Here is a 72,089-nt window from a genome sequence, read left to right as displayed (position 1 = left end):
GAGAGACTGCAATATCACACAGCGCCCTCTGTTGGTTATATGAAAGAATAACAGTGCGCCCTAGTTGGTTATGTGAAAGAATAACAGTGACTGCAATATCACACAGCGCCATCTGTTGGTTAAATGAAAGAATAACAGTGACTGCAATATCACACAGCGCCCTCTGTTGGTTATATGAAAGAATAACAATTAGCATCACAATGTAATAATCAGCCCTGTTGGTTCAGCTTATATGACAGGCAAGCCTCATTTTCTGCTTGCTTATTTGTGACAACCCCTAAACTTAGCTTCTCAAGTGGACTCTTACCGTATATACTAGAGTATAAGCCGAGTTTTTCAGCATCCAAACTGTGCTGAAAAAGTTTACCTCGGCTTATACTCGAGGGCAGTAGCTGAGATTGCAGTCACTTTTAATCATTCCTATACCAACAGTTCGCTTGGGGAGAGACTGCAATATCACTCATTGTATGAGGTTGTAGGGAGTACAGATGAACTACATGATTTTATATTTAGTTTTGATGACTGGCCTCATATTACAATTTCTGGGTGCAGTACTAGTTATACAGTGCTATACAATACATAGGTTTATACATTGAACATGCAGATTGCATTCAAATATACAGAGGTAAACATGTTCCTGTACAAAAGAGCTTACAATCTAAAAGGAGAAAAGGGTATAAGTCATAGGGATGGGCAAGCACAGTAGTCAAGGTGAGAGGTGTGGCATTGAGCATTGCATTTAGCAGCATATAGTGGATTCTGGCATTATGTTAGGTTAAATGGGAGTAGTGTTTAAGGGTAGGACTACATGGATGTTTTTGGCGCGATCCGACGTGGTGCAACAAAACGTTGGCATCAAACAGCATGCGACAGAAATAAGATAAGTAAATGCATTGTCGGATGGTGTCGCAGCGTTGATCTGACGCGACACGACTTCATCCGTCATTTTCATTACTTACCTTATTTCCGTTGCATGCAATTTGACGCCAGCTTTTTGTTGCAGCGCATCGGATCGCGCCAAAAACATCGATGTAGTCCTACCCGTACATGAAAACTATACCTGAGCACTGCCGATTCTCTATTTATATAAAATATATAATATATTTTATATAAATAGAGAATCGGCATATTGCATTAAACAGCCCATATATGAACCATTGCTTCATCTAAATAAACCATTTTCATAATAATATACTTTTCTTTTCATATGTGCCATTGGATAATCCTAAATAGAAAATTGTCATTTTAAGTAGTAAGGAATCCCTGGGATCCTACCATTTACTGAAACTCAAACAGAACTCTCTTGTATTCCCTCACTTCTAACTGATTTTTTAATAGTCGTATAGGGGGAATTCCAGAGAAGGGGGGGGCAGTAAAGTCTTGTATGTTATAAATCATTCACATTATTATTATTAACATGTATTTATATAGCGCCAACATATTGCGCACATCAGTGGAGCTTACAATCTAAGGTCCCTATCACATTCACAGATATAATGATCACTTTTTATCAGGATCCAAATAAACTGTATTTTTGTGGGTGTGGAAGAAAACAGGAGTACTTGAGGTGACATACACACTCCGGGTGATAATGCATTATTCTTTTTTTATTTTTCTTTCACATTATTGTGTATAGGCACCCTGCTGTAAAGTCTGCCACATAAATAGACTGAAACAGACGGAAGATTTTCAAGCAAGACCAAATATTGCAATTTGAATAGATGGGAATCTGATTTTCATTGCATATTGGTCAGTATTTTGCCATTTGGATCAATCTGCCCTTTGAACGTTTCTGTGTTTTAGGGTGGGCAGAAGTCAGCAAGTTTGTAAATATCTCATTATTTTGCTAAAAGTGCTACGCAAATGACATATCTGCTATACATACTGGCAAAGTAACCCTTAGTGAGCCTTGTATGCTTTGCTCCCATGAACAAGATCAACTAATCTGCTGTTCAGAGCTGTGGTTCTCAGTTCCCGTTAGTCTGAGGCTGCCCATACACCAGAAGATCCACTCCCTGATGATCCAATTCAGCTGATGTGATTGTTTGGTCCTTTGGGTGTATACAGGCCCATCAGGAGAAAACGACTTCAATGGGTCAGCTTACAGGAGTCCAGCTAATACCCACATAGTTGGCCTAGGTTTCTCTTTGACCGTCCTTCCTTACATTAAACTTTGCTTCCTAAAGCTTCCCTACTAAAACTTGTGTACTGGTACTATTCCACATATGATTTCTTTTGACCCATTCACTAATTCACTAGACACTTTCCTTGTTCATTTACTAAGGGGGTTAATTACTAAACCCCGAATGCAAAAATCACAAATAATTCGTGATTTCTTTTTATAAAATCAGACTTTTAATAAAATCCCGAATATTACGGAATGTATTAAACCCAGAGGATGGAAAAGTTAGAATCTGAAAATTCGGCATCTCAGACCTGTCGAGGTTGCATATAAGTCAATGGGAGAAGTACCAATGATGTTTTGATGTGCACTGGGTTTTTGGCAATACCCCAAAGTTTTCTGAGTTTTCGGGTGAAAAATCGGAAATCTGAAAAAAATCTTGATTTTTCACGATTTTTTCCGCAAACAAAATTTTCAGGAAAGCGTATTAATAAATAAGCCCAAAAAACCTGTGCAGATTTGGTCAGAGTTTTTTTCAGAAAATATAGAGATAAATTCGGACTTTGATAAACAACCCCATTAATCTTTCTCTCAGGACACCATTTCTCCTCCCCTGGGTCTGTTGAAGAATTCAATTTCTGAAATCGGTGGTGGGAATTTTTGGAGGAAAGAAATTTCAGGCCCCTTGCCTAAATCTCTCATTTCACAGACCTGGTTATGAGCCAGAATTTGCCAACTCCTTTTCCTCTTTGCCCCAAGCCCCAGGTCCACACAGACATAGGGAATTGCCTCCTGTAGCTCCATTTAACTTCAGTTGGAAGATCTGAATGTGTCAGGGAAGGTGCATTGAAGCATTTCTCACTCAGGTTATTGGAGCCTCAAGTGGAATTTGGATAGTAAAGAATAATATACTCAGTTTGCTCCTTCGAAAAAATCTGTTGGGCAGGTTTGCACCAACATACCATCACCAGGGGTGGATAACCGAGGCCCTTCCCTACTTGTTGGTGACTGAATTTACCCATTTAACTTAAGCTAGGAATAGAGTCTTGCTGTATTATTTGATGATGAAGAGTATTATATATATATATATATATATATATATATATATATATATATATATATATATATATATATATATATATATATATAATATAGATAGATAGTACCAGCACTCTGTCCCATATTTTCACTTCCCAGGTGCTCAGCCAAATTAATGTATATGAATATTCAAAAGGGACCCGCACTCTGGCTTCTTCAGAAACATAAAATTGTTTATTTAAACATCACAGTACTTACAACATTTTGACCCCCCTCGGGGTCTTTATCACGTGTATACAAAGCATCTTATTAAAGTACTTTGTATTAGTGGAGTTTCTGATTCCCTATATGTATCAGCATGTGTGTGAGTTCCAACAAACAAGACCGAGGGCCTTCAAGAAAAATGGAAAAAGCGGACATATGTCAGAAAAAATAAGAAATGGAAAATAAAAAAAAAATAATAAAAAATAAATAAAAGACAAAACAATGAAAAATAAAAACTCCACTACTACAAAGTACTTCAATTAGATGCATTAGATACACGTGATATTTTATTATGATATGCCTTGAGGAGGGGATCATATGGGTTTATTTGTACATGTAGACAGTGACACTTTGTTACACAGAAGGAGGGTAATACACTGATACTTTATTTCTGTTAATTATAACATTATGTTACACAGAGGAAAGTCAATTCACAGCACAGGATATTTTATCTCCATCAATTCTGGCAATTATATTATGTTGCACAGTTAATAGGTAACATTACACACAGGACACTTTATTTCAGCCAGCGGTGGTAAATGCACGATGTTACCCAGTTGATTGGTAACCACAATAATATTAACACCAATAACAGGAGGTTCTGTATTGTTTGATTATATGTTCATTTAGTGGTGGGGGTTTCGAGTAATTTATGAATGAAGGGGGAGGTACATGTTTATACACTTTCACTCACATTGGTGATGTCACTGGAGGTTCGCGCCAATACTAGGTATTTATCATGGTGGATGTACTTGCTTTTTGTACTTTGAGAAAGGCTGCCGAAGACGTCAGTATGTGCCAATGAAAATATATTACGTTTTTATAAGACCTGAGCAGTGCGGTTTTTCTTAATACATGAATTGAACTCTTTTGAAACCTGCACCCAGGCAGCTAAACAATTTTTTCGTGAGTGCCGATGTTGTTCGGAAAGTTCTAATATGGAACTGAAACATTGGAAACAATAAAACTGTTTTTACTACATATTCGCTGTTTGTGTTGAAAAATCCTAGGAGTGCTGCCTATTTTGCATATATATATATATATATATATATATATATATATAGTCAAATACAAGAGTCCTCTGCACTCAACCCATTATCAATATATTTAAGACAGAGACATTTTTTGCATACTGCTACTAAAAATGCCTTACCCTTTAAACAAAACAGGGATTGTTTGTCCATATATTGCAATATATTTAAGCTGGCCAACTACGTCAAAGTCATCCCATATCTGGCCAGTCCTACGCTTCATTTTCATCTGATTCATTAAGAATTCTATTGCTTCATTATACATTTTACAAAGGGACTTGGTTTTACCTGCAACTTAACTTGCTGCTTTCAAAGTAAACCTCCATACTTGGCTGCCCTTTTATTAGACACCAGTGGGATCACCTGACTATAGCTGGGAAGGGTGGGAGCTACTACATGGAGCTGGTCACTGCTCCTGTATAAACTATAACAAATAAGGGTATTCTTGTATTTGACTATATGTATTTTGTGGTCACAGCCTCATTGCACCCCCGCATAATGGTTTTAAAAAATAGTGATAGTGGTGAGCACAACTTTCCTTTGTTTGTTTATATATATATATATATATATATATATATATATATATCTGGAAACAGGCGAGCACACACAGGTCTTAATTGAAAAACAAAAGGTGTTTATTAAACAAAAAACTGACGTTTCGGCTAGCACTCTAGCCTTTCTCTTCCACTTTGAGAAAGGCTAGAGTGCTAGCCGAAACGTCAGTTTTTTGTTTAATAAACACCTTTTGTTTTTCAATTAAGACCTGTGTGTGCTCGCCTGTTTCCAGATATACATTACTATTTTGCTGTTAGCACCCAGGCAACAAGACTTTTTAAACGAGCTGTGCTGGCTTTTTTTGCTCTTTATATATATATATATATATATATATATATATATATATATATATATATATATATATAGATATAATTAAATATATATATATACACACACACACACACACACATATATATATATATTATGTTGGTGCAGTGAACGCACTCCTCCCGGATATAATTCAGTCGATGGTGGTGCGTTGGTCAAAGTTTGATAATACAATCCAGTAAATGGACCCACACTCGTTCATATTAGTGAAATAAATGTGTCTTTATTCACAGGTTCAGGTTGAAAATGAACCTGTGAATAAAGACACATTTATTTCACTAATATGAACGAGTGCGGGTCCATTTACTGGATTATATATATATATATATATATATATATATATATATATATATATATATATATATATATATACACATATCTGTTTGGGTAGGGCAGCACTCCGCTCCTTGATGATTCACTGGTCTTTTTTGATTATGATATTTTATGATTTATAAAGTGTATTTTAGTAGCTTTCCATAACTCAGTGAACTTGTCTTTTAGGCGTCTCCATTTTCATTTTCTTTATGTTTACTCTCTTAAGACTTTAAACCACAAGGTGGCAGTGCTGATAAATATTCCTGAAAACACTATGCAGAGAAGGAACATGTGAATCACCCAGTCCGACTCCTCCTGTCATCACTGGTTCCCTTCAGATCTGATTAGTGCCGGGGAAGATGCACATTGTATTTCCTTCCCCCATGCGGTGGGTTCTTGAGGCACAAGACATGATGCTGTGGGTTAAGTCAACAAGAGAAGGGGGAGAAGAAACTGAAGCCAGGAACAGACAAGTACAGTTTAGAGAATCAGAATCAAATGGATAGACAGGCATATGCATAAATACATTTAAAGGAATGACAATATAATGTACTTTTCAGAAACACGACTATAGTTTATATAAACAAGCTGCTGTGTGGCCATAGGGGCAGCCATTCAAGCACAGGATACACAGTAGATAACAGATACATTCTAAAAAAATCAATTGTACATTACAGAGCTTGTCTTTTATGTGCTGTGTATCCTGTGCCTTATCTCCTATTACAGCTTTAAATGGCTGCCCCCATGGCTACACAGCAGCTTGTTTATATAAACTATAGTAGAGTATCTGAAGCAAACACACCAATTTTACCAGTGCTGAATAACAGTACATTATATTTCCATTACATAAACACACTATCATTTTTTGTGTAAATGATCCTTTAAATATCCCAGCTTGGAGTAGAAAAATGACTTGGTGAATCTTATACAATATAGATAAACTGGGCTGCTGCTGGAGACATTCTGGTTCTAGTTCAGGCTGAACAAGGTCTTGACTCAGCTCCTTTCCTTTGGGATTGCAAATTTGTACAAGTAATTGAGACCCTTACTATTAATGAGATACCAATAATCAGTATAAACCCAGTGTCTCACATTCAGGGATGGGCAAATTTGACTCGTTTCGTTTCACCAAAAATTTGCCACCGGCGAAATGTCGCCAACGCCCATTAAAGTCTATGGGCATCAAAAAATTTTTGAAGTGTGGGAAATTTTTTTTGACGCACGTCTTTTTTTTTTTTTTGACGTCTATGGGCGTCATTTCCGCGGCGAAACAAGGCGGAAAAATTTGCCCATTCCTACTCACATTATATCATCAGACCATGGGACATATATACAGTACATGGTTACTGTGTACCCAGCAGTGTGAATCCAACACAAGTATATAAAACCACAGGAATCAGCATCTAAAGCACTCACCACGTAGATAAGGTGGTCCAGGTGCACCAGCCCCAGACCCTCAGCTTGGGGAGAGGATCAACCAGTACCAGAAACCAGAGGTCATCCAGGCTCAAACAACTCCACAAGGGCCACCAAAAATAGTATCCAAATATATTATTTATTGTACATTAATAGCCCTACATGTTCCGTGCCTCCCAGGGCACTTAACCAGGCATTTTAAGTGCTAAATCCATTCTCCACCAATAAGCAACAAAATAAAGTTCTGCAAACTCCAGGAATGGATCCTATGACAGCAATTGTTGTTACATTTGTTTCATCCGACACTCTCATCATTCTGTAATGCAGAACTTTCCAACCTGTGGCCCATTATTCCGCAGGAGGTTGAAGTAACTGAAGAGCTGCAGGTTGGTAAAGAATCATGCAACTGTCATATCTTTGTTCCAATTGAACCTGCCCTTCTATTCTCTTCAAACCTACAACTGCTGCTCTGCAAGGCCCCCACTAAAGCAGCTCTGCTGTCCAGTGTAGTAAGAGACCCATCCAGACTTGACATAGAGGAGTTAAATGAAGGAAATCCATTTGTTTTTGCTTCTGTGCATATCTAGGTTGGAATGCCAGGGAATTGGAGGATGCATGCTGCTCATCAGGCCCTACTTACAGTACATTTTCCATTTCATTTAATTATCTGTTCATTTGACTTGTCATCCTTTTCATTTAAGAGATTTGCAGCGACATCTCTTTCTGCAAAATTTCCAGTTGAATCTAATCCAGTTATAATCTTGGAACATTTCATTGTGTCTCCTTATCATATTAATGTGATGACTCGCAATTGCTTTTATTGACCGGCTCACTGCTTGTACATTGCACTTATTTTCTGCCTGCCCTAACAGGGTGATTTATCAAGGTTTGAATTTAAAAAAAAATCCAGGATTTAATTATTTTTGCAGAAAAAAACAACAATCTCAAATCATTTTTTCCAAAACACGAATATGTGGTATTTATTAAGCACTAAAAGCTTGAAAAAATCCAATGTGAAACTTTGGCATCTAAAAGCTTGAGAGTTCATGTAAAAGTCAATAGGCGTTGTTCTAGGCAAAATTCAAGCCATTTTTTAATTTCGAGATTTTTTTCCATGATTATATTTATATGAGTTTTTAGATTTTTAATAAATAAGAAAACACCCATTTTTTTTTTTAAATTGTGAGTTAATTCAAAGTAGAAAAAAACTCTAAAACCTCACAAATTCTATTTTTGATAAATAGGCCCATACATCTCATATTTTCCCTTATTCTGGGATAGATGAAAGTAGAGGGGTGAAAACTGGGGGCAGATTTAATAAGGTTTGAATTGTAAATAAGAATTCGAATTTTCGAGTTGGATTTTTGTCAAAATTCACAAATTGAAGTTGGGAATAATCTTGACCTTTGGAACAACTGGAATTCGATAGTATGCCACCTAAAACTGAGTCCATGAAGAAGACGATGGCAGAAGTCCAGTGACCCATTTGAAGATCTTAATAGCCTTCATGACAATAAAGTTTTTTTTTTGGAGATTTTGGGTCGGTAATATTTGTTTTTAAGATAATATTTGAGCTCATTCCAGTTAAAAAAAACTCTATAACTCAACCTTTAATAAACATGCCCCTTATTTGTAACCATGTAGAAATAGTGGGGTAACTCGTCCCTGCATTTCTGCCCGTAGTTTCTGTTGCCGTCACAAAAGTCGATAGTGAACCAAATAAATAATGTCTTTTCTCCTCAAAACACATCTATTCTTGGTAAATTCCAATGCAGTTTGCAAATTTGCACGATGGTGGTTGTTTGAGGATTATAAATTGGTGCAAAATTTGGTGTCTACCTCTCCAACAGGGTTGCCAATTCACCCCATGAAATCCAGCGTCACATAAAATCCATGTACTATGTGGTTAATTCAGATGCAAACCATCTTGCTGGTTAAAGTGGTGGTTCACCTTCAAGTTACATTTTAGTATGCAATAGAATGGCCAATTGTAAGAAACTATTTAATTATCTATTATTTTCATTATTTATTTTATTTTTTACAGTTTTTTTACTAAGAAATGACTCTTCTGACTCTTTTCAGCTTTCAAATGGGGGTCACTGACCCTATCTAAAAAGCAAATGCTCTGTAAGGCTACACATTTATTGTTATTGATACTTTTTATTACTCCTCATTGATTCAGGCTCTTTCGTATTCAGATTCCAGTCTCTTATTTAAATCAATGCCTGGTTGGTAATTTGGACCCTAGGAACCAGTTTGCTGAAACTGCAAACTAGAGAGCTGCTGAATAAAAAGATAAATAACTCAAAAAGTACAAAAAAAAAAAAAAACAATTGCAAAGTGTCTAAAAATATCACTCTCTACAGTTTACTAAAAGCTAACTCAAAGGTGAACAACCCCTTTAATAAATATGCCCCTATCTGGAAATCATCAGCCTTATTTGATACGATACATTGCAATAAATAGCTGTGCTATTGGGTCACAACTTCTATGTGCTGCACTAGATAGAGTCTGTATTTTACTCTCTATATAGCAATAGCCCTTTAATCTACTTAATCCAATAATCCTTTGTTAATTAGTTCAAGTATCTCTACTTCTAAATCTACTCTGATCTCCAGGCACCCACTCTTTGCATTCTGCAAGTCTTCAGCAAGATGATTTACAATGACATGATCACACATTGATGTGATGTAAAATAAAGGTGATTTTATTGAAGCTCTGTGAGTGTTGCCTGACATCATTATTGTCCACTTATGGGAGTGAGAGAGATGGGAGAATACATTAATATACAAACTATTCTAGGATACTGACTTCCAATATGGCTTCATACGATTGGCCCCTTTTATCCTGAATTTTTTGATCCAATGGGCCCCCAACAATTGAAAGACAGCAGTTTCGCCATGTATTTGAGTTAGATGGCGTAGTAACCAGTTCGACCAGTTTAACTGCATATTGTACCTCCCAGCATTCTGGATCTGAACCTTTTGTGACCATCTTTACATGCTATGTTGATTCATCTATCCCAATGGCTTAATAATATGAACAGCAGGCCCAATGACTATTGGGTGGGCAGGATTATAGAGGACACAGTCAGGACCAAATTTATATAGAAATTCTTATTTATTCTATGTGTGCAATACAGATTATAACACATATGTGGGGGAATGTAATAAAAGTCGCAAAGAGAAAAACTATTCTCAACAATAAGAATACAAAGTCACACCTGGTAATGTAATACCGTATATACTCGAGTATAAGCCGTCCCGAGCATAAGCCGAGGTACCTAATTTTACCTCCAAAAACTGGGAAAGCTTATTGACTTGAGTATAATCCTAGAGTGAGAAATGCAGCAGCTTCTGGTACGTTTCAATCAAAAAATTGAGAGTTTCTGCTCCCATTGGAGGTGCCGGCGTCTAGTTTTTGGATGCCGGCGACCATTCTTGGACGCTGGCGAATATTCTTGGAGACTATTTTCGGATGCCGGCGACTATTCTAAGACGCCGGCGAACGTTTTTGCGCTTGACCCGAGTATAAGCCGAGGTAGAGTTTTTCAGCATATTTTGGGGGCTGAAAAACTCGGTTTATACTCAAGTATATACAACTGTTATTGCATTGCGAATTTTAATTGCGCACTTAATTGCGCACTTTTAAGAAGTGCTTGAAGGTGTCGCAATCTTTTGGAGCAAATATAACTTTTTCAGTAAGACATTTTATTACTTTCACTGTGCATTGGAGCAAGCTATAAAATTTGTTTAGTGGTCACTAAACAGTTTCTGAGTCCGCAAAAGCTATATTAAGTTTGCGCAAGGGAAAATTGTGCGCAAAGGCATAACTTTTCACATTGAGAATCGTTTTTCCTGTAACAACGTTTATTACATTCCCACAATAGGAGGGTAAAAGGTTTTGCCAAACTATATTTCAGGTATAGGAAACTAGGACACTTTTTGACCAGCTAATAGTTGGGCCTGATTACAATTGGGAGGGGGGAGTATTTCCCATTCCAATTTAAAGTATTTCCCTGGCAGTTCAGTATATGGCCAGGAGTGTCAGGGTTCTCCAGGTAGCCACCACTTGGTCTGTCTCTTTGGTCCCCACTAGTTGGAGGAGGTGGTGTGCTGAAGGGCCTGGGTGTACATAAACCTTAGTAGGTGAAGTAAGTGCCAGGAAAGATTAGTAATGGACCACTTTAGAGTGAGAAGTATGATTAGGGTATTTAGTAGAGCAGTAGAGGCTCCAATGAGGAAGCCAGTAACGTTTAGTACTCTTGTGTGTTCCCCCACTACAGGGACTCAAGAGGTCAGGCTCAGAAATAGGAGCTTCCTGGAGTAATGGCTGTCAAGGTTCTTATTCATCCAGCTACAACATTCTTAAGGAAGGACCAAGCCCAAGCAGTAATTTACTGCAAAGTGCTTGTATTCACATGACATGTTTCAGATGTAGAACCCTTTTTTTCAAGTGTAGCATCCAGGTCATGGTATATCTATAGTAATAAGTTAATTCAATCTATCTTCAAGGAGGTGATAAAAACACAATGGGGCAGTTTTGCTAAAGGGTGAATTGTCGCCAGCGACCGCTTCGCACACATCGCACCACTTCGCTAGGCACAAATTTGCTACCACTACCCTAATTCACTAATATGCGAAGTTGCGCCCTGGGCGCCGAACGCTGGCGTCTTTTTGCTAGCGTTACTTTATCAGTGCGAGCATTTCATGGCGAAGATGCAATATCGTTTGTTTGTACTTGTGATCTTGTGCTTCGGTCAATTTGCATATGGTGGGTAATTTAAATTGTATTGAGCACTTTATTATAAATATTGGTGCAAATGCTTGAAGTTACCAGTTTTTCTTATACATGTCCAGGGAACCTCAATAAAGACAAGAGAGTTAATATAATGCCCTACACATGAGCCCACTGTAAAATGAATGTTCCATATGTTATAAAATGTCTGCAGACAGGGCCGGGACTAGGGGTAGACAGAGAAGGCACGTGCCTAGGGCGCAAAGCTTGGGGGGCGCCAGGCACGTACCTTTCACTACTGCCTACCCCAGTCCAGGCTTCAGAATCCGGCTTGTTGCTGTGCTTGTTGCTGTGTGTGAGTGATGCGAGGGTCAGTGGGAGGGGACGGGGTGAAGCAGTGGTTCAGTTCGTACGTGTGCTCGCATAGGTGGGAATGCGTGCGATCACGTAGGCGCCTGCGCACGCTCACGTAGTTGTGCTCGGCGGAGGGATGAAGTGTCCTGCTGGGTTGCCTGGGGCCCTGTGTGGAGAAAACCTGTTACCCAAAAAATGTTTAAGTCAGGACTTTTGCATTCAATTCCGCTTCCAAAAAGGAACAGTCAACTGAGTTTTTGGAATTTTGATGTATTTTCGGCTCACAGGATATGGTGTAAGTGACAGAAGATTGAGGAAGATCTAGCTGCTTTTTAGCACTTCGCCTGGTCTAAGGTGGCGAAGTCAACTCTGGTGAAAGAAGTAAGGTTCAGTAAAATCTGCAATTTCCAGAGTAACGATCATTCACCAGAGCGAAAAGTCACCTGCCGATAGAGTGCGAATGAACGCTAGCGACGGTCCGGTTCGCTAGTGAATTGACACCTGCGCCTGTTAGTAAATTGGCAACGTCCCTGCGGGTGGCAACGCTGTCGAAAGGTCGCTATCATTAGCCACTTTACCCTTTAATAAATCTGCCCCATAGAGTGAGAGCACTAAAAAGATGTTGCTGTGGGGCCCAGTAACTTCTACTTACACCACAGACTCCCATACTGCCCAGAAATTGCCATTTCTTTCTGACTGGCTGTGTTCCATGTACAACAGGGTAGCAGTGAGTCCTTACCTATAAAACCTACCTGGAGGAGCTTTTGTGATTGTGTTCTGTGCAATAAAATAGGATTAATGGACTTTTATCAAACATAGCTAGCAGCACTGCACTCTCTGCACTAGAAGAGTCGAATTTCCGGTTTGAAAACTGGAAATTCGGCTCTTAAAGTACCAGGAGTGGCATTTTTGTTTATTTTAATTTTGCTTTATTTTGCCACTGGCTCCTGTGAAGACATTACCGGCTCAGTTCGTAATTGTGCAGTCAAGACTCATTTAGTGCAACAGTTGGCAATAATGCAGCAGTGCAATAACCCATAGCAACCAATCAGGGCTTTATTTTCCTTATCCTAGCTGCACACGACTGATGGAAGCTTATTGTTGGACTCCTGCTGCAAATGTGCCCAGTGTTTGTAAATTAGATCAGTGTGTCTTTTGTTCCTACAAACTTCCTTTAAAACTACCATTACCGTCCTATTGTGTTATAATCCAGAAAGAATTTTGCCTAAAAGAGCAATGGTGAGATCTGGTGCCTGGAAGTGGCTTTCTGAAGTGGAAGGGGGTTAAATAGATCTTTCCATAGTAGGAACAACACATGGGACATTGTGGCAGGGACTAATGTGAATGGTGTATTATCTGTGGAATATATCAGCGCTATTATATACAGTAAAAAAGGCATTGATATTCTTTATATACAGTAAATAAGGCATAGATAATCTAATTCTTAGTAGCGTATATTGTTCCTTAGGGTGGTGGCACACAGGGTGATTAGTCGCCTATGATAAATAATTACTACTGCAGGCAACTAGACTCCTGGAAGTGCCTTCCCATTGTCAAGAATGTTAATCGCCAGCGGGATGGCATACATGTTGCTTCCTTGTGAGGCAACTTAGGGCGACTTCGGAAAACCGAAGCAACGCTTATGCCTTCCCGCCAGGGATTCACATTCTTGCCGATGGGAAGGCACTTCAGGGAGATTACCGCCTGCAGTAGCGAATATTTAACACAAGCGACTAAATCTCCCCACCGTCCTTAAACTGTGCCAGGATTGGCGTTGCCCTGTACTGAGCACACTTTTGTAGGATGCTGTTCATTTTATGCTGATTTCATTTTTCTTTCTTTCCCGATAAGAAACAGCAATAATCTACTGGGAGCAATTATCCCGGGAGTGGAACGTCAGCATGAATTATTTTATAAACATTCCCTTTGATTTGATAAAAAAAAAAGCCAAGAAATCCATCCTGCAGCCCTCAGGCCTTTGTTGAATGAGAACTCCCAGCATGCCCCTCTGCCCGATAGGACATTTAAACGGGTGATGCCAGCCGTATGGCTTTTTGTTTTCATTTGATCAATAAAAAAGATATAATCCTGCTGCTGCTGTATGTCCCAGACAAAAAGCAATTTATTTATGCTCCTCTCCCAGAGCTCGCTGAATGCAGCCTGTTGTTTCTGTATCAGTGGAATTCATTGTGTCTCCCCCCTGGCTATAACTGGCTTTGCTGCATAATCCTACGCTCCACCCCTCTCTGTGCCCCCTCCCTGCCTGCTGTCTCTTTGCCTTTCTCTATGCACTGCTACAGCAGCTGGAGAAGGAGCCTGCTTGCACAGTGAGTACCCTCCTATGTCCCTATGTTGTGTGTGCGACGCGGCACTGCTGTGTGTCACTATGCATGTGTGTATCATTGCATTGCACTGCTTTGTATCAGGAAGGCTGTCTATAACTGTAGAAACTGCAGATCTAGGCAGTCTGGGGGTGGGTTGGCAGTCTAGGGGGGCCCAGTCTTACTGCATAAATATTATTATTATACTCTGCTTATAACAATACGTTTGTTTCCACCCTCATTAAATTTAAATCCCTTTAAAGGGGGTGGAAGACAACCATCATTTTTCCAAAATTAAACATTTTTCATATATGTTGAGATTATGCAGGAGTTGGGGCCCTTGTAACTCTGCTTTTCCCCCAATGCAGCTTCAGGGTCTGCAGTCTCAGTTTTTACATCCGTGTTGTACCCCCAAAGTGAGTGCATTAGGCAATACTATCATATAGAGGATTTCTGCTTCTTATTTCCCATTATCTCTTGCCACATATTGTCTTAAATCCCTGGCCTGCAGGACCTTGTCACCCGTTGGACTTTTTTTTGTTTTATAAGCACCATAAGTACCGCATCACCTGCAGGCAGAGTCACAAGGTACCAGTGGCTATTGTTGCTTTGACCTCCAGTGTTCGACCTCCGTCAGTTTCATCATCTCGCTCACATGCTTCCTTGTGTGACCAGTAATGGCCAACTTTTCCCATATACTGGTGAAATGTATACAGGTATGGGATCCGTTATCCAGAAACCCATTATCCAGAAAGCTCCAAATTATGAAATGTCTGTTTCCTATAGACTTGATTTTATCCAAATAATTGAAATGTTAAAAAATGATTTCCTTTTCTCTATAATAAGAAAAGAGTAACTTGTAGTTGATCGGAACTCATTTAATTAATCCTTAACGAAGCAAATCAGCCTATTGGGTTTATTTAATGTTTCTAGTAGACTATGAAAATCCAAATTACGGAAAGACCCCTTATTCGAAAAACGACAGAACCCGAGCATTCTGGATAACAGATCCCATACCTGTACTATGTACAATGTGTCTGCAGACTGGTAATGGCTTATAAAGACAACTGGACAATCTAGGGGTTTTTTAAATTGCAGGGAAAGCTCTACAACAACTAATTCTGCCCAGATATGATGCAGTTAGAGTAACGTCCTTTTATTAGTTGGGTGTCTGTCACTTTAGATGCCAGAGAGTTGCCGCAGGGTTGATTCACATTGACATTAATGGAAGGCAATTCAGGTCACCCAGCTCCCAGTGCATGCTTTATTGCAATTCATTATGGATTTCGGGAGTGATCTGTGGAACATCCCTTAAGAAGAAACCCACACAATCTGATGGTCACTTCTTAAAGGGACAATTGAAATGCACTAGTGTTGGTTTGGAACCATGTCCCCCCTGTCTGCTCCTCAGATAACATGCGCCAGTGTATTTGTGCGTCCGTTACTTTGTTCCACAATTATGTCTGACAGACGGAGATCCTTCGGGATCTGTAAAGCCTGATGTGTAATGTTGTTAAGCAATCAAGGCTGAGACTGGAGACAGTTCTGTGCATTGGTTTAAAGCTCATTGTGATGTTGCAGTTGTTGAGATTAAAGGCAATATAAGACTGATCTTGCCCTTAATTCAGCCTTCTGCAAATGTCTTCCTTTTCTGAACTGCGGCATCCGCTATCTGGTTATTTAAGTGCAGACGGCGAGGGGAAGAAGTGTCTATCCATAAGGCTCCTGTACATGGCAGCGCTGTGTCACGTGGCTGATATGAAAGAACCATGTTTGTTCAGTTTTATATTCCCTTTATCCTCAGAAGACCACATTCTATTGTATTGCTTCAATGTCTTACACTGTCTGAAAACAAAACATGCAGCTATTAACTGCAACAAAGGGTTTCTGTCTGTCTTGGCAAAAATATTATATATATATATGTACAGTATTTATATATTGAACATGCTGTTTTTTTTAGATTTTAATTCAAAACACAGTCTTAGACTTTGACAATGGAACAGGGACTAAATGGCACGGATAACAATGGGGCAGAAGGATGATGCAGCTCCAGATTGAGTAAAAAAGAAATAATATCAGACTGAGGAAAGTCTGATATGATACAGATGGTTTGTCTCTGCACATTGTGTCCGTGTGAGTGCACTGTATGTCCGTGCCCGGGGGTTGGGCAAATGTATTTGCATTTTGCTTGATTAACGAATGCTGGGCTGAAGATCTGTTAGAAAAGTATCACACCCCAGCACACATGCAATGTAAACGGATGTAGCCCAAAAGGGAAACGTTGCCTAAAGAACAAACAAAAATATATAATTGAAAGCATCTTTCCAACTTACATAAATCAAAGTGTCAGTGGTTATAATTATTTCTAAATGTTAATGCTGTTGAAGCAATATTTGTCTGCCCTGTACTGCATTCTGCATTGCTTGTTCTGACTCATGAGAAATATATAGCAGTAGTCAGCTCTCCTTCAGCCAAGACTCAGTATCCCACTATGATTAGTTGGCTGCTGGTGCATAGTCAGAAGCACCAGGGCAGAGAATAGAAGGAGACTTTCAATAGCAATGTGCAGATGTGCAGGAGCCTCACTTTATATACAGTACAGACACCAGACTGACTGCACATGGACAGACTGCAGTTGAGAGGACAAGCAGCTTACAGTATAGTATAAAATGCAGTTCTACTTCTCTTTCGCTTTTTATTTGACTCTTGAAGAGTCAAATTTCTCCCCTCATTTATCTTCCCACGACCTACTGCTGCCACTGCGTCTTTTCCCTAATGATAATGCCACGTGATACGGTAAATCTCCTATGTGTCAGCTGTTTAGAATAAGCCTGCTCTTGCGCTTGTGGGGCAGATTTATCAAATAATCCTTAGCCAACCTCTTTCACTTTTTCTCACTGTTGCAACTGGTGTTCATATTTCATTATTTGTGGGTTTTACCCTAGCAACCATGCATTCAATTGAATAAGACACTGGAATAAGAATAGCAGAGGGCCTGGATAGAAAGATGAGTAAAAAAAAGTACTAATAACAACAAAAATACAATCCTTGGGAGGTTACTTTATTGCAAAGGCACCAGATATCAGGGAAACCAGCCCCTTATCATTATTATCTCTTCTCCTTTTATAAACCTTGGAGTCGATTGCCACCATAGAGTTAACTTTTAGTATGACGTAGAGAGTGATATTCTGCAATTGGTTTTAATTTTTCTATTATTTGTGGTTTTTAAGTTATTTAGCTTTTTATTCAGCAGCTCTCCAGTTTGCAATTTCAGCAATCGAGTTGCTAGGGTTCAAGATACCCTAGCAACCATGCATTGACTGGAATATGAATAGGAGAGGGCCTGAATAGAGTACAAAAAAATAGCAATAACAATAAATATGTTGCCTTACAGCATTTTTTTTATTCCGTCAGTGACCCCCATTTGAAAGCTGAAAAGAGTCAGAAGAAGAAAGCGAATAATTAAAAAACTATATAAAAAAATAGCCATTCTATAACATGTTAACTGAAAGGTGAGTGAATGATGTCAATTTGAGCAACAACTGCAGAGATTTGAGCGCAGCTGCAACTGTGGTTGTGGTTGTAATTGACCCCCTTTAGTGATCAGAACTATCAACCTGTCCTTGATTTTTGGACCCAAGTGGCTTTAATGAATGGTGTCAGTTGACAAAACATCTGTGTCCCCTGAGTTTTGTTAAATCTGTCCCTATAGTCAAATATCAGTGTCCTTTGTAATTGATATAGGCGTGAGAAATAGGCCTATATAGAATATAAAGGGATCATGTGTCCCCTATTATAAACCATAGCAGAATCGAATTCAACGAGGAGTCCCGTGACCATTAAAATAGGTCATTGGACTCAGAAGTGAATATCTCTTATGTGATAAATTTCGGCATTTATGGAAGATGCAGTGCAAGCTTTTAGTGTTGTTTAGAAATAACACCTAGTAGTGGCTTAAGATTCTTTCTAATAAACCACAATACCTGCATTTCACTTCAGATGTAACCATAACAACATATTGTGGGTGGTGGTGCACCTCTTGCAAATGACATCAGCTTCTGCTTTCACATCAGTCTCCCAAACTTGTCTATTTCCATCTCAAGCTCTTATAGACTAGGGGAATGGTGTAATGTTTTGTATAGGTCCCTCTTTGCTTATAATAAGGTTACAGCCTCAGCCATGGTTCCAAGATTCTCTAGATCAGCACCCCAAACCTCACCCTACTAACCTTCAGTGTGATCTTCCTTGAGTACCTAGGGGTGCAAATAGGCATGTTCCACATATTTTACTTTAACAGTCTTTGGGCTCCAGGCAGGCCCAAACTTGCCATCTGTGAGTTCTGGCAAATGCCAGAGGGGCTGCTGTAAGGTCCCATTGATAGTCACTATTTAGTGGGCTGGCAGAGGACTATTTGGGCCTATGTGTACTTGGAATGCCAGGGCCTTCCAGTCCAGACCTGGCTCCAGGAGAGGCAGGCCCACAGTTTAGAAATGGATCCCCAACCTTTTTTTACTGTGAGCCACATTCAAATGTGAAAAGTGTTGGGGAACAACACAAGCATAAAAAATGAATAGGGGTATTAAATAGAGTTGCCACCTTTCAGGCCTGTGTAATGGCGGGGCATACTGTAATGGGGGTGGGGCCATGATGTAATGGGGTGCGGCCAGGGCTATGACGTGGCCACCCGCAATTGGCCGATCACTGCATCAATCATAGGGGATCCTGCCCGGTTTTCCTAATTTGAAAGTAAGTGCTGTGATTGGCTATTTGATAGCTCCTATGTGGATAGGCAGCATATAGGGTGCTCTGTTTGGCAGTACATATGTTTTTTTTGTGGAAGCAAAGTATTTGTGGAAGCAAAGTGGTTACTCTTGAGCAGGAGTCCCAAACCTTTTTTAGAGCTACATTGAAATGTAAAAAGACTTGGGGAGCAACACAAGCATGAAAAAAGTCCCTGAGGTGCAAAATAAGGGCTGTGATTGGCTAGTGGTAGCCACTATGTGGACTGGCAGCCTATATGATGCTCTGTTTGGCAGTACACCTGGTTTTTTTTTTTCAAGCAAAATTGCCTCAAAGCCTATAATTCAAGAATAAACTCCTGCTTTGAGGCCTCTGGGAGCAACATCCAAGGGTTTGGAGAGTAACAACACCTAGGTGATATAGATGGTTGGGGCTCACTGGTTTAGAAGCTAGTGAACTAAGGGAATATCCCTGTACCTGTAGGAATTTTCTCCTCCCCCCCCCCACATAGCAATCCATCCCTACAGAATGACCCACAATAGGACCAGGGTTAAACAATAAATCCCCCATCATTACATTTTCTAGCAAGATTTTAGCATCACTAAGCTGCTTAAGCAGCCTGAGCGTTGCTGTAAAGGAATTATAATATATGCGTTCTATAGGCGCATGTACGCCTCTTAAAAATTTTTTTCCTAGTTTAATTATGGCCTGTAATTTTGGCTTCTGCTTCTCCTTGAATCATCATCTTTAAAAACATCTGAGCGCTGTGTTTTTCCAGTATTTAGATCCAAGTTAGAAAGATCATACAGTACTTTCAGTGACGGGTGGGTCTGTAGAACTGCCAAGAGACAATTTATTGTTGAGTAGAAATATTTGTTCCAATCCATGGCCTGGGTAGCTTTTATGCCTAGCAAAGGAATGACCCAGTTGTCCTTTATTGCTGAAATGCATCCTGCAGCTTCTTTATATACGGGGGATGTTAGAGGTGTAACTATGTGGCAGCAGGTTTCAGTGCATTTCTGTAGCCCGGAATAAAGAAACGCTGAATGGCGTGTAAGTTAAAACGAAAGTCGCTTATAATATAAGGTTCTATGGTAACTATCTGAATTTGCTTCTCGTAGTGTTCTGACTTTTGCTTTGCTGTTTCCCCTGGATTCTCAGCTCCCAAGATACTAAACCCGTAGACAACAAATAAATCTGTAGACAATGGCCTAGGCTAAAAAAACACTGCAAAATCTTACTAATTGGTGTTTGCTTAGCACTTAATAAACACATGATGGTAAAAATAAAAATAAACACCATGGTAACTGGTCTGTGCACAAGGCTCTCTAATTACCTGGAAGTAATCATAGGCCATGAGTAATGAGAAGGTTTGGTGAGGACACGGCTGCTGGTGGAGATATGGCCTTATACAGGGTAGATGTGTGTCTTTCTCACTTACACTCACTTAAAACTTAGTTACACCATCCAGTTCCCTTCTAATCCACTTGTGATCCTTTGCAAAGCTGTTTAGATAAAAAGGAGACCATGCTAAGCACTTCCCTTTATAATTCCCATTATAATATCTGTTATAAGTCCTTAAAGGTATACTGTCATGGGAAAACATGTATTTTTCAAAACATCAGTTAACAGTGCTGCTCCAGCAGAATTCTGCACTGAAATCCATTTTTCAAAAGAGCAAACAGATTTTTTTATATTCAATTTTGAAATCTAACATGGGGCTAGACATATTGTCAGTTTCTTTACTGCTGTACTGCAAGTTGGAGTGATATCACCCCCTCCCTCCCCCCAGCAGCCTAACAAAAGAACAATAGGAAGTTAACCAGATAGCAGCTCCTTAACAGAAGATAACAGTTCCCTGGTAGATCTAAAAACAACACTCAATTGTAAAAGCCAAGTCCCACTGAGACTGATTCAGTTTCATTAAGCAGGAGAAATAACAGCCTGCCAGAAAGTAGTTCAATCCTAAAGTGCAGGTACAAGTCACATGACTGGGGCAGCTGGGAAACTAGCCCCATGTCAGATTTCAAAATGAAATATAAAAAAATCTGTTTGCTCTTTTGATAACTGGATTTCAGTGCAGAATTCTGCTGGAGTAGCACTATTAACTGATGCTTTTTTTTAAAAAAAACATGTTTTCCTATGACAGTATTCCTTTAATGTCTTGCACAAATCAATTTCTCCCATATGTAATAAAAGGCACAGGAGCAGTAACCCACAGCAACCAATACGATGTTTGCTTTTATACAGGTGACCAGTAAATGCTTCCTGCCTATTGGTTGCTATGGGATACTGCTCCTGGCAAATTTAGGGCCTTTTATTACATAACCCCCAACTGTTTTCCCATAATATTTGCACAGCACTACCGAATGCTATTAAAGTATTTCAAGGTCTCAGGTCCTTTTCAGATGTTCCTTTGTCAGCAGAGATGTTGCCCATTTAAGTGAAGGAATTGTTCTCATTATACATTGATTCACAGCACAGCGTGAAGTTGCTTTATTTGGATATATTTGCACCAATCGATAGACTTGTATTCCGATAGGAATCTCATCTCTTGTTATTCTGACTGAGCAGGGGTGTCCACACATCAAATGTCTCACTGCTGATAGAATAAATGGCAAAATTATTTCAGTGGTACATTTATTCAAAACCAGCAGTGCATTGGAATGATCTTGTGTAGGAGAAAAAAGCTTTCATCTCCATTTAAAAGGATGGAAATGGTGGCAACCATACGCATTTCTAGCACTCTTCTAGTATTATGGTTATAATGTCTATTATCACAAAAATTAACATATAGGGGGCAGATATGTAAGTTGAACTGAAAATTCGAATATTTTTCAGTTAGGGAATTATTTAAACTCAATTAGAGTATTTTAAAAAATAAAATTTTGGAGATTTATCATACTCTGGCAGATTTGTTGGTCGAATTGAAAATTTGAAATCGAATTTATTTATCCAAATGATAAGAGTTTTTTAAATCAAATTAAATTTTCGAGATTTATCATACTCTGGCCCTTTAAGAATTCGGATTTGAATATTTGCCACCTAAAACCTACCTGCCAAATTACTGTATAAGTCAAAGGGAGAGGTCCAGTGACCGGAGAAAAAACTTGAATCGAGTTTGGTCGAATTCGAATCTAATTCGATTCGAGTTTTCGGGTCCAAATGAAACCCCATTGCACATGCTGTATATACACATATTATACTTACATAGACATACAGTATCTATACACTCACTAATTCGAATCAAATTCGATTTGAGTTTTCAGGTCGGTAAAATGTGACCCTATGATGATAAATGTGCCTCCCCATATAAGCCTCATCATACAATGCTAAAAAGCAAATTCATTGTGTATGAAATGAGCCCCGAAGTAGAACGGGAAACCTGTTATCCAGAATGTAACGTATTACAAGAAGGCCATCTCCCATATTCTCCATTTTTATCAAATAACTAAAATGTTTATAAATTATTCCCTTTTTCTCTGTAATAATTAAGCAGTACCTTGTTCTTTATCCTAACTAAGATATAGTTAATACTTATTGGAAGCAAAACAATCATATTGGGTTTAATTGATTTTTAAATCATTTTTTAGTAGACCTAAGGTATGGAGATCCAAACTATGGAAAGACCCTCTATCGAGCAAACCCCAGGTCCTGAGCATGGATAACAGGGCCCATACCTGTACATTACGGTTGTATATAGGCAAGGGCAATAAGCTTATTGGTAAACACTCACTTAAATAACATTTCCTGCCTTTCTGTAGAGATAAGGAAATTGAGGAAGTAACCAAAGTTATCTTCATTTATTTGCTCGTTGTCCTTATCTCTGCATCCCCCGTCCTTATCTCTACCTCTTGTAGAAATTTCGAGTCAGCTCAAATGCCCCAATTTCACAGATAAAGAGGTGCACGTACCATCAGTGGTCCATCCTCCACTCCAATATAGTAGAATTATTTCAGCACAGCACCTTGTGGTTAAAAAATGCCTTTATTCAAATTCTCATGGCAGACCCGTCCAGCAACGTTTCAGGCCTATATGAGGCCTTTTATCAAGCTTGATAAAAGGCCGCAAATAGGCCTGAAACGTTGCTGAATGGGTCTGCCATGAGAATTTGAAAAAAGGCATTTTTTAACCACAAGGTGCTGTGCTGAAATAATTCTACTTATCTCTACCTCCACAATTCTGCAGAAAAGAAGATGAAAGACATTAATTATTATTAAAACAAAGGCAGAGGACAGGGGGACGGACTGACAGGAGGCAGTGGGTGGATGCCCTGAGGGTGTGATAGAACTACATTCAAGTTTCAAAGGGATAGAGTTGCTTGGTCGCAACTTGTGCAGGATTTGAATTACATACGCCTCGTCATCCACATAGAGTGACTTCCTGCAGTGGTATGGCCAAAGCTGTATCTCAAACTGTGATATCCTGCCTTGTAAGTAGGTGAAATGCCTACATATCGATCTATGTGGTGTCTCAGGCACCAAATTGCAGCATAGTGCTGTGAATATAGCTTAAATCTGCCTATCTTGCGGTCCTAATTGTGCCTCAGGCACCGACCGACAACCAGATGCTACAACTAGTAGGAATGGGCGAATTGTTTTGCCGCGGAAATGACGCCCATAGACTTGTATGGTGTCGTGCGTAAAAAAACAAATTTTTTTTGATGCCCATAGACTTTAATGGTCATCGGCGACATTTCGGCGGCGGTGAATTTTTGGTGAAATTAAATGGGTCAGATTCGCCCATCCCTAACAACTAGCACTGCTTATCTGCCAATCACAATTGTAGGCAATGTTCGGCAGCGGATTATTACAGTACCGGAAAACCATTCTCACATTAGGGTCTGCGAACGTAACCACCCCTTCACCCTCCGAGAGTCCCCTCCCGATTTTTGGGGTTGTTGCTGCCCTTTATTTAAGCTCAGGCATCAACTAGCGGCAAATTGCTGAAAGCTAGCACTGACTATCTGCCGAACACAAATGTGCCACAGGCATCGGACGGCAGCGAGTTCATTGTGGCACCGGAAACCTTCTGTTGTGCGATATTCTAATTTACAGATCCGCGGACCAAACCAACCCCTTCACCCACAAGGTATCCCGACCCGTGAAGTTAACACTGCCCCAAGTTATGTCAACTGTGCGGCACCCTGCCTCAACGAAATTAAAAATACCGCCTGCCACGCGTTTCGCCTGCCACTTGCAGGCTTTGTCAAAGATGAAAGACAATAAAGAAGCTTCATAAGGGCAGGGGCACACTGGCAGATTCGGGGAGATTTAGTCGCCTGGCAACCAATCGCCTCTTCTTCAGGGCGACAGCCTCCCCAAACTGCCTTCCTCCTGCTAAAATGAAAAATCACCTGCGGCAATGAACTTGTGGCGCTTCGCTTTCCAAAGTCGCTTGAAGTTTCCTCCTGAGGCACCTTCGGGCGACTTCGGAAAACTAAGCGCCGCAAACGATTTCACATTCAACCAGACGGAAGCTATTCGCGGATATTAGTCGCCCGAAAGAAGAGGCGATTAGTCGCCGGCCGACTGAATCTCCCCGAATCTCCAGGTGTGCCCTTTCCCTAAGAAGTCCCGGATTTGTGGGCAGGCCACAAAGGGCCAGGCCTAGAGTGGCAAACATTGAGGGGGGGTGGTATGACGCCCACTGGCTGCATCTCCACAGGGACAGGGTGGGAGATTTTGACAGCTGTTAAAATCTCCTGACTGCCCAGTTCCCAAAGGAAGCCAGAGGCACCAGAGCCGGCAGAGGAGGTGAGATCAAGGGTTGGTGCGAGCAGGGGGTCTAGGGATGCAGCAATTTTAAATCCGCCGCTATTTATAGGACTTGAGTTTAGAAAGGTAAAATCTATTTTGAATGCCCGTTATTTAAATCGATACTGACACACTCCTATAAAAATTAAAGGAACGTGTCCATATCAAGGAGGTGCTGCATGCCGAATATTTTCCCTCTAAAAGCCCCCCAGCCCTGCAAACCTTTGTCAAGCCGACCCTCCGACCAGGGCCGGATTTACATAGCGGACGCCCCTAGGCCCACTGCCATTTGTCGCCCCTGTCCCCTCCGACTGCAATTAAAGGATCTTCTGCTTGTTTCAGTGATCCTGGGCTGGGGGCGGCGTGATTCTTCCACAGGCTAATTACGAATGAAAACAGAACTTCAGCCTACAGAAAGATCGCTCCACCCCCAGCCCAGCGTCACTGAAACAACATAGAAGATCCGTTAGCAGAGTCAGAGGGTTGGCTTCACAAAGGTTTGCGGGGCGGCTTTCAGTGGCGTAACTAGATGTTACTGGGCCCCACAGCAAATTCATTTTATGGCCCCCAACATAACCACATGTTGCCCTTTTTTAACCAATATATATTGAAATTGCTCATTAATTAGGGCCTCATGGGGCCAATATACCTCCTGGGCCCCCCTGCAGCCGCAGGGTCTGCTTCCTCTGTAGTTACGCCCCTGGCGGCTTTGAAGGTGGCTTTTAGAGAAAAATATTCGGTGTTCAGCGCCTCCTTGATATGGACACGTACCTATGATTTTTATAGGAACGTGTCGGTATCGTTTGAAGCAAAACATTTCTATATCTACTTGTGTTGAAAAACAGACCAAAATCCACCAAATTCAACCCCTTCCAAATGAAACCCCATTGCACATGCTGTATATACACATATTACACTTACATAGACCTATATATGCACTCACTAATATCTATACTAACTGTAGATCTTAAGATCACTGTAGTCCTGGATATTATGTTTGTCCAAGGAATCATAAAGGCCCATTAACAGAATCAGCCATTATATTTCGCAACCTCATTGTCCTCACCCTGAAGGACCCTCTACGCTGCTTCAAATGAAAGTTCTGTTCCTCTAGTTTAAAGGGACGACCTCTGGCTCATTGATCTTTTCTATGGGAAAAAAAGATTCCCTGCTATTTGTCTATAATGCCCTCTAATGTACTTGTAAAGTGTAATCATGTCCCCTGGCAAGTCTTTATTCTCCAGAAAAAACAAAACCCTGACCTTGACAGTTTATACAACCAGTATGTGACAATTGCACAAATAAAGCAAATCAGGCAGCTGCCATCAAACACACAGTATATACACACACACCCAATGAAGCATTACACAACCTCAAGCAAAATATGTCATTTACATTTCATGACTTTCTTCTACAAATTTTCGAATTCAATGAGCACTTGCGTAAGTAAGGGATCTTGCTGGGTGCCGGCTGTGAGAAATAAACATCTAGTATTAAAAGCACTCGAGACTTATGAGTGATTCACTTGACATTCACAAAAGGCTCCTTGCAGTATTACTATACTAGAAATATTCTGGCTATATGTAACTATACTGGAACTAATCTCTCAATGGATAACAATTTGCAAAATTCCATTCTCTCGGGAGCTAAGCCACATATAATAACTCAAATCTCTCAATGTTTTTAATGGGAAGAAGCTCTTTTGTATAATATATATGTTTATTACAAGTATGGGGCCTGTTATCCAGAATGCTCAGGACCTGGGGTTTCCCGGGTTAAGAGATCTTTAAGGGGCAGATTTATCAAGGGTCACAGTGAATTCGAGGGAATTTTCGAAGTAAAAAAAATCGAAATTCAAAGTAATTTTTTGGATACTTCGACCATCGAATAGGATGCTACGACTTCGAATTTACTTCGACTTCGATTCGAAGTAAAAATCGTTCGACTATTCGATAATCGAAGTACTGTCTCTTTAAAAAAACTTCAACTCCAATATTTCACCAAATTAAACCTGCCGAAGTGCTATGTTAGCCTATGGGGACCTTCTACAGCATTTTTCTGAGTTTTTGAAGTCGAAGTAAAAATCCTTCGATTGTACGATAAAATCATTTGAATCGTTCAATTCGAAGGATTTAATCGTTCGACCATTCAATTTTACTTCGACCTCAGAATAGCCAAATTTGATGAAAAAAAGTTTGAATTCGATATTCAAAATATTTTAATTCGATGGTCAAATTTAGAAGTATTTTTAACTTCGAAATTCGACCTTTGATAAATCTGCCCCCCCAGTAATCTGGATCTTCATACCTTAAATCGACTAAAAAAAACATTTGAAATGCAAATTAAACCCAATAGGATTATTTTGCCTTCAGTAAGGATTAATTATATATCAGTTTGGATCAAGTACAAGGTCCTGTTTTATTATTACAGAGAGAAAGGAAATAACTTTTTAAAATGTGGATTATTTGGATAGAATGGAGTCTATGGGAGATGGCCTTTTTCAGTAATTCAGAGCTTTCTGACTAACGTGTTTCCGGATAACAGATCCCATACCCGTAGTACATGGTACTTGATTCCAACTAAGATATAATTAATACTTTTTGGAAGCAAAACCAGCCTTATTTTACTTATTAGATATGTTTTCCATGTTTAAAACTCCATTCATATGGCCCTCATCAATATTGGTGGGAATTGTGTAAAAATTTCATCTTGGGTTATTTTTATTCAGTTCTCATCTGCTTGTTTGTGTTGTTTAATTATTCTCCTGTCTGATGGGGCTACAGGGAGCCAAATTCTACCTGGGAGTAGTCATGCAGGCTTTCACTATGTAGAGATGAGTTAGCAAAGACTCTAGGGATATGTCACTGCAATCCCTGCTTCTTGCAGCTAAATACAAATACATTTAATTGTGATTGGTTAATAGTGGAGAAAAAGGAACCAGAGGAGGATATAATCATTAGTAAAGTAAATCTTTCCAGAAGACAAAAGGACTTCCTTTAAAGCAGAGGTTCAACTTTACGTTAACTTTTAGTATGTTATAGAATGCCCAAGTCTAAGCAACTTTTCAATTGGTCTTCTTGGTATATAGTCTATAGTTTTTGAATATTTGCCTACTTCTTCTGACTCTTTCCAGCTTTCAAATGGGGGTCACTGACCCCATCTAGAAAACAAATGCTCTGTAAGGCTACAGATGTATCTGTTATTGCTACTTTTTATTAGTCGCCTTTCTATTCAGGCCCTCTCATATTCATATTCCGGTCCAGTTTAAATCAATTCATGGTTGCTAGGGTAATTTGAATCCTAGCAACCATATTGCTGAAATTGCAAACTGGAGAGCAGCCAGCTGAATAAAAAGCTGAATAACAAAAAAAAAAAAAATACAAATAATATAAAATGAAAAACAATTGCAGATTGTCTCAGAATATCACTTGCTACAGCATGAAAAATTTAAAGGTGAACAACCCCTTTAATAGTAGAAAAAAAATAGGTTTCATCTGAATGTACAGATTTTCATTTTATTTTTACAGTAATAACTGTGAAGTTGTAATATTTTTTTCCAGTTTAGTTTTATTGGCAATGAGTGCAATGGGTAGCTCCTTAAATTGGATATAAGGAAACTGTTATGATAACTGTTAGTAGAAGGCTAAAGGTGGCCACACAAGAGAGATCCGCTCGTTTGGAGATGTCGCCAAACAAGCGGATCTCTCCCCGATATGCCCACCCTAGGGCCCAACGATCGGATCCTAACAAATGGTAACGGGCGGTCGGATCGCATCAACGAACAGATGGGGCCGCGATCCGATGGGATTTTTAGTCCCGTCCGATCGAGATCTGGCCGATTTTCGGCCAGATCTCTATCAGGGAAGCTCGTTGGGGGGCCCCATACACGGGCCAATAAGCTGCCTACTCGGTCTGTCTGCAGCTTTTATCGGCCCGTGTATGGCCACCTTAAACTGGGGATTGGTCCAATCAGGATTGGACTGGACTGGCAGGAAATTGGGAAAAAAACTAGTGGGCCCTGTAGATCCAGATAAGTTCCCGTCACCCACCCAATTGCCAGTCTGGTCCTCTCCTTTACCCCTCCTGGATCACGGGTGCAAGGGAACAGGAATGCACAGGGGGAAGTGAGTGAGTAGTTCTCCAGGTCTGAGGTGGGGGACCCCGGGGGTATGTGAGGGCCCCTGAGGTGGTAGCCCCAGGCTGATGCTAGGTCCATTTGCTGCATTGGAGTTAAGAAGGAGCCATTTAGAGCTTCCAAGCCTTTAGAATATTTTTTTCACCTTCCTGTGGATCAATTAGAAGCTGAACTTGATAAATGTCTTTTTCAACCTCATCTAATATGCAAGTGTGGGAGCAGTAAAACTGTTGTTCAACAGGCACTAAGAAACAGTGATACATTGTTCAGTGTGACAGTAAGCAGTCTTGCACTTCACCAAGGAGAAATTGCTCATCAGGCAAAATGCAGTGGGACTGCCATTAAGCTGTGAGTTTATGTAGGTAGCTATAGAGTTCCTTTCTTGCCTACTGAGAAATGTCTTTTTTCACCTAATTGTAGTGAAGGGCAGCCCACACAAGCACAGGTCTATGGCAGTTTATAGTAACCCGTCTCACATTTTCCATAGTATCCAAATTGCTAGTTTGGGCCTGCTTTAAGGCAGAAGGAAAGCTGCCGAAGCAATTTATTGCCAATAGATAAGCTATAAGACTATATTTATTCTGTAGAATGCTTTACCATACTGAGTAAACAGCTCTAGAATCCCTCTCTGTTTGTTTAGTATAGCAGCTGCCATATTAGCTTGGTGTGACATCCCTTCCTGACTGAATCTCTCCCTGCTCACTCATAGCTCTAGGCTCAGATTACAGCAGGGAGGGGAGGAGGGAAAAGGGAAGGGTAGAAGGAGAGAGGAGCAAACTGAGCATGTGCAAGCCCTAGCCCTGGAGGTTTATGTTGAAAACAGGAAGTCTGATACAGAAACCCATGTGTACACAATAGAAGGAAAGAAATGCTGTGTTTCTTTTGACAGAGAACTCAGAGCAGCATTACTTTGAGGTTTACTGGTGTATTTGAATAGACCTTTCTGATAAAGCTTACTTAATTTTAGCCTTTCCTTCTCCTTTAACCATTCTCATGTCTTACTAGCTTGTAGTGTCTGGGTAACATTCCCTTATATTCAGAGGCAACCACTTATTGTGGTAGCAGACTGGATATACAACTTCTTTTTTTAAACAGTATTTGTTTAAATACAATTGTGCATCATTCAAGGCATTCATTTACACTTGGACGGCAGCCAGTTCATCCATCTTGATTATACACAGCCAGCCTTATCCATATAGAGCCATTTTACTCTTCTTATTGTTCTTAGCCACCGCTAGTCCAAAGTCAAAGGCTCATGAAGAAGATTCAAAGGCATCAGAATACCAAGTTTACATGTTGATTTACTTGGCTTGTTTGTTTATGTCTAGGTCATCTCATAGTCATTTATTAAAATACAGGAATTCAACAAATAGGCTTTTATTTCAATCAGGACTGCTATTGGCCTGTCTGAGCTTTCTGATAAATGATTAATGCTCTGCCTATGGCAGACACTGGTGCTGACAATTGGACACTGAGCAGAAACAATAATCTCTAGTATTCGTAAGCAGGTCTTCTTGTCACTGTCACATGTGCCATAGACTTGTAGCTGGTGGCACAGAAGATGTATCGGTGTTGTCTAACATACTGAAAGGGTTGAATGGAAAGAGGCAGATTTGTCAAATATCGGACTATGGAATCAAGAGGGGACTCCAACAGCCTAAGATACTTCCCCATTCATTAACATTTTGTGATTTGAATAGTCAAATAGCTTTTTGATATCCCTTTAAATCATCAACCCGTGATTGCAAGCAGGGCTGGGTGCCTAGAGTATAAGGCCCCAGTATCAAGCTTTGGACCCTACAGAGATCAACATCTTTAGGGACCCCATGAATGATGTAACAGCAGTGGTAGCAGTTTCTGAAATAGCACTCTCACAGGAGTTGGATGTTAGCCAGGCCACCTTAGAAAGACCTGTGTTGAGCTCCATGAAGGAGAGTAGAGTGGGGTTGTTCCTCCAAGGTGAGACCCACTTAAGTGTAGGGACCACAGTTTGGAAAAGGCTTATGCTAGTCTTGCAGTGATATCAAGTACCCTGCACTTCTGACATTATAGGCCATTCCCCTGTTTTTTTCAATTTCCCATTTGAGTTTGAGGAACTTGTGACTTCATATTTCGCTGCACATGCCAAAGATCCCCCAAAATTTCTATTATCCAGGTTAACATCTCTAGTGTTATCCCCAATAGGCATCTGATGGAGGATATTTATTACATGGAGGGGTGAGACTGATATTCACATGTTCTAGCTCCCAACTGTGTTGGTGTTAGACCGACTCCATTCTTTGTAACCTTTTCCTACATCACTTAAACTAATTTTTGCACCCATTTTTGTACTCAGGGAATTATCTTTGCGCTGTACAATAAATATTCTACTTGGTTAAGGATCACTGTAGCCTACTCATTTTATACAGTACTAGTGTACTAGTATAGTTCATAAGCATCTAACTCTTCCTCTATTCATTGTGGGGGCTCAGGTGAGAGAGGGTGTTTTGAAATGGTTACATCTGCAAAGTGAGGGGGAAAGCAAGGGGGCAGAGAAAATGGCAAAGTATTGACAGGTATAATTTGCTTTCATTTTCCCCACAGAGTAAATAACTGGAAGCAGTAGCAGTAATGTAATCTAAGTCAATAATTGCCTTCTCTCTACCTTGTGCAATTGTCAGCATTAATTCTGCTGAATAGAAGAGAGGCGTCATTTTGCATTCCTGCCACCGCAACTGCCATTGTGTGGGTATAACTTATAACAACAGCCAATAAACTATTGAAGGAAAACCTAATAAAACTTACCTTTACTTCAGTGAAGGTCTCAGTAGAAGTCAAATAGAGTGTAGGCACCTCTGCTCTTAAATAGTCAAGTAACCTGTAGCTGAAAACCTGAATCTGAATCCTAATTTGCATGTGCAAATTAGGGGCGTTGAGGGAAATCAAGTGACCTTTTGTCACAAAACAAGGAAGTAAAAAAAAAATTCCCCGTCCCACTCCTAATTTGCATATGCAAATTAGGATTTTGTTCGGTATTCAGCGGAATCTTTCACAATGGAAAAATAGCGGAGTCGGTGCATCCCTAGTTCCCTTGCTGTGTGTGTTGGCTGTTCTGTTTGTGTGCGACACCAACACTGCAAGATCACAGACGTTACAAACTGGTATTTTGTGGACATTCTACTGTAGTAAGTTTACAATACATAGTTTATTAGCAAATAAGAGTTGAGACTAGACAAAAGTCCATTAAGTTCAACCCTGCTGACTAACCTCCAGTGTGTTAATACTGACCTATCTATATAATACACTCACATGTATATAACGTATATATACACCAATACCTATACTAAACTAAATGTAGGTCTTAAAGGAACAGTAACACCAAGAAAATGTAAGTATTTTAAAGTAAGTAAAGTAAGCTGTGCTGCACTTGTAAAACAGATTGTTTGCTTCAAAAACATTATTATAGTTTATATAAACAAGCTGCTGTGTAGCCATGGGGGCAGCCATTCAAAGCTGAAAAAGGAGAAAAGGCACAGGATGCACAGGAGATAAAAGATAAGTCCTGTCGTATACAATGGGATTCTTCAAAACTTATCTGTTATCTACTGTTTATCCTGTGCTTGAATGGCTGCCCCATGGCTACACAGCAGCTTGTTTATGTAAACTATAGTGATACTTATCTGTTATCTACTGTGTATCCTGTGCTTGAATGGCTGCCCCATGGCTACACAGCAGCTTGTTTATATAAACTATAGGTGTGATTGTGAAGCAAACACAGCAGTTTTACCAGTGCAGGGCAACAGTACATTACATTGTCATTCCTTTGAGACACTTCAATTATTTGTTGTTACTGTTCCTTTAAGATCACAGTAGCTGTGGATATTATGCTTTTTTTAAAGGCATTAATAAAATCTGCCATTACAACATCTCCTATGTATGTATGTATTTATATTTTTATTTGTATAGCGCTCCTTGAGGGCACAGCACTGTATAGCAAACCAATAAATCAGCTGTGACAAACAAGGGGTCATTGAATTAAAAGTTACAATGCGTTCATTTTTAGAAATACAAATTACATAAATATAAAATATAATTACAATACAGATTAAGTGCTCAGTGTCAAGGAAACAAAAGGCTGGAGGACCCTACCCCATAGGGCTTACAGTCTAAATGGGAGGGTAACATACCCCATATGGGCATTCCCCAACCTCACTCCCCTCACTGTGAAGAACCACTTATGCTGCATCATATAAAATTCTTTCCTGGTGTGTTAGTCCCTTTTATGGGAAAAAAAGATCCCCTGCTATCTGTCCATAATTCCTCCAATGTACCTGTAAAGAAGAATCATGTGCCTTTCTCCTGAGAAAACAAACCAACCTTGTCCTTTTAACCAGTTTAGGTGCACGTCTCTGTACTCCCTCAGGTTAATTTATATCCTTTTTAAGGACTGGAGTCCAAAACTGCATACTCAAGATGAGGCCTTACCAGGGACCTATAAAGAGGCAAAATTATGTTTTCATCCCTTGAGTTATGTATGTTATTTGCTTCATTAGCCACTAATTAGCACTGCCTAGAGTTACACATCTTGTTATCCACAAAAATTCCTAATCCTTCCAATTACAAGTTTTCTTATGAACATTTGTTTACTACCAAATTAACATAGTGTCCACCATTCATAGACACAAGTCAACCTCTAATAATTAAAGTAGGTTTATTCATGGATTATAAAACCACCATCTTTTCCATTAATTGCTTCCGGTACAGTATGTAGAACTACAGCATGACAGTGTTTCTAACGCTGGGCAGGAAGTATGATTAATGTATAGGGATGTAGCGAACGTCGGAAAAAAAGTTCGCGAACATATTCGCGAACTTGCGCAAAAATGCGAGCGGTTCGCGAACGGTTCGCGAACCCCATAGACTTCAATGGGAAGGCGAACTTTAACATCTAGAAAAGACATTTCTGGCCAGAAAAATGATTTTAAAGTTGTTTAAAGGGTGCAACGACCTGGACAGTGGCATGCCAGAGGGGGATCAAGGGCAAAAATGTATCTGAAAAATCTGCCTGTGTGTGCTTGGAAGAGATAGTGTAGGGGGAGAGCTGTTAGTGATTTCAGGGACAGATGATAGTAAGTTTGCTGGCTAGTAATCTGCTTGATACTGCTCTGTATTGTAGGGACAGAAGTCTGCAGGGATTTGAGGGATAATTTAGCTTAGGTAGCTTTGCTGGCTAGTAATCTACTGTTCTCTTTAAACAACTGCCATACGTTGACCTTGTAGGCATTGTTTGCCCAGTTTTTTTGGACGCAGCCACTGAAGCACAGTTGCCAGAAAAAATATGCCATATAAATGCTGAAAATAGTAATTTTTCGCCATACGTTGACCTTGTAGACATTGTTTGCCCAGTTTTTTTGGACGCAGCCACTGAAGCACAGTTGCCAGAAAAAATATGCCATATAAATGCTGAAAATAGTCATTTTTTGCCATACGTTGACCTTGTAGGCATTGTTTGCCCAGTTTTTTTGGTCGCAGCCACTGAAGCACAGTTGCCAGAAAAAATATGCCATATAAATGCTGAAAATAGTCATTTTTTGCCATATACGTTGAGTCAACGTATGGCAAAAAATGACTATTTTCAGCATTTATATGGCATATTTTTTCTGGCCTCTGTGCTTCAGTGGCTGCGGCCAAAAAAACTGGGCAAACAATGCCTACAAGGTCAACTTATACACTACTACAGCGATGGATACGGATTACGTAAAATATATTATGGCTGCTTGAAAAAAGTCACTCCGGTGTTTTTTCTGGAGACGGTAATATTATGGATATTTAGACAGAATGTGAACAAGGTCACACAGCTAGATGGCAGTTGGTTGAATAACACACTGGGCAAAAAATGCCTACAGGGCAAATAATGCCTAAAAGGTCAACTTATACACTACTACAGCGGTAGTAAAATAAAAAAAAGTAAAATAAAAAAAGATGAATATTAAAAAAAAAAAAATTAAAGTTGGTGCTGCTGAACTACTAGGAGCAGCAGATTAGCACACCAGTCCCACTCCCCAACACTGCTAGACTAATAGCACTGGGCTCTTATAGTAGTAGTAGTAGTAGTAGTAGTAGTAGTAGTAAAACAACAAAAAAATAAATAAAAGCAGTCCTTACAAGGACTACTGTTATTGCAGCAGTCAGCAGATGAGATCAGAAGCAGGACAGCTGCCCACTGCAGCTACATACAGAGCACTGCAGTAGAAGGTAGATTACTAGCCAGCAAAGCTACCTAAGCTTAAATGTCCCTCAAACCCCTGCAGACTTCTGTCCCTCCAATAACAGAGCAGTATCAAAACGATTACTAGCCAGCAAACTTTCAACTGTCCCTGAAATCACTAACAGGCAGCAGCTCTCTCCCTACACTATCTCTTCAGCACACACAGGCAGAGTGAAAAAACGCTGCAGGGCTTCGGTTTTTATAGGGAAGGGGAGTGGTCCAGGGGAGAGCTTCCTGATTGGCTGCCATGTACCTGCTGGTCTGGGGTGAGAGGGCAAAAAAAAGCGCCAACAATGGCGAACCCAAAATGGCGAACGTCGCGCGACGTTCGCGAACTTCCGGCGAGCGCGAACACCCGATGTTCGCGCGAACAAGTTCGCCGGCGAACAGTTCGCGCCATCTCTATTAATGTATATACACATGTACTTTTAGTCATTGCTGTGACTTCCTGGCAGTACCTGCTCAACTGGGTAAGACAGGTTTGACAACGGCATTAAGTATTGCTATCATAATCCAAATACCATGCACAGTATTGCACAATTTAAACAAGAAATAATACACAGTACTGAAACAAGTTTCTTGTTCTTATGTTTTTGTGTCGGGCTATAGAAAGAATTATTTTTCACCTTGTTAAAATGGTGACTTTACTAGAAATAAACAACATATTGCAAGCTGGAGATGATATCATATGCCTGTCATTCAAAACATAAGAACGCATTTCATTTCTATGGGCTTCGGGGTAATTTACAGGCCTTCTGTTTATACTGAAATATATTAAATGATATAGAGGTATCCCATTGTAATAGAAGTTTTGGAAATCTAACAATATGTTGCATTAGTGTGATTTGCGTATAATCGCCATGCGGTATATTGATGTAGAAATGAACCTCAATGGTAGAGCCAAGGAGATGGGATAAAATTGGAAAGGTAAGGAAAAAATAGAAATAGGCTCAAGGCAATTGACCTCAATATGCGAGTGAGGGTTCAGCTATACGATAACATGATAAACCGAATGATATATAGCGGTGATACTAATACAGGTATGGACCTGTTATCCAGAATGCTTGGGACATGAGGTTTTCTGGATAACGGATCGTTCTATAATTTGGATCTTCATGCCTTAAATCTACTAGAAAATCATGAAAACATTAAATAAACCCAATAGGCTGGTTTTGCTTCCAATAAGGATTAATTATGACATAGATTGGATCAAGTACAAGCTACTGTTTTATTAATACAGAGAAAAGGGGAATCATTTTCAAAATTTTGGATTATTTGTATAAAATGAAGTCTATTGGAGATGGCCTTTTTATAATTCTGAGCTTTCTTGATAATGGGTTTTTAAATGATTACATTCTTAATTAAGTCACAAATGCAAATGAATATTAACCAACTAAATGTGGTTCCATGCAAGGAAGTGAAAGGGGAGGAAGAGCGTGGTGTATATATGTACAGTATAAATGCATAAAATTAGTAATTGATTGCACCACTGAGCCAAGTCAAACTCTCAAAGGCTCTTAAATGCTATTAGTTTATTGCTTTCCTTGTTAAAATCGACTTCAATGGGACTCCTTCTTTGTGTTAGAATCCACTGCAGTTAGAGTTGCCTTTCATATGCCTAGGTTGGGGAAGGTTTATTGAATCCATAAAGAGAGTAAAAAGCAAAGAATCATAATAAGTAACAAGAGACAAGTTTGCCCCAGTTCAGTAACTGATGCCAACCAATCAGATGTCCAATCATTGATAATAATTCCTCTGGACCAGTACAACCTGACTGCCAATTGGCTGTTCTTAATCACTGGACAAGAGAAACTTACTCACTATTGCATAACCCACATATCTCTTTCTCGGCACTTACTTACTAGTCTTACACAAACACAATAGACACCGCAGTTTCTTGACTGGGTCTGAAGGATGATGAGTCTATGGAAAGATACAACTCCAGGCTCGTTGTGTTTCTAAACCAACCCTGGCACTACACTGCATATTTTATTTATGGACGTGCCTCTGTGGAATAGCTCACTTGAATGATACTGTCTTTATCATTTTACTGTGTTAGGTGTTTTCCTTTTATAGATGTCACTTCTTAGGAAAAGTCTCTGATAAATGGCAGGTGATATGCTTTATGCAGTCCTTTATGCAAAAATACCCACCAGTATATCACGCACCCACCCACATTTACACCCACTAATGTAATTATCAGTTTTGTCCCACATTACCAGGTAATAATCATGTTCCTTTGTAGAACTCACAGGCAGTCAACATTTCCCAGAGATAATATTTACCATCTTTTATTCAGAGCCTTGAGCAGCACACAGCAGCGCTCTTGACCTTTAGTAAACATAAATTGCACAGAACCAAATTAGCTTATCCCATTAAAGCAAAGACAAATCCTAGTCTGAATTTGTTGCATTTACTGTAATCTATGCTGGTAATAAAATGTGATTTAACAGAGCCTGCTTCTCTCTTACTGTCATCTGAATGCCCTATAAAAGTAAGCAGAGAGATCTACTACTTGCACCTGCCTATGTATTTATATTAAGTGCATATTGATGTATCTATGAACAAACCAATATATATACTGTACATTGTTATTCTTGCAGATACTATATATTTTTCTGATCTGTTCATCTTTTAGCTATATTTATTGGAACCAGCTGTGTGTGTATTGAATATGAATTTATACAATGAGTGGTATACGGTTGTCTCAGCTGTGGAAAACTATAGTTGCTGATAGCAAGGATGTCAATAGTGGTAATGGGTATCACCAGCTTAGTGGATCCCCATTAGGAATAAGCAGAAGATTGTTGGGACTTGGAGGAGCTTTTCAATAGCTTGTGAAGCCTTTGGATATTGTGGACTGCGCACTGTAGACTTTTTTCATCCAAATAGTTTCCACCATACCTTCTAGTGCCACAGATTCCTCTGTCCATACCTGGAATATAAAATAATTTTAAAAAAATGACTATAATTCATGCTGTCCAAGGCAGGTAAACTCATGTCCCCATTTAATAGTCAATATATATATATAGTGGGCCATCACCAAAGTCGACCAATGTAGGCAGTGTCGGACTGGCCCACAGGGATACCAGGAAAACTCCCGGTGGGCCCAGGTGTCAGTGGGCCCTCCTGCTTCTAAACATATAGACATTCCCTATTTCTATGAGAACAAAGATGTGAAATAGATTAAATAATAGATTATAATGTGTAAAGAAAGGTCACTAGGAGAATAGAGGTTGAGTGAGGAGAGGAAGAATAATAGTATTGAGAGCGGCCCCTGCTCTAAGGTTTTTGGATGGGCCCCTGGTCTATGGTTTTTGGGTGGGCCCCTGTTGTCCCAGTCTGACACTGAATGTAGGATGCAAGTACAGTCTGCCAGGAGCAAACACAAATGTCTTCCAAATAAATCAATTTGATTGCAGCCCTTAAGGTGGCCATAGATACACTGATAAAATCGTACTCAACTGATTTTCCGTACAATATTCAGTGCGTGTATGGTGGGAGCCAAGATGATTGATATCAGCAGAAGATGCAATGGTCGTCTCGTTGATCGAGCTGGCTGGAAAATTTTGATAGGGCGACTTTGAAGGCACCCAAACATCGACCATTGTTAGTGCTGAATCATCAGCTACAGGACAAATTCAATTGTTTCAACCTGTATATCTGTCAATTCAGCTCTAAACGTATTGTAACGAACAATCTTTCCTGGAAAGATCGTAATTGTAACGTTTATGGCCACTTTTATTTGAGCTCTGTGTTTATTCCCAGCAGCTGTCCATAATTCACAGCTCCGGAAAAGAAGAGTCACCTCGCACACCCTGGCCTTCAGCAGCTCTGGCAGGTGCTCAATTACCTGGAGGGATCGGCACCCTCCTCAACCAGTAGTAAGGAAAAAAGGCAATGGCACACTGGACACGATCAAGCAGGGAAAACCCTTGCAAAGATTTATTTGCACACGATGCAACGTTTCGGGGTAGTCAAAGGGGACTACCCCGAAACGTTGCATCGTGTGCAAATAAATCTTTGCAAGGGTTTTCCCTGCTTGATCGTGTCCAGTGTGCCATTGCCTTTTTTCCTTACCATAATTCACAGCTCCCCATTTATTCACATAAACCTTTTCTAAACAGAAATGTGCTTTGGACTTTTGATTCTAATAAAGAATGAGGAGGCTCAACATAAGAGTGCGTGAATGTGTTCTGAGCTTGGATGTCGCCCCCTTTGATCAGCTCCCTCTTCATAATAAGTTTGTTTAATTGTTTGGACTCTTAACATTCCTTTCCAGTAAGTGTCTCATCATTGCAATTGCACCATAAGGAACAGAGTCATGAGCACCAGTGATATCAGGGGTGGGTGTTACCGGTGCAGGTTCTGCAGATATTAAGCAAGGACAATCCATTGTCATTCTTGAGGTTGTACAGCGTTCATTGCTTTTTCCTTTCCATCTGTTAACTCCGGACTGGTACCAGTACAGTAACTACTAAGGGCAAAGCCAAGGAATAATAGGATCTATTTCTACTGTGTTTTCTCACTAGAGGAACAGTAAGTACCAGCATTTATCACTACTTACATTGACAATGTGACAGAGCAGGCAGGAGGAGAGGTCACAAGGTGCTGCTTCTGCAGGAGAACATGTTCCAAATAAATCAATTTTGGGCACTGCTCTAGGCTGCTCAGTCAGCAGTTTATGTGTTTAGAGGGGTTATTGAAATAGAACAATGTTCTGCAGATCCCTGAGGGCTTCCTGACGTGCAGTCTTTATATAGTATCACTACGTAAATGATTCCTTAAAATGGCAAGGTGAATTATTCTGCAAAAAGAGGGACTTAGCTGTAATTTAGATTGTAAGCTCTACCGAGCAGGGACCTCTTTATCTATAGTATCTGACAATATTTGTTTGCTATCTGTATGTTCGATTTCTATATGCACCTATGTAATGTACACCACTGCTCAATATATTTGTGCTTTATAAATATAGGTATAGGATCTGTATTAAAGATTTTAAGGAATGTTTCCTTTTTTTCTGTAATAATGAAACAGTACCTTGTACTTGATAGTAACTAAGCTGCATGCATTCATATTGGTGGCATAACTATCCTACTAGGTTTATTTAATGTTTAAATAAATTTTTAGTATAGGTATGGGACCTGTTATCAAGAAAGCTTGGGACCTGGGGTTTTCCGGATAATGGATCTTTCTGTAATTTGGATCTTCATACCTTAAGGGGCCGATTCACTAAATTCGAGTGAAGGATTCGAAGTAAAAAAACTTTGAATTTCAAAGTATTTTTTGGGCTACTTCGACCATCGAATGGGCTACTTCGACCTTCGACTACGACTTCGAATCGAAGGTTTCGAAGTACAAATCGTTCGACTATTCGACCATTCGATATTGGAAGTACTGTCTCTTTAAAAAAAAACTTCGACCCCCTAGTTCGGCAGCTAAAAGCTACCGAAGTCAATGTTAGCCTATGGGGAAGGTCCCCATAGGCTTGCCTAAGTTTTTTTGATCGAAGGATATTCCTTCGATCGTTGGATTAAAATCCTTCGAATCGTTCGATTGGAAGGATTTAATCGTTCGATCGAAGGAATAATCCTTCGATCGTACGATCGCAGTATTTGCGCTAAATCCTTCGACTTCGATATTCGAAGTCGAAGTATTTCAATTCCTAGTCGAATATCGAGGGTTAATTAACCCTCGATATTCGACCCTTAGTGAATCAGCCCCTAAGTCTACTAGAAATTGATGTGAACATTAAATAAACCCAATAGGCTGGTTTTGCTTCCAATAAGGATTAATTATATCTGTTTGGATCAAGTTCAAGTTACTGTTTTATTATTACAGAGAAAAGAAAAAAAATTTGAAATATTTGGCTAAAATGGAGTCTATGGGAGATGGCTTTTCCGTAATTCTGAGCTTTCTGGATAACGGATACATACCTGTACACTCAAAAAATGGTGATCGAATTACAGAAAAACCCCTTATCTGAAAAAACCCCAGGCCTCAAGCATTCAGGTTATATACCTGTACATAATAATGAGGTTCCAAATTCAAAACTAAGAATTTGGATTTGTAGCTCCATGTGGTCATTTATTGTAAAAGAAACATAAACCTGCTTGTGTATCTGTATATACTGCATTATTTATGACCTTATAGTTGTTCGACCCATCCTGCCTCCTGTTACAAACTCAGTGTAATACTAGTACTGACGCAGTCGAACCCAGTGTTTACTGCCACCTGCAAAGGCCGTTGCTCCACGGTGGTCTGTGTCAAAAGGTGCAGTGCGCTTGTGTCTAAAGAATGTCCTGCAGACATCATTGTTATGGTGAGTGCTGGACATGAAAACAGCTGGACACAGAAAATGTTCAGCGCCAGACGCAACTCCCCCCGGTGACCACAATAACATTGTACATTATTATTATTAACATGTATTTATACAGCACCAACATATTGCGTAGCACTGTAAACATGTCCCCTTATATATACAGTATGTAATACACACAAGCCATCAAGTAATAGATAATTGTGCCCAGTGATGTCATCCATTATAAGTGCTTAGTGATGTCATCAGTTATAATTGGTGCTTATTAATGATGTCATTAGTTATAATATGTGTTTACTGATGTAATTTCTCATATGACTTGCTGGAAACCTTTGTATTACAGGGAGTCCTTGAGTTACATACACCCGACTTACATACAACGCACACTTACAGGCTATTACAGCATTGAATAAGTAAATGTATATGTTTCAACTAAAATACAAATTCAAATTAAGAGCAAACCTACAGACTCTATCTCGTACGTAACCCGTGGACTGCCTGAAGTCACCTTGAAATTCCATGACCTTGATAAAGCTCTTTGGTGTCTTATAATACCATCATTTGTAACAGAGGTGCATTATTCCCTATGTATTTACCATGCACAACTATTTATACATTAACCTGAAAGGAGAGGTATGTTTATAATAATCATTTTATAAAGGGGATGTTCACCATTGGGTTAACTTTTAGGGGCCCATTTACCCTCGACCCTTAATAAATCTGCCCCTTAGTGTTGGAATGCTTGATTTGACACTTTGGGGCCGATTCATTAACTTCGAGTGAAGGATTCGAAGGTAAAAAGCTTCGAATTTCGAAATTTTTTTGGGCTACTTCGACCATCGAATGGGCTACTTCGACCTTCGACTACGACTATCGAAGGATTCGAAGTAAAAATCGTTCGACTATTCGACCATTCGATAGTCGAAGTACTGTCTCTTTAAAAAAAAATTCGACCCCCTAGTTCGGCAGCTAAAAGCTACCGAAGTCAATGTTAGCCTATGGGGAAGGTCCCCATAGGTTTGGCTAACTTTTTTTGATCGAAGGATATTCCTTCGATCGTTGGATTAAAATCCTTCGAATCGTTCGATTAGAAGGATTTAATCGTTCGATCGAAGGAATAATCCTTCGATCGTACGATCGTACTATCTGCGCTAAATCGTTCGACTTCGATATTCGAAGTTGAAGGATTTTAGTTCCTAGTCTAATATCGAGGGTTAATTAACCCTCGATATTCGACTCTTGATGAATCGGCCCCTAGGACTAGGAACTAAAATCCTTCAACTTCGAATATCGAAGTCGAACGATTTAGCGCAGATAGTACGATCGTACGATCGAAGGATTATTCCTTCGATCGAACGATTAAATCCTTCTAATCGAACGATTCGAAGGATTTTAATCCAACGATCGAAGGAATATCCTTCGATCAAAAAAAGTTAGCCAAGCCTATGGGGACCTTCCCCATAGGCTAACATTGACTTCGGTAGCTTTTAGCTGCCGAACTAGGGGGTCGAATTTTTTTTTAAAGAGACAGTACTTCGACTATCGAATGGTCGAATAGTCGAACGATTTTTACTTCGAATCCTTCGATAGTCGTAGTCGAAGGTCGAAGTAGCCCATTCGATGGTCGAAGTAGCCCAAAAAAACTTCGAAATTCGAAGCTTTTTACCTTCGAATCCTTCACTCGAAGTTAATGAATCGGCCCCTTAACAACTCGAGTGAAGGAATAGAATAAAAAAAACTTCGAATTTTTTTTGGCTACTTTGACCATCGAATGGGCTACTTCGACCTTCGACTACGACTTCGACTTCGAATCGAACGATTCAAACTAAAAATCGTTCGACTTTTCGACCATTCGACTAGTTTGCCACCTAAAACCTACCAAAGTCAATGTTTGCTATCTTTTTTTGGTCGAAGAAAAATCGTTCGATCGATGGATTAAAATTGTTCGATCAAACAATTGCGGTAAATCCTATGACTTCGATATTCGAAGTTGAAGGATTTCAATTCCGCAGTCGAATATCCAGGGTTAATTAACCCTCGATATTCGACCATAAGTAAATTTGCCCCTTAGTATGAGAGAGTGATAATTAGAGACTATTTGCAATTGTTTTTTTGTTTTTTTTTGTTTTTTTATTATTTGTGGTTTTTGAGTTATTTAGCTTTTTATTCAGCAGCTCTCCAGTTTGCAATTTCAGCCATCTGGTCGCTAGGGTCCGAATTACCCTAAATATGTAGCCTTACAGAGCATTTGTTTTTAGATGGGGCCAGTGACCTCCATTTGAAAGCTGGTCAGAAGAAAAAGGCAAATAATTTAAAAACTATACAAATTAAAAGTAATGCATTTGCTAGTTTTAACTTGAAAATGAAAAGGGCACTAAAAAATCTGACTCCAGGCTATGCACATTAGCAAAACAACCAGGGTTTGAGTTCAAGTTCTATAGCATTTTTACTTTCATGTTGTAGAACTTCTGTGCCACTTCCCACAATGGTGTTGCAATCGGGTGTCTCTAAAGTCCTTTGATAACAATGCACATGTTATTAATTATAGGTTGGGAAAAGTACCCTCCCAAAGTCACTTCTCCAGTCAAGTGAGAAATCTATTGTATATCTATTTGCATATAATATATGGAATTTCTTTTTTTGTCTTTCTAGTCAAATTTGAGCTCTTAAAGGGCCAGAGTATGATAAATCTCGAAATTTGAATTAAAACTCGAATCGAGTTAGGATAATTCACAATTTGGATTTGAGAGTTTTGACAAAAAAATTTGAAGTTTCCCCTCGACCCTTAATAAATCTGCCCCTAAGTTAGATACTTTAGATATTGCTGACAAGCAATTCATTCAGAAATGTCTGTATAATTCTGAAGAATAATTTGCACCTTATTTATGTAATACAAAGTAAGGTACAGGCATGGGACCTGTTATCCAGAATGCTTGGGACCTGGAGTTTTCAGACCATTCCATAATTTGGATCCTTATACATTATATCTATTAGAAAATCATGTAAACATAAGGATTAATAAAGATTAATTATATCTTACAAGGTACTATTTTAATTTGTACAAATTTGTTTTATCTAACAAATTTAGATGAAATGGAAGGCAGCCTTTCCATAAATCAGAGCTTTCTGGATAAAGTTTTTTCCAGATAACAGATTCCATACCTGTATTCAGCTTAAGATATTGTTTATCTATAGTTAGAGACACATTTATCACGGGTCGAATTTCGAATTTTAAACTCCCCCAAACTCCCATAAATCCGAAATTCGACTAGCCAAAACTTATTAATAACACTCGAATGAAGTTAAAAGACCTGGGAATTCGAATCGAATTTGATTCGAATTATAAATACTTGATTCAAATTTAAAAAACCTGATTCAAGTTTTTTTCTCCGAAAAAAACTCAAATGTCAGGAAGGCTACAAAAATCAGCAAATTGATCCCTAATTCGGCCGGTTTTAGGTGGCGATTAGTCAAATTTGAGCTCTTAAAGGGCCAGAGTATGATAAATCTCGAAATTTGAATTAAAACTCGAATCGATTTTGGATAATTCACAATTTTGATTTGAGAGTTTTGACAAAAAAAATTTGAAGTTTCCCCTCGACCCTTAATAAATCTGCCCCTTAGTGTTGGAATGTTGTCCTATCTCTATGCTTGATTTGACACTTAACAGCTGTTTCTTCCCATTTATTTATTTGTTTGAAATACTTTTTTAGAGTTTTGTCAAACTGTATACTTTCAGATAAGGGTCACAGGCTTTTCACAGGGGTCATGTAGTGAATTATGAGCCAACAAGGCTTTGCCAAGGAACAATCATGGTGGATAATTCAGTGTCTGGGAATATAAATGCAGTTTCTTCCTCCTTGCAAGGAGGACAGTCTTTTGTATACTCCATTATATTACTCATCAGAAGGGATACACAAACGATCCTGCTTTCCAGTCTCATTATTACTATACAGTTTGATACTGTAATGCAATATCTATTTTGACACTTGAGTACATGATGCTGCATTTGGAACCCAGTCAAACACAGGGCAAATGAGTTTTTGTTCACAGACTACAAAAAAAAAAAAAAAGCAAGTTAAACTGGATTAAATTACATTTTGTTCTGTTCACTGTGAGACATATCCTTGGAAATCACCTTGATCACTCACTCTGATTTCATTGAATGCTGAGTATAGAACATACAGTATGTTCCTTTTCTTGCTTAAAAGTATTCTGCCTGCACATCACCACCTGCCTCATCCATAATTTGTTCCCTTAAAATAAAAGAACTCTCCTTTTGCTGATGGTTATATCTCCGTTACTTATATTTAAAAGGAAACTCTTTATATGTAGTTTTGGTCTTCCATTAAAAGGGAACTCCACAAAAACATAACTTTAGTTTTTTGAAAAGTAAACATAATTTCAAGCAACTTTGCAATATAAATTATTTAAAAAAATATGCAGACTTTTCATGATTTTTAATGGTTTCTGAAAGTTCCCTAAGCCTAGCCCTCTGCTCTCCTGCTGATCTGTCTGACTACTTTGCTGAGCTGACTGACTACTGTTACTTTGTATCAACAGACATTTGTCTTCAGCCTGTATCCTCCAAACCCAACAACCCCCTGCACATGTGATTTCAATAAGGAACAGAACATCCCAGTGCAATGCATTGTGGGTTATGTAGTTCCTGCATGCTGTCTGTAAGCTGTGGAGAAGTTTCTACAATTTGTAACATCAGTGTTTTAGTCCCTGCCCGGATTTCAAATAATGCAGAAAGAGAATAACTGTTAAACAGCTGAACTTCAGAATAGAAAATACAATAAATGAGCAATAAATCTGTAGCCTTGCATAGCATTTGATTTTAAAAAATAAATAATGAATAAAGACCAATTGAAAAGTTGCTTAGCCTTGGCCATTCTATAACATACTTAAAGTTAACTTAAAGGTGAACCACCCCTTGGAATTTGGTGTGCTGTGGTGTAGAGACCTGCTATGGCTTTTTTGCATGATGATTGTACAGGGAGAGTGAAGAAAAACTCTGCTCACACACTAACACAACTATGTTTTCCCCTAGGTCTCTGTCTGACAAAAGTCATTAATCCAAGATGGCCTCGATACCAGGCAATTGCCTCCTTAGGGGGGTTGTTATCACAGGTGAGAAAAGGGAAAGACCATGTGATGCATGCCTTCTAAACATACTGTATAATGAATCTTGTATATTCATGTGCCAATGTCACAACAGGACTAACAGTGTCAGGAAAATGATGGCAGTGATTGTATTCATGCTGGAGGCTTTTGTTTGGTGGATTATTTATAGAGCTCCTGCATCCTCTGTAGGATATAGTGATATGCAACTGTCTGTAGTGTACGGTATATATGGTATATCAGCACTTTTATGGCCCTGCAGTATCAGCATTTACAATGATTTACTGCTCATGCTGCTTAAAGGAACAATAACACCAAAAAATAAAAGTCTTTTAAAGCAATAAAAATATAATGTACTGTCATGCGGTTCTGGTAACACTGGTGTGTTTCTTTCGAAAATAGTTAAAATAAACAAGCTGCTGCGTAGCCATGGGGGCAGCCATTCAAAGCTGAAAAAAGGAGAAATGGCACACGATACACAGCAGATAACAGATAAGCCTGGTAGTATACAATGGGATTCTTCAGAACTTATCTGTTATCTACTGTGTATCCTGTGCTTGAATGGCTGCCCCCATGGCTACACCGCAGCATGTTTATATCATCATCATCATTTATTTATATAGCGCTGTCAAGATACGCAGTGCTTTTTATATAAACTATAGTACTACTTATCCGTTATCTACTGTGTATGCTGTGCTTGAAAGGCTGCCCCCATGGCTACACAGCAACATGTCTGCTTATTTATGAAAAACCCCAAATGTAAAAAACTCGATTGAATACAATCGGGAGGAAAAAGTCGAATACTCTGATTGAGTTATCGGCAAAAAAAAAACTCAAATACCTCAAACTGATCGAGAAACATGAAGGATAAAAACATCTTCAAATGGTTCAAGGGACCTCTGCCATTGACTCCTACATGACCTTGACAGTTTGTAGCTGTATTTTACCAGTATTTTCTGGATTCTGCCTTTTTGAAGCTTTCGGGCATAATAAATCTCGAAAAATTCTAGCTTTTTTATCCCAAAAATGTCAAGATTTTACTGAAACTACCCTCGAAAAACTTCATTAATATGATTCTACTCTCACTGAACATAACATTTCTAAGTAGGTTGCACCACACAATCATTTGTAAAAGCCTGAAATATTATGTTTAATATTAATATTAATTGCTGCTTAATTAGCTGTTTTCTCCTTCACTTTTAACTGGGCGTATTCCGGCACTGCAGCCTTTCAGTTAACAGGGAGCTCTTACTGACAATGGAAACGTAACTCCAGTTTCCCTGTCTGCCCTATTAAACTCAAGAAATAGCAAAAAAAGACCATAGATTGATGATTAAAACAATAGCCAAAAATATGTGAACAAAAGAACTATTCCTATAGCATCAATATTTAGACTGATTCAGGATCAAATTCATTGCTCAGGCTGCTTAAGGCTGGAACTACATGATGTATCTTCATCAGATCCAACACTCTGAGAGGAAACGGATGCGACGAGACGAAAATAAGGTAAGTAATAGAAATGTTGGACCTTGTCACTGCGTGCATCGGGCGCGACTGTCGGATGAAGATGCAACGTGCAGCCTTCACATCCGACAGTCGTGTTGTGTCGGATTCACGAATCAACATAGTCCGACATTTCTATCACTTACCTTATTTTCGTTGCATCCGTCTGATTGCATCCGTTTCCTCTCAGCGCGTTGGATCTGATGGAGACGCATCGTGTAGTTCCAGCCTAAGACTCCTTCAAAACCCTGGGATATATTTGAACACCTAGGGGGGTAATTAATCAAAGGTCGAGTTTGTGAGTTTTTTTCCTACCTCGAAACAACTGGAATGTTTGCTTATTTATGAAAAAACCCAAATGTAAAACACTTGATTTAATTGGGAGAAAAAACTCGAATACTCGAATTGATCGAGTTATCGGCAAAAAAACTTCAAATACGCTGAAAATCATGAAGGCTAAAAACATCTTCAAATGGTTCAAGGGACCTCTGTATTTTCAAATTCAGCCTTTTTGCAGCTTCAAGGCATAATAAATCTCTAAACATTTTTATTTTTTTTAATCCTAAATAATTCTAGTTTTTTACCTTCGAAAATTTTTTTTTGGGAAAACACAACTCGACCTCTAATAAATAACCCCTCTACTGTCTAAAGGACCTGAAAATGCTTCCTTTATGAATATGATACTATTCTCTCTGAACATTTCTAAGTAGGTTACTCCACACAATCATTAGTAAAGCATGAAATTATATGTTAAGATTATCAATTAATTGCTGCTTAATTAGCTGTTTTGCCCTTCACTTTTAACTGGGCGTATTCCGGCACTGCAGCCTTATGGTTAACAGGAAGCTCTTACTAACAATGGAAATGTAGCTCCAGTTTCCCAGTCTGCCCTATTAAACTCAAGAAATAGTAAAAAAAAAACCTAGACTGATGATTAAAACAATAGTCAAAAAATATGTGAACAAAAGGCCTATTCCTATAGCATCAATCTGAAAAAAATGATGCTGGATCAAATTAAATATTTTGTTTACTAGAGTCAAACATTGTTGTGAGTCGATTAAAAAACAATTATTGTTTCAAACTTTTTATAATACAGGTATAGGATCTGTTATCCAGAAAGCTCCGAATTATGGGATGGTTGCCCCCCCATAGACTCCATTTTAATTAAACAATTCAACATTTTAAAACATATTACCTTTTTCTCTGTAATAATTAAACAATACCTTGTACTTGATCAAAACTGAGATATAATTTATCCTTAGAAGAGTCAAAACCAGCCTATTGGGTTTATTTCATGTTTATATGATTTTTAAGAGACTTAAGATATAAAGTTCCAAATTATAGAAAGATCCCTTATCTGGAAAACCCCAGGTTCCAAGTATTCTGGATAACAGGTCCTATATCTGTATACTGTCCCTTTATTGTATTCTTTACTGTGTGTACTCTGCACCAATGATCACTGTTTTCTTTCAGCTCTCCTCAGCTTTTTGATGGACTCAACAAGAGCCATCACCATCGAGGTGATCCCTAAACACCCAACTCCCAATTCGAATGTGATTCTCAGTGTTAAAGATGTCGCCGGTGAAATAAGAAGCTTCAGCTGGTACAATGGATCAAACCCAAGTGCTTCAAATCAAATCTTAAACTATATCCCATCTCTTACGCCACCACAGACCAAAGGACATATGTATTTTACTGAAGCCGAGGGACTGGCAAATGGCTCCCTTCTGATCAAAGACTTTGTGAAGAAGTTTGAGGGTGTGTACACAGTGCAGATACAAGCGGAGAGCCCATTACAAGCATCAGTAACAGTAACCATGAGTGGTAAGTGATCACGTAAGATGATACTGTTTATATCCATGTCCACAGTGACATTTTAGCCGTTGTTAAAGTGATATTGACACAATAAAGTGATATTTCAGTGCACAGAGACAGAATCCCTCAAGGGCTAGCCTTAAATAACATTCAATGGAGTCACCTAACACTGCCTGCCACATAAGGTTAAGTGGTTTATGCTGTAAGAACTAGTAAATAATGCTTAACAGATAATTCTGGACTTCAGTGAACAGCCCACTGTATAGTAATATTGTGCATAGCACAGAAAATTACCTGCAGGTTATTAGTGGCTGATTTTGCTGTCTGCTGGTCCATTGCCAGTGATAGACCAGCAGGTCCATTGTCCATTCTATAAGGGGCTTCTGACACTTTAGAAGGGTATAAGAAAAAATTGTGGCAAGACAGTCAACAATGGAGATTCACACCAGTCTGAAACTGCCAGACAGTAAGACCTTTATAGAAAACAGGGAAACCAAGAGACAACCACATTCAGTTCTTAGCATACTAAGAGGAAATACAAAGGGTAGTTTCTGTTGTCACAGCTGCCTTGGGTCTTTAGCTGGCAGACTTCCTAAAAATATTGCTATTATATTCATTAAGTGAGCTGTCCAATTATTTCAAGGAGCTGACAAATAACAAATATAATCTTTATGGTTCAGTCTGGGAATAAAATATTAGTATAGGAGCCTAGCAGATTAATGGCAAAGATAAGAATTCACTGGTCTTCTCATAGTCACAAGCAAAATATAAAAATATGACAAATATAACACATATTTTAGGATAAGAGGACTCAATTGGCTCAATTGACTTCACCATTTGGAGAGACATTAAGAAACATCCAAACCATTAAGTAGATGTTGATGTGATGACAATAATGAGGATAATGATGGATAGTCCAGTTGTAATGGTGATAATACACTGCCAAATGGCAACAGTGTGATAATATGGAACTGTCCAAAACAAGTGGTGTTCCCTGACCACCAAAGAGTATATATTAAGGTAAAAAGGGTGCACTCCTTTCACTTACAAAGATATTGAATCAAAAGCGATCATCAGTGGGCAAAAACACCGTTATGCGTATGTATCCCCTGGATCAAAATCAGTGTTTAGGGGACCCAATGCAAGCTAGGCAAATAGGAATAAAATGAAAATAAGAAAGATATAAAATAGAAATAGTGCCCAGCATTCCCACCTCTTTAAGGTTACTATATATACTGTATATATATATATATATATATATATATATATATATATATATATATATATATATATATATATATATATATATATATATACAGTATAAAAAAATTAAACTGTGCTCTTCAGTACAATAAACATTAGAATATCCAGATGGCCAAAAATCCTTACAAAATCTATCAAAATCATATCATATTATGTTAACTAATATCCCCAACCTCAGGGTAAAAATAAGTATTGGTCTAGAGCAATATACATGTCTATCATTATTTATATGACCCTATTTGTGTAGAGTTTTGAATATTGGTATTTTATATTGGTGTTATAACTATCATTATTTTTTTATTTATTTAATCCTCCTGGGACCCATAGACATTAACAGAGCCAAGACATATATTAACTTACTTTGTACATTTGTGCAGCTTTTATAAACTATATTGTTTTAGCCAACCAGGCATATTTGTGTCTGCTATCTTAATGCACTCTACTTGCCCCAAATTTTAGATCCAGAGCCTCCATCATTTTTGTCAGCCATATTGTTCCTCTTGAGGGTATCAATCACAGATTGAGAACTATACATATATATAACTCTAGATTGCTGTTTATTTTTAACATATAATATGGACAGTAGATCATAAATATGATACTCCATTTAATAGTTTCAATACTTCTTGGTTAGCAATCAATGTATTATTTAATGTATTATTGATGCTGACCACATGCAATCCAACTTCTTGTACTTGTCAATTTGTGAGACAGCCGACGAATAATATTGTAATGTGGCCCCACATGTGGATAGCCACTCATCTGAGAGAATCAGAACTGGGCAGCTTTGAGTCAACCTGTCACGTTCGGCACCCTATACCCAGAACCAAAGCTAAGCTCCCTGGTCTTCGCTCTCACTTCTGCCTTTAACCACCGCCTTTCACCTCGGGAGGAGCCCTCGGTTAATCAGATGCCGCCAGGTTTTAAGAGAGAGAGGAGCAAAGCTAACGGTTCTGGATGAGCAAAGGGGTACGATCGTCTCACCAGGATACTGGAAGGAAGAACACCACCAGGAACAGGCAGGCGGGGCCAACACAAGCAGAGAATCATCAGACAAGCCAGAATCAGGATTGGAGAATGTAGAATAGTCAGTGAACAGGCAAAGGATCAGGATTGGAGAGGTCAGAATAGTTACAGACAGGCAGGATCAGGATTGGAGAGGTCAGAGTAGTTAATCAGGCAGGCAACGGTCAATACACTAAAGAGCAATAGGCTTCACAAAGAATATAACACCCAGGAACAAGCTAATTGAACCTAACAACGGGCAATGTGAAAATTAACAAAGCCCCTTTAAATACTTTTGAATCTCACGCCATTGCCCTTGATGTCATCACGCCGGTGTGCGTGCCATAAAGGGACTGGACGCAGGGATAGCAGGACACATACGCCGCCCACTAGACCACCAGGTTAAGGTAAATTCCTTACACGACCACTGTGCCCATACTTGCACTCAATAACTGAATAAAAAATGACCAAACTGTACAGGATTGACCTCCTGTCAAGTGATATGACCAATCAACAAAGACCCAGCAGTGACTATGTTTGTTTATTATACTTTGCGCCATCCAAAGTGTTAACTTTGCACGTGAGCAGACTTTTAAAGTTAACATAGATTTTTCCCTAATGAGTTTTTTCATTTTCTCTTTGGATAAAATGCCAATATCGGCTAGACCGCTCATTGTTTAATAGGTCTATATTACGATATAAACCACACAGATATTTTGTTGTATGTGAGAATACTTAGTAGAGAATATAACCATGTTTTTTTTCAATATTATATATTTTGTTTTTTTTTTCAATATATATTTTTTTCAATATATATGAGCACCAAAAACTGGCAGAAATGGTGCATATTTTTTTCCTTCTAGACTTGTTGCTTCTTCCTTTTGATGCACCAAGTCTTTCTTCTTCTTCAATCCTGCCACATGCTTCCCTTGCTGCTAAAGTGTCCATCTCTTCTTTGAATTATACTTTCATTTCCATGCTTGTTTCTCAATGTCTTTGTGCAGGGTCCATTTTTTCCCCAAATGCTTCTTACACTTTTAGATTGACCATACTAAGGTGTTTCCAAAGTCTGTGGGGTTCAGATAAAGGCTTAGATCCCATAATTTCTCTTTGATGCCCTACTGTCTCTTCTTGTTATAAGGAGCTTGCTAAATGACTCTCACTGTATGGGTCTTTTCTTCTCAACTACCAAAAAATCTACTAATATTTCTAGTGATACATGTTTTCTAGAAAATCCAACTACTCCCAATCAAAACTTTACATCTATTACCAAATCCCCAACAGGTAGGTAAAACATAAGAAAAAAAAGCATGATTCCCTGATTTCATCATTGTATTTAGAATACAAAGATTATGTATAGTCTTTGCATGTTTACGTATAATAGTAAGTTTGGGCTTCAGCTATTTATATTAAAGGTGGCAGGTGAGTATAAAGACGAGTGTCTCTATACTCTAAACAATTGTGGTTTGCTACTTACGTTTTGCCAAAGATTGCATGCCACTAATTCAAATATAATTTTTTCCCCTTAAACTGGAGACAAATGACTGCTTGTCAATTTATAAGTCACATATTCCTAATAAAAACAGCACAAAAACTTGATGAGACTTTTCTGACTGTTCTTCAATCAAAAAAACTTGAGAAAAACTTGATGAGACTTTTTTTTGACTGTTCTTCAATGTTGTAGGCTTAAACCTAGCAAGCCAAATTGATTGCTGTTTTTAAAATAAACAGCGACTTTAATGACAGAACTGTCATGCATAAATCATTTGTGTATATGGACTCTTAAGTTATAGTAATAATATAATATCTATTTTGGAGTTTCTAAGGTCAATGGCACTCATGTGGTTTTTGTTGCCCCACGCTTCATGGGCAGAACTACAATGATCTTGATCCCATATTCCTGCCTGCAGCCAATTTCCATTCTGTTGAGTAGGGAATGACTAGACTAGGGCACACTCATATGTAGTATAGGAAAATCCAAGTTTCTGAGTGATGCCCATTTTATGGAAATTCAATATTCCATAAGATACTGTAGCTATTTCCACTTCAATGGGAAGAAGCTGCTGGTGGGAAAGGGTATTTAGATTGTGGTAGTCCTCCCTAAAAGGACTGTGGTGTTCAAAACACCTGTGTATCATTACCCTTAGGGAACCTTGTGTTCCATATAACATTTTATTTTTTGCATGTGTACTAGATGCCTGTTACTGAATGTGTCTGTTTTAACATCCATTATGATGTACGTCAATTTGTCTCCATGTGCTTTGTGTGTCCAACCTGCCACCTCCCATCCTCTTACCTTCAATATCTTTAATCTGCTTTTCATCTTTATGTCTTGGTTTGGGTTTATTTACACCTTTTTACACTCTTTGCTTCAAATATAAACCAATGTACCTGATGAAGTCTGTTCATGTCAGATGGAAAACAGTGTGGTTGTATATGATAGATATGTGTTTGCCTGTTCTGTACTCTTTACACAGTTCGAGGGGGAGAGGTAAAAGGTTTGTAGGTGATGTGATCACACCTGGGTCTAATACATCACTTTCCCTGCCTTCATAGCCTTACTTCTATTCTTCTGCTCTCTTGTCTTTCCATCTCTTTTTCTGCATCCTTCTTTACCAAAATCTCTTGGTTTCACCTCCAACCTTCCACATTTCCTTCCTTTGGCTTTGCTATAAAGGCATATTCCATAAATTGCTTCCAGTTTCCTCTTCATTTATCACTGGCCTTTTCTATTTCTTCTTTTCAACTTCTCACTTTTCCAACTGCCCCAGGGTGAAACTGGTAATTATCTGCTGATATTAAAGATAAATGAATCCATAGGTTGCGATATCAAAACTTCTTCTAATACCTGTAGTGATACCTGTTTTCTAGAACATGCTACTACTCCCAGCCAACATATTACATCTCTTTCTATAACCCAAACAGGTAGGTATGGTATTTAGACCATGTGATCTAAATGTATACATAGATTGGTATTTTGCTTCTCCAATCGATAGCCTAATTGTTACCCTTCTATTTAAAAAACATATGGCTGAGCAATTTGTATGCGCTGTTTAATAGTAGTGAATAGAACATTATGATTTGTTTTATAGTGTTTTGTAGGTGCATGTTACAGACCATAAATTCAAATTGTATTAACATATACATTGTGCAAAGAGGATTCAAGTTTTTAGTTGCAGATACTGATGGACAGTTCTTGATGGAGGAAGAGTGGAATACAATTCCAGGAATGAAGCAATGACAATGAAAGGGTATAAGGCAAAAACAAAAGATGCCAAGATTGTCAATTATAACATTAACCTGCATTAGGGATTCTCAGCCTATGTGTTGAGACACCAAAATGGAACCTGTGCTGTTTTTTATGGGTCACCAAGATATCCTTTAACCTAGTAAAACTTCTTCCAGTAATAAATTAGAGAGTGGTTTTTCTTTTTTTTAATCATTTGTGGTTTTTGAGTTATTTCGTTTGATTTGAAAAAGAGACTGGAATATGAACAGGAGAGGCTTGAATTAAAAGTTGAATAATAAAAGCAGCAATAACAATAAATTTGCAGCCTTACAGAGCAGTTGTTTTTAGATAGGGTCAGTGACCTCCATTTAAAAGCTGGAAAGAGTCAGAAGAAAGGGAAATTATTAAAAAGCTATAAAAAAATAAATAATGAAGATCAATTGAAAAGTTACTTATCATTCTATTAACATACTGAAAGTTAACGTAAAGGTGAGCCACCCCTTTAATTAAAATACATTTTAAAAATGTGCATTATTTTATATTGGAAACTATTACTAAATATGCAAATACTTGTATATACTCGCCTGCAATTGGTGAATGTCTGCTCTCAAATATAACCCTTAATCTGTTTCATCTATATCATGTATATAGCACAGAACAGTACCCAAGCATTCCAGTTATACTGTAGGATCATTACTTGGATTGCTTGTTCTGGTGGTTCAAAAGACTATTACAATTCTTATGTACCATTATATTAGTCTTTATTTTCTTTTAATGTGGCATTTGCTTTGCCTTGTATTCTTCATCAATTCTGTGGTTGGAAGGCTTTGGTATATTGGGTTTTTTGTTTGTTGTATATTTGTGGTGCACAGTGGTTGTGATAGAGATCTACGGGAGCAGCAACACAAGGCAAGGACTTCTCCAGGACTGAAAATAGAGGTTAAAATACATGTATAGAGGGGCATGATGTAATTTTCCCTTTGTTGGATATTATTGGCATGTGGCCAGTGACAATAACGGAGGTTAACCTTGGCTTGGCTTGACAGAGAAAAAGAATTCAGACTATTCAGACTTCAATGCTTGAGTTGAATTTATATTCAGAAGGCTGATAGTGTGAGCAATAATAGACACTTTCTAGTGAGGGCTGAAAGCTTATTGGTGCTGTGATCTGAGGACTATGAAGGTTTCATGTGAGCAAAGCTAAGGTGAGGAGACCAGTGAGAATTAAATGAATAATGGTGTTTGAGGATGAACGGTGTATGTGCAAGGTCATGTCAACGATAAATAAAAAGTAGTAACAGAAAGCCAATATTCATAACTCTTTGGAGTGTGAGAAACTCAAATCAAGTACCAAACTGTTCATAATGTCATCAACGTAACACCTTAATCCCATCACAATTCAGATGCAGACTGAAATCTTCGACTATGTTTCAGGCATTATGTACCATATAGTGTTTCCATTTTACCTTACTGTTTTTTTAATGCTGTTTTTATTCTTTTTAGGCATTGCTCCTCTTGGAGTATCGTCTCTTAGTCTACTTATGGGAGCACTGTTATTTTATACCCTCACCATCCTCTGACAGTAAACCTCAGGAGAATAATGCTAAGGTAAGGCCATTGGTAGACAAGCCCAACTGACTTGCTTAATGTGACTTAAAAACACGTGAGAACTGAATGTGACTACTATTTGTTCACAGCTTGATTGATGCAAATTAGGGTTCATACTTGGTTTTGTAGTCAGCCAAACCCATTTTGGAGAATTCAGTATGTGGCCCAATCTAATAACGATGGATTTGGTGCATCCCTATATACCAGGGATCCCCAACCTTTTGTACCCGTGAGCAACATTCAGAAGTAAAAGGAGTTGAGGAGCAACACTAGCATGACAACTGTTTTTGGGGTGCCAAATAAGTGCTGTGATCAGCCATTTGTAGCCCCATGTGGGTTGTAAACCTACATTGAGGCTCTGTTTGGCAGTACACCTGGTTTTTATACAACCAAAACTTGCCTCCAAGCTTCAAATTCAAAAATAAGCTTCTGCTTTGAGGCCACTGGGAGCAACATCCAAGGGGTTGGAGAGCAACATGTTGCTCACGAGCTACTGGTTGGGGATCACTGCTATATACGAATGTGGGTCCCTAGATACCTGTGGTCTATTAATACCAGTAAAGTTCAACATATAACCAACATACAATCAAAGATTAAAGCATAATGGAAGAGTTATTTATCTAAAGGACAACTAAAAATGTAATCTATTTTTTTACAAATAAAGTCTGTTTCTGTTGATCAAATACCAACAAATAATTCAAGCACAGATACAAGGCAATGGACTGGGTTCTCTCTGCTAGTGGAATTTTATTCTGAACCCTTAAATTTAAGTGACTATGAAAAATTGTTCTAGATATCCTTTAAAATATGGCTAAATAACTGATGTTTGATATTTTCCTATATCTGTCCCTGTTTCATGAAGAATGGAGACCGTGGCCAAAGGTTGAACCTTTCAAGAATTCTAATTCTTAGCTTTTTTTTCAATTGGCTATCATGGGTCACTGACCCATCTAAAAACAAATGCTCTGCAAGGCTACACATTTATTGGTATTGATACTTTATATTACTCATCTTTCTATTCAGGTTGTCTCACAAATGTATTCCAGTCTTTTATTCAAATTAGTACATGGCTGCTATGGTAATCTGGACACTAGCAACCAGATTGTTGATATTGCAAACTGGAGAGCTGCTGAATAAAAAGCTAAATATTTCAAAAACCACAAATAATAAAAAATGAAAACCAATTGCAAATTGTCTCAGAATATTACTCTCTACATCATACTAAAAGTTAATATAAATGTGAACAACCCCTTTAAGTGAGGCTTCAATGAAAAAAAGTTTGACCACCACTTTATTTTGGGACACCTACATTTATTTAGGTTTTCACTGAACGATTGGGTTAAATAATAATGTAATTCTTCATTTGTTTGGTCTTTTTTTTCCCCAACAGGATTTCTGGAGAATTTAATATAAAGGAAGGAAGCTCACTAAAATTAAAGGACCAGGAAAAAAAAGAGTAACAAAAGAACCAGCAACCTCTCATTTTTCATGAATTTGGCGTAACATTATAAGAGACGGCGCCAACTTTTTTTTTCTTTAAAGGTTCTTCAGACCTATCGGGCAAAAGTCAAGAAGCTTCAATGAACTTTTTGGGAAACTCTATATAAATCGTATCCTACCAAATAACAACAGATCCTATTATTTATTTGTAGTCTATACTCTAGTAATGCTTGCTCTTACACGCCTGGACTCTACAGTGAAGGATGGGTCACTAACACGTTGCTGAATGATTCTACTGTCACAATACTTATAGAATGATCTATGCAGAGGAACATTCCGATAGAGGAACGATGTGTGGGTTGGGGCGGGTGGGTGATGGGTTAGCACAACATAGAGAAATCACATAATGGGCTGTTATGTGCATGACTAATGTTACAATGTAAGTATTATGTAACACAGCCATTAGCCACTCTACAACATGTTCATATTTTATTGCACTAATGATTTCTAAGCCCATAGGAAAATGGGGATAATGTATTGGAGGCTTGAATATGACCTAGTAGCTATTTATATACAGCTCCCTGGTAGACTTCTCTGCTAATAGTGGGAGTCCATAGCAACCATTTGGATATCCCTACAATGGAAACATTAAAGACAAGATAACCCCAATATACCCAATACATGATTTATGTTCATGAACCTCCATTATTTATTATAATCAGGCAGTATAGAATGATCTGTTGTGTGAACTGCACATTCTTTCTCCCTATATATATGTGTGTATATTATAGTGAGAGCTGCCATATCATTTCCCTTAGCCAATACAGTGGCTAAAGCTCCCTGTGTGCACTGAACCTTTCTTCTTTGCATGTTTGAATTTAAGCCGTACAGTATGAGGGTAAAGATTTTTGCACACTCAGCTGACCTTCTCTGTATATCTGTAATGATAAATGTGTGGGTGGGGGGGGGGAGTTGCCATATTGCATCCCAGTATGAGGATAATGCTCATTGTGCACCAAACACAATAGTACGGAATATGAGTGGGAGGTGATGTATTGTTTCCTTTAAAGTGCAGCATGATAACATAGTCCACTCTGTATACTGTATATAAATATAGAGAGAGAGCGTTGCCACATTGGGTGCAAATTAATCATTGGTCAGACAACTGGCCCAACACCACATCCAATCACATCCATTAGATGAAAACTGCCTGCTCGTGGTCCCCCCTCTCCTGCCTTAATTTAATGGTTGACCTCCTGGCTGGCAAAGTCATTATGAGGCTGTGAAAATGGTGCGGCTGTGTGTGTATGATTGGGTTGCACAGCACTGCCCTCTTTCTTACACACCAGGTACTGCATTTCCATTAAACACAGGGCCATTGTTCCTAGCGGAGCCAACAGCACAACCAACCCAAAGCCGGTGCACCTTATTATAGCCAAGAACAACGAGCAAAGGGGCTGGAACATACCCATTGGTGGACTGATGGATTAGTCGTATGAACGAGGATAAGAAGTAGCAATAAATACATTCATTCGATTTCATTGCACTAAGATAACATTGTTCTGAATAAATGGAACTAATGACAGAAAGTGGAGTGTTTATTTCTTATACCTCCCAACAGTACATATTGGACAATGTAGGCCCCTGATTCACACCTATTCCCCACCCAATTTTTTGCTAAGCACCATCCATGAAAAAAAAAAAACCTGTACTTCCTTAATAGGAACAATATGAAGGTTTGATTTATTGTATCTTTATTATAATGCTGCTGCTGCTGTTTTCCTTATGCTAATGTATGAAAATGTAAATAAATGCCATTTTATTATTAAAGCATAACAAATCAGATCAGCGTATTAGGGTTGCACACTTTCTAACAGGGCACCACATATTGCCATGATCTGCAGTGATTAAAATAATCAAAACTATAGTTTTTATATGAGCCTTAAAGGAGAGCTAAACCAAAAATAAGATTGGAAATGCCATATTTTATATTCTGAACATACTGCACCAGCCCAGAGGTTTAGCAGCCTAATAACATTAAACTACAAATTTGTGTTCTGGGGATCCCCATCTTGGATTTTGTTAGAAGTGTCGGCGACACTGCACATGCTCAGTGTGCTCTGGGCAGCTGTCTGATGCAAATTGCACTGGTTTTTGAGCTGACTTTTATATTCTATATACACAGGTATGGGACCTATTATCCAGCATGCTCGGGACTTGGGACTTTTGGGATAATGGGTCTTTCTGTAATTTGGATCTTCATACTTTAAGTCTACTAGAAAATTGCGAAAACATTAAATAAACCTAATAGGCTGGTTCTGCTTCCAATAAGGTTGAATTGTATCTTAGTTTGGATCAAGTACAAGCTACTGTTTTATTATTACAGAGAAAAGGGAAATCATTTTTAAAAATTTGGATTATTTGATATGGGAGACAACCTTTCCGTAATTTGGAACTTTCTGGATAACGGGTTTGGATAATGGATCCCATACCTGTATATACATTATATAGTTGGCCATTCCCTCAGGTCAGGTAAGTGACAGCAACACAGAGAATATGCTGTGATTCAACAAAAAAGAAGATGGGGAGCTTCTGGGGCAAATTTGGAGGCACATACAGTATGTTCCCTGATAGAGGGGTTTAGGATCTTTAGGCTGGTACAGAAGCCCAAAACAAATTGTACAGCATTTCTAGCTACTTCTTTTAAGCTTTAGCTCTCCTTTAAGTACATGCAGTCATTCGAAAAACAGAGTTATTTGGGGAGGGGGTGGATTATTTATATTTTTTTCAAAAAAGTTACAGTGTATTTATGCTTGGATACGGAAGTACAATCAAAATTCCTATTCCTTCCACAATGCGGCAATAATTGTCATGCTTTAGGTCTATGGCATGTGCAATGTCTATACAATGGCATATTTAAGATGGGGGGAGACGCTCAATACCCCTCTGTGCAGCCTGTCATTTTGATGAATAGAAACTGCCTACTGCTGAAAACTGACTGTCAGGAATGCTGCCTGAAGGTTTCACCTGTTTGAGAGACTGCACATTGGGGTATGGAGCGTGTGTCTGCCAGCTGTCATTTGCCAGTGGGGAATGTTGCATGCGCCATAGGAATTATGGTTGAGTTCCAGCTAGCTGAAATTCATTGGATGAATTGGTGCAGGATTTTAAGGCTGTTACTGGATTAATTTCGATAGCAACTGGAAAAAATGCAAAGCCAATACCTCTATTGCTCCAGCAAAATCACTTCATGCTGAGGTGTGTAATTAAGCAATATTTGGGGTTTCAAGGTTAATAAACACTGAGCTAAATGGAGGTTGGACACACCATATCTCTGTACAGGTATGGGACCTGCTATCCAGAATGGGGGGACCCGGGGTTCTCCAGATAACGGATCATTCAATAATTTGGATCTTCAAACCTTAAGTCTACTAGAAATTAATTTAAACATTAAGCTCACCCGAAATGCTGGTTTTGCTTTCAATAAGGATTAAGTATATCTTAATTTGGATCAAATAGAAGCTACTGTTTTATTATTACAGAGAAAAAGGAAATCATTTTTAAAAATGTGGATTATTTAGATAAAATGGAGTCAATGGGAGACTATGTTTCCGTAATTTGGAGCTTTCTCGATAACGGTTTTCTGGATAACATATCCTATACCTGTATACTCATAAAATATATACAAGCCAACGTCTGGAGGTACTGCTTTTTTATCTGTGTCTATGCAATGTAAGGTTATCATCTTATAAATAATTTCAGAGGGGGATTGTAGCATAATCCAGTATAAATGGGGGTAGAACAAATGCAGGTTTTACTTACACCAGACTGAATCCACAGTCTCATGTATCTGACCTTAAACAGTCTATGGTGGCAATCGACTTTATACAAGGAGAAGAGATAACAATGATAAGGGGGCAGGTTTCACTGATGCCTGGTGCCATTTCCCAAGGATTGCATGCGCCACCTGGTGTCAGGATGCAGAATCTATTATTAAATATTTAAAATGGGGTAACCCCCGAAGTTTGGCCTTGTGAAAGAAAATGTCAATTCCAAGCAACTGTCCAATATAAATTCTTAACACATTTTCTGTGGTTTTACATTTATTTGTAATTATATCTGGTACTGAAAGACACAACCTAGAGGCCATAGCGTCCCTTTTATCTGATTATTAGCCTTTGGGGAGAGAGAACACACTGCTCATATAAAGCTGCAGACACCTAATGGGATTATGTAAGAGCTGCTCCTGTATCCAGTACATAATCATGTTGGCCCCTGCCACTTCCCGGAATATTGCACAGCTCATAATGGGAAACGATCAATCCAATTAGCTTCATTATAATCTGATTCCCAACAAATACCAAGGAATATGTTTAAATAGTGCCGTGACCTCCCCCAACGTATACAATGATTGCTGTAACACTTTAAAACACCACTTTTAGTCCATCCCTATACCTATGGCCACTCCAATCGGTAAGGATCCGAATTATGAGGCTGTATTATTAGTTGGGTTTATTATAAGTTACTATTATTTACTTCTGAAATTCATGCCCTCTCCTATTTGTTGCCTAGTCTTTCATTTAAACCCCAAGCTTCAGAAAAATAAAATTTAAAATTAAAAACAAAAGAAAAATGACAAATAAAAACCAATGGCCTATATTATATAGCCTATAGAATAGTTGTGTCTATATTATAAGACTTTATTCAATCCTGGGCACATGGCAGTCTGCAGGGTCAGACTGGGCCGGCGGGACACTGGAAAAAAACCCGGTGGGCCCCCAGCCCTTGTGGGTCCTGCCAGTCCAGTTTGGCACCCATATCCGCACCCTTATCTGCTTCTTAATGCAGCAACCTCCTTCATTCTTGGCGCTGCACATATCTGCACAAACGCAGCATCGTGGGCCGACACAGCTGTGGGCCGGAGGGGGCCCCTGGAGTAGTAACCCCGGTGGGCCCCGGGCCCCCAGTCCGACCCTGGCAGTCTGCATGGCACTTGTATGTGATACAATTGACAAATTAATGAAAATTCTTCCTGCATGTAAGTTCATAGGGACAGAGAATGTGAGAAATGTAATATAGTCTGTGTATCCTACCACAAATACCACAAATGTAAACAATCAGTAAAACGGTGTAAAGGCAAATGTAACCACAGCTATAAATATATAAATATATATATACATTACATACACAGCTTCTTTGGTATGGGTTGTTTTATCTTCCAAACCTGATTAACAGGTTTGAAGTTGGAGTGACTAATATTTATGGAATAGTAATTGTATTCTGTGGATATATAACAGCATTGCCTTGCAATTAATAGTGGAAGTGGTCAAGGGACCTGGGTGTAGGTTATTAATATTATTAAGTAGCTGGAAACCCCATGTTACTTGATATCCTTGTAACAAATGTGTGTATATATATATATTTGTATAAATAACCTCTGCTTGCTCTGCTTTATTCCCTTTCAATTCCTTCCTATTCTCTCAGTGGAACCTCTTTTTAATCTACCTTTCCCACCTCTTCCCTTATTCCTTCTATTTCCTTCTATCCTTTTTCGTTCCTCTTTTCAATCCCGTGGCACTTGATATTCTTGCAACAAATGTATATATATATATATATATATATATATATATATATATATATATATATATATATATATATATATATATAGGGCGCCCCAGTTCTAATGTTAATCCTCTTGGACTCCCAGGCTGTTCTGGATTCATTGAGCCTATGGTATATGTACAGTACCCATGCTTGCACTCATATGTACTTATACTTCTATAAATAAACTCTGGTTGCTCTGCTATATTCCATTCTATTCTTTTTCTGGATCTACCCTCCCCACCTCTTTCCTTATTCCTTCTATTTCCTTATATCCTTTTTCCTCTAATAATGTTCACATCTCTTTTCCATCCCCCCCATGTGTTCAATTTCTCCTTAATTCAATAGAATTTATTTTCTTCAAATCATATTTGTTCCTGTGTGTCCCACTATCCAATAAGGTGAAATGATCAGTACCACCTCCCCTTTCTCAGCCGCCTATAGGTCCCCAATATTCGGATCCACAGTTCTTCAAGATATTAATATGTATAGGTCTTATGATTTAATGCTTAGAAAGTATCATTGATGTGGATGAGGGGTCCCCTTTTTAAATATGAATGCTAAGAGGTAATTTTATAACTCTGCTATGGTGGGGTTCGTAACTATGGTGGTTGGGGCCACCATCAAGTATCACAGGGGACCCATACAACTAGCTTAGCAGGGCCTTCCTTCTGGGGGCCCCAGCAATTTACCCATTGGCCACCTGTGTTACTGGGCAGAGGAGGAGCATGCCAACTAGCAGAATTGGGACCCAATGAAAAAAAAATGATCAGCAGACTCATGACCTGATCTACCTAGCCATGCCCCGTTATGCTAAAACCTTACCAACGATCCACACAAAGTCTACCTACTCCCCGACAAGCCTCAACCCCTTTACCTAAGGCTCATATAAATATTTTATTTGGGTTGATCAGTGTTCTGTTTTGGAATAGATTGTCAAACGCATGCAGAGATTAATTGGTGTGATTCCAAAACCCCATAGTATAATTACATAATCATTTCCCATTACTGAAGTGAAAATTATGTTTGTGGCCATACCCAGCTACTGTCAGACATGCCCAAAAACCACTCCCAATTTTTTGGGGCCAAAACCTTATTTTGCTTGGCAAATTAGGAGGGATAATAAAGTTTCAGTAAATTCAAGGCTTTCTTTGTATTGCTATTCAGTCCTATGAGATCCATTGTCAGTCTGTTGTGTGGGAACCTGTCCTTTAAAAGTGTTCTGCAGTTCTCTTTCTCTGACAAGTTGGTGTGATGCAGTCTATTGCCATCTAGTGGCAGTACTTTATTATACATCTGATAAATCTAAACCCAATTGCACATATCTAGTATCTAGCAGAATTAAATCAAAGGCAACTGGACAGTTTTGTCTGGTGTTTTTCGTGAGAAAGCATTTCAGCACTCATCCAAGTGGCTTCTTCAGTTCAACTGAAGTGGTAGGGAATTCCCCAGCATTTAAACCCTTGAGGTTAGTAAAGTCACAGACATCCAATCACAATGGTCCATTGAACTTCAGTAAGATGTTCGCTGAAACTCACAGATGCGTGAAAGTGTGATCCAGTCACAATGGTACCATGATTTTCATTGAGGCAGGTGTTAATCTCTTAGTGTACATGACTGGATGTGTGAATTGTTGTGAGGCCCCTGGGGAAAAGATGTTGATGACAAGAGGAAGTCTTTTATAGACAAAATCATGGCTGTGTCTTGTAGCAAACCTTTACATGGAAGAAGTCGAAAAGAAAGTCCTGCTCAGTCAGGAGAACATTTATTAAAGGAGAAGGAAAGGTATATTTACTTGGGGGTACCAAAAGTTAGACACCCCCAAGTGATTGTATATATTTACCTGACGCCCTGGACCGCTTTTCCTATCAGGAGAAAACTGCACCGTTATTATAATCACTATAATAACCCCATAAATTATAAAGAATGTTTATAGTTGTTATCATCAAGGGCCAGTTATTTTTCCCTTGACATTTTTTAGATACTGAATTGCTTATTTGTGAGTTCTTCAGCCTAACTATTTTTTCCTTCTGCAAACAACTCTGTAATGTAATTAGCCGCTGCTCTTACTGATTCCAGCAGGAACACACAATTTTGAATATGCAGTTACCAATCAGTAAGGCTAAATTATTTGCAGCAGTAAAGTATAATGGGTTTAAATCAGGGAGAGTCCCAACAAACAGTTTCGGACTGGGCCGACAGAACACCAGGGAAAAACCTGGTGGGACCCAACCTCCATGGAACCCACCAATCCAGACCCAGAAATAAGAACCGCCATCTCACAGAGGGGGCTGGAAGCAGTTCAAGGTTAGGCAGTGGGAGGAGGGCCCTTCAGTTCACATGGAGACCCCTGACAGTCGCACTCCTAGTGGGCCCTGCTCCTAGTCTGACCCTGCTGCCAAATACAGTGGAGTTAACATGTCTGGCAACACCATCTAATAACCCTGCCCTAATTGGAACCTCCCCAACACTGTACAGAGGGTATGCCTATAGCTAGATGGCCTACACCTCTCCCCACTAGTGCCTTCATCTGGAAGCTACACGCGGCAGTATTTTAGAAGCGGTAATGTATGCCGGCAGCAATTCATTCGCTGTTATATTAGAAGTGCGATTAAGCGCAGCTCTTTCCAAGTAACATTGGGCCCTGGGAATGCCAATCAACATGTTATCTATCAAGCAAGAGTTTCTTTTATAGTACTTTGTTGCGTATTGGCTGTGTCTCCAAATTAGCTGGCTATAGAAGGACGATAAAGTTACATATATTGCCATATGCTGCTACATTTGTTTCCAATTGGTTTCCAGCTGAAAAGATGAATACTTAAAGTAGCAGCATAAACAAATTGGCAATTTGATAATTCAAAATGAGCAAGAAGAAGGAGTGAATGGAACTAGCGTACTTCCAGTGAAATTTATTAAACTTTCTTAACTGATCACTTTGAAAATGTATGAACTTTTTCTGGGACACTAACAAACTAACCATAATCAAGGAATCAAAACGTTGCTATTAACTGGTTCATAACAGATGAATTTACTATCAAGCAATCATGAACTTTCATATTAATTGACCACCAACTAATCATGAACTTTTACATTAATTGATTAACAGTTCCAGTTTTCTAACCCATTATCAATTTACGCACTTTATTAATAATGTTTAGTCGTGTTATTAATTTAAATGTGATTATTTGTATTAAAGATAATTAATTTGCATATATTTATGGAGTTCTAACTTATTGAATCAGGTGGCTGCGAGGATAATTAAAATAAATTAATATTTAATGATAGACTAAATACCGAGTGCAAGTTTGGAGATACTTTTTCGCATTTTAGTTAATTAAATCAATTTTTTATCTCCTGCACCACTCAATTAATTGAGTAGAGTAAGTCTGTATAAAACATATTGGAGAGTGCTGTACCAACCATTATACGTTCTAAAACTGTACAGAGGGTATGCCTATAGCTAGATGGCCTATACCTCTCCCCAGTCGTGCTTAAAACACTTGCTCGTTGCATATCACAAATGTTGCTCTTTTCCTTCCCACCGCCTGTTCTTAAAAATTGTTGCACCCCTTAGAGCATAATGACTTAAACTGCGAGATTGGCTAAGTGATGAGACAGATAAAGTTAGAGGCTGCGGTGCTGGAAGGCAGACACATTTCTGCTTTTCAAGACAAAGTTGTAATATACAGTTATTTCATAAACCCAGCAAACTTCTGCTTTAATGCTTCTGCAAAAATGTTTCAGGGAAAAACTGCTTTACACACAGTATATTTCATTCTGGGTTAAGCCCTTTTATGGAACATAGCCGAATTCTTTGTTTTCTCACTCAAAATGCGGTGGGGTATGTTTATTCCCTAGTAGCTCCCATTGTGTTCTGAGCAATTTGCACGCATACAGCAGCATACAGGTATGGGATCTATTATCCAGAATGCTCAGGACCTGGGGTTTTACAGATAAGGGATCTTTCACTAATTTGGATCTTCATACCTTAAGTCTACTAGAAAATCATTTAAACATTAAATAAACCCAATAGGCTGGGTTTGCTTCCAATAAGGATTAATTATATCTTTTTATATATTTGGATTATTTTGGATAAAATGGAGTCTATAGGAGATGGCCTTTCCGTAACTGGGAGCTTTCTGCACAAAAGGTTTCTGGATAATGGATCCTATGCCTGTATTAAAAAGACACTGACCTGCCAAAAATCTTCTCTCTACCACAGAGGTAATGGAATGCTGGTCATATATAAGATTGTGTTCTCCATTAATTTTGACTGTGGTAGCTGGGAGGTTCAGTAAAACTGAGTTAATCACAAATTCACCATGCAGCACATATGCTTTTATAGAGACTAGTTTTAAAGAAATGTTCTGCCAGGCTTGCACTCACCATTCCCTTTTAAAGGAGAACTAAACCCTTAAAATGAATATGGCTAAAAATGCCATATTTTATATAATGAACTTATTGCACCAGCCTAAAGTTTCAGCTTCTCTATAGCAGCAATGATCCAGGACTTCAAACTTGTCACAGGGGGTCACCATCTTGGAAAGTGTCTGTGACACTCACATGATCAGTGGGCTCTGAGCAGCTGTTGAGAAGCTAAGCTTAGGGGTTGTCACTAATTATCCAGCAGAAAATGAGGTTGGCCTGTAAAATAAGGTGATGCTACAGGGCTGATTATTAAATTCTGATGCTAGTTGCACTGGTTTATGTGCAGCCATGTAGTAATTATCTGTATTAATTACTAATCAGCCCTATATTGTGAAATTTCTATTCTATGTGTACTGTATATTGTGAGTGGGTCCCTAAACTCAGTAAGTGACAGCAGCACAGAGCATGTGCAGTGAATCAGCAGAAAAGAAGATGGAGACACAGATCTTCCCTGCTAAAAGGCTGTGGTTGCCTTGGACTGGTATAGAAGCCCAAAACATAATGTGAAGCATTTATAACGACTACTTTAGTTAAGCTTTAGTTCTCCTTTAACAAGGCTGCATTGTATAGAGCCGTGCACAGTTGATGTTTAGAAACAATTAATGGGAATGCTGGAAGGAACATGTCTTGTGTGACCCTACAGAGACTTCAAACCAGGCAATGGCAATGCATTTTTAATGTGTTTTTCTTTATGGGTTATGCTGGGAGGCGCCGGTTGCAAGTGAATTGCACATAGAGGAAGCAGAAGTATCTAAATTCTTTTATATAACTATCAGTGCAGTCTTGCTGTACTTTTATGGTTATGCTTGATCCAGTAAGCCTGTGGGTTTTGCTTGCAGGGGGTTGCTAATATTGCTGCCCTACTGATATAATTTCAGTTATTGTTAATGATGTACAGTATGTGGCATAGGAAGGCAATGCATTGTGTATGGGAATATGCCTGATATAAGCAGAAAAATCAGTGTTCAGCCAGCATTATTGTTGCTGCAGTGTGCCTTAAAATTCTTCAGGGAATGAGCAATAAGGGCCACCATTTAACAGGCCGGCTGTGCCCTCTATTGCTAGAGTGTCTAAAGATAACAGCAAAGGGCTGAAGTATAATATAGACTTTAGTATATGGAAAGTCATCACGAGTCACCAAGGAACGAGGCCTTAGGCAACGTTGTCAGTTTTGCTGTTCCCCACTTAGATGCTGAGTGAGCAGTGTTACTAGAGCAAAAGTATTTCCTCTACCAGAATACCTAAAGGGATAGTTAACTTTTAAATTAAATTTTAGTATGATATAGGCAGTGCTATTCTGAGATAATGTGCAATTGGTCTATTTGTTGTGATCTTTCGGTTATTAGTTATTATAGTTTGCAATTTCAGCAGCTATTTGGTGGGGTCTTGTTGGCGCCCTAGAAACCAGGCAGTAATTTGAATGAGAGAGACTGGAATATGAAAAGGGGAGGGGCTGAATAGAAGGAGAACTTGGCTGCCGGGGTCATTGACCCCTCATTTGAAAGCTAAAAGGCAGAAGAGAAATGCAAATAATTCAACACCTAAAAAATAAATAATGAAGGCCAGTTGCAAATAATGGGGCACTCTATGACATACTACAAGTTAACTTAAGGGAGAACTACCCCTTTAAAAGGCATTCTAGATGTGTATTGTAATTTACAGAGCAATTAGTTAAATAAATCATATAGTTCTGTAGGGAGCCGTTGGTTTATTATGCTCTATGGCTTTCAATCCCCTACACTTATCCCCTTATCTCTTTAGTTGCTGGACAAATGCCCATGTATCTAGTTTATCATTTGTATATTTCTACTATTGGCCCACTGGCCTATGACCACTTCCTGCCACACTGTAACATAGTGCCTGGTTAGGGGTGATCCTTTCTCTTTGTCTTCTGGTTGGTGACCCAACTGGATGTTTCCAGGGAGCCTGTGTACCCCAAACCAAATAAAGACGTTATGTCCTAGTGATAAGTCGGTGAGCAGGGATCTCATGAATGAGGCCAGTGACAGGTAACGCTTTCATAGCACTCTCTAGGAGAGTGAGATAGAGAGGTTAATTAGAACGAGTAGACTGTGCTCCAACAATGGAGTAGTAGGGAGTAGCTCTCCCCTAGGCTCTGAATCTGAATGTATCACAGCTGGATAAGGAATCAGGTCTTAGAATATTTCTCCCTGATCATTCCACTGTATGGGATCCAGTCCACAACAGGGAATTCCATCCTAGAGGCGTATCTTTAACTACCCTAGCTGCGTCCACATGGTGTCACTTTGCTTCAACTGTCCTGGCATTCTAACCTCTTATCTGCAATTTGTGGATTGTTAGTATACCCTGTGAATCATTTGCGTTCAACAAATAAACTTGTTCTGTTGTGTTACTGCAAGCTCCTCCTAGCGTCCTTTATTTTACTTTTATGCACAGTAGCCTATGGGAGTTAGAGACACATGTAATCCATGCTTTATTGCTTTAGCTGGAAATGAACCATTTTTGTCTAATATTTCCAAAAATAGTGTTACAGCACCTTGAAGGGATTCTGTTGTGATTTTTATTATGATGTTTTTATTTCTAAATTACACTGTTTACACTGCAGATAAGTCAGAGTGACTGAAGTTTATCAGAGCACAAGCCACATGATTGGGGCAGCTGGGAAACTGACAATATGTCTAGCCCCATGTCAAATTTCAAAATTAAATATAAAAAAATCTTCTTTTGAGAAACAGATTTCAGTGCAGAATTCTGCTGGAGCAGCACTATTAATTGATGGATTTTGAAAATAAAAATTTTTCACATCACAGTATCCATTTAAGAATTCCTACGCCCTATGTTAAGGCAAGCAGTTAGTGTGTATTTTGATGTGTGTGGAAGTCCATTAACTTTCTGGTGTCCACTGTATCTCCATGCTCTGTCTGGTGGCACTTAAACATTAAGACTGTAGTTGATACTTTAGACAACTCTTTCACTCTCTCAGGCCACACTGGATACTTGACCAGGACAGGCGCTTCTTATTGAAGAACACTGCAAAATGATTCCCCCTCCTCTGAACCTCTGCTACTATAACACTGATCCGTGTCCTTATCCTCAGCCTCTCCTACTGCACCATATTACTGGCTGGTCTCCCAGAATCTTAACTCCACTCTGCCAACTTCTGAACAACTGTCCATCCTTATACCCAGTTAGATTGGGGGATCCAGGGCCCACAGGGGGTTGCCGCCTCAGGGACCCCTACCCCAATCATGGGGTCCACCCGATATAAATCCTGCCCCCACCCCACATACCTTGTATTCTCACTCATTGCCACAATCAGGCGAATTTCAATGAGGGAGCACCAAGGGTTTTAGTTGGGGACCGGGTTTTGGGGGGCCCATTAGGTTTTTTTCCCTGCAAATAAATCTTTCC

General features: G+C 38.9%; 1 protein-coding gene across 4 annotated transcripts; it reads left to right on the top strand.

Moving 5' to 3' along the window:
• The first annotated feature begins 14,405 nt into the window (after positions 1-14,405).
• LOC108696713 (carcinoembryonic antigen-related cell adhesion molecule 19) lies at positions 14,406-60,510 on the top strand. Of its 4 annotated transcripts, none has more exons than XM_041569574.1 (7): positions 14,406-14,486; positions 46,734-46,813; positions 49,781-50,131; positions 53,621-53,674; positions 55,262-55,315; positions 57,123-57,227; positions 58,618-60,510. In XM_041569574.1, the coding sequence occupies exons 2-6, from the start codon at positions 46,765-46,767 to the stop codon at positions 57,197-57,199; spliced, it is 585 nt and encodes a 194-aa protein (XP_041425508.1). In that variant the 5' UTR covers positions 14,406-14,486; positions 46,734-46,764; the 3' UTR covers positions 57,200-57,227; positions 58,618-60,510. The 4 variants fall into 4 exon arrangements, with proteins under 4 accessions (XP_041425508.1, XP_018081804.1, XP_018081805.1 ...); XM_041569575.1 differs by lacking the exon at positions 14,406-14,486 and adding an exon at positions 39,755-39,897; XM_018226315.2 differs by lacking the exon at positions 55,262-55,315.
• The last annotated feature ends 11,579 nt before the right edge of the window (positions 60,511-72,089 follow it).

The sequence above is a fragment of the Xenopus laevis genome, chromosome 7L, assembly GCF_017654675.1.
Source record: "Xenopus laevis strain J_2021 chromosome 7L, Xenopus_laevis_v10.1, whole genome shotgun sequence".
Lineage (NCBI taxonomy): Eukaryota > Metazoa > Chordata > Amphibia > Anura > Pipidae > Xenopus > Xenopus laevis.
This window is presented reverse-complemented; position numbering and strand designations above follow the sequence as displayed.

Excerpts from the sequence above, each read along its gene's own strand:
- LOC108696713 (XM_041569574.1), top strand. The coding sequence starts at position 46,765 with ATGGCCTCGATACCAGGCAATTGCCTCCTTAGGGGGGTTGTTATCACA. Across the intron at positions 46,814-49,780 it reads TAGGGGGGTTGTTATCACAG|CTCTCCTCAGCTTTTTGATG; the intron begins GTGAGAAAAGGG and ends GTTTTCTTTCAG. Across the intron at positions 55,316-57,122 it reads TCTTTCTATAACCCAAACAG|GCATTGCTCCTCTTGGAGTA; the intron begins GTAGGTATGGTA and ends TATTCTTTTTAG.